This window comes from Artibeus jamaicensis, unplaced genomic scaffold, assembly GCF_021234435.1.
Source record: "Artibeus jamaicensis isolate MK-2021 breed Jamaican fruit bat unplaced genomic scaffold, CSHL_Jam_final contig_603, whole genome shotgun sequence".
NCBI lineage: Eukaryota > Metazoa > Chordata > Mammalia > Chiroptera > Phyllostomidae > Artibeus > Artibeus jamaicensis.
Window position 1 is genome coordinate 7147118 of NW_026521904.1, and position 72089 is coordinate 7219206.

The following is a 72089-nucleotide window of genomic DNA, read 5'->3' on the forward strand; positions in this document are numbered from 1 at the left end:
CTCTCGAACCTCTCAGTTCAGATTGTCCAAAAAAACTTAAATAGATCTGGCTTTTTAATTATTTGGCACCAACAATCTCTCCTTTTTCTCCCCACACGGCCCCTTGATCAGACTCCCCTTGCGGAATCAGACTCTATGCCTCAAGTGTTGCCATATTTTGTCCACTAAAATAGTTCCAGCGATATTAGCATTTGTAAATGTTTTCTTTCAGCTTATTCAAGAGGTTTTGCTCATGGCAACTTTCCAGCTGGTTTACAGTATCCCAATGGCCAGCTGTAATTCCTCCAAGCAGACTCTACTTTTTGTTCCCTGTCTTCTGGTGCTGGCAACATTGGACTACACGGGTATGACTGTTCTTATTGAAGTCAAAAATAATGTGTGTCGTTCCTATTTTTTTTTCTTTTCTTCAAGAGCTGTCCAGTCTGTGCTGCCATCTATAAAACACAAGGGAAGATATTTATATTTTATTCCCAAGGACTTGAGCGGAATAGCTATTTCATAGTGGAACTAGACAGACAGTCACAGGTTATTGAAGATATCTTTATTTGTAACTCTATTAAAGCCACCATTGCATTCAAGTCAATTATTTGTAAGAAAGTAGATCATTCTTAGAAAAATGGCATTTTAAAGAATCCCAATAATTTTGCTTAAGAATAAATCATTTTATACTTCAATTGCTGAAAGTCCACATGAAATCAGTTTTAACCATAGTCTGGACTGCCATATATTAATTATGGTCTCATGCTGATGTAATAATGCTCTGATTATAAACAACATCTAGAGGACACAAATTATTCTCCAGAGTTTGACATCATATTTGGCCTGGCCCCAGCGACTACAATCCTAATCTGCACTCTTGGGCTCACATGTTTGTAAGTCAAAGCATCATAAAACTTTAAATAGAACAGTGTATTGTGGCCATGAGAATAGGTACAGAGATCACTGGAATAGAAAACAGACTCCTAAAAGACATTTATTTCTATGAGAGAATGTAGTCCGTGATGATAGTAAGGAAAGATAAAATATTCAGTAAGTAAGGTTGAGACAATAGAATGTTTGGGGAGAAATAAATTGTGACTTCCCTTCAAATAATAGACAAAAATCATTTTTGGATGAACTAAAAAGCTACCTGAAAAAAATCAAACTTATAATAGAAGTACTGTGAAATTATTAAAATGATTGTATTTTCATCTAGATTGTATACAATATCACCTGAGTACAAAAAATAAGGCTTACCTATGGGTGATAATATGGAAAGGCATTTATATTAAGTAAAAAATTAATATTCTAGTGATATAAGTATAAACACACACATACATCGATTATGTACACACAGTGCACACACACAAGCAAACAGAAAGGTGAGAAAGGAGGACCTTCACTACTAGCAGGAAATTGCTAGGGAAATAGTTTCTGGCTGATTGGGATATTATCTCTTTTTCAACTGTAGTTTACTCTGTTGCTTATTCTACACTATTTGGTTTCTAGAAATGAAGCAGAAATTTCAATTCTCCTGAAATAAAATAATATCTATGCTATCACAACAAATTACAAAAAAGATAAAAGTTGATACTGTATTATGCTGATAAAATGAGACAAAAAGAACACCATCATTACTTCCAGCAGTCCTTCCTGTATTATCAGGGGAGCTATCATCTTCTCACTGGACTCAGGAAATAGCCACCTAATTCATCTCCTGCCTGCATCAAGCACCCATCCTTCTAATCAATCTCCACAGAGAAGACCACGTAGAGATCAAGGGCCCCGGCCCCACCCCATGGCGTATCACCTTGACTATCACTTCATCTGTAGTTTCTCCTCTGTAAATTGCTACACTGTTTTAGATCACCCTGAGGTTTTTCTGATATAGCATGGCACAATTTACACTTGAAGTTTTTGCATTTTTTATTTACTATCTGCTTCAATACTCTGCTAGCATCCTGAAGACAGAGACCAGGTCAGATTTGCTCCATATGAAAGCCCCATCATCTAGCACAGTGCCTGGCCTGAAGTGGATAAAAAGGTAGTAAGTAAGTATTAAATGAATGAATGAATGAGGGAATTGCATATATAAACAAATGCAAATAAATAAGTGAATGAATGAAGGCAGAAAGCACCAATTATAAATTATATCCACTAAGGAGAAAATAGAAATCATAATTATTTACACATAACCAAAAGGGGATTTAAACATAGGCACCCAAAGAAGTAGCAGAGGCAATGAATAAACACTGGTTTTCTTAGTCTTTCTGAATAAGAAGCATGCCAGGAAGTGCTAAGTGATGGTCAGATTTGTTATTTACAAAGTTGCCTGCATTTTTCCAGCTGTATCTCAGGTCAGGGCTGGCAAGATAACAGGATACCCGGGAGAGTTCTTCTTTGATTCTGTAAATGAATGTTCTAAAAGAAACATATTGGTGAGACACACAGCCCTCAGACCCCGGAAGGAGGATAATGCAGGGCTGGCCTGAGGGAGGGAGAAAATCAATAGCTTTAACAGCAAATGAGACCAGCTTCTTTATAGCTAATGCTGGCAAAGGGGAATCCTCTGGGGCACTGATATTGGCACTTTCTCCATCAATTTCCTCCGGCTCTGCTTCATGGCAGATACCAGCAGGGCCTGGGAGTTCAGCCGGGTTAGCCAAGCCAGGGAGGGGTAACCAGGGAAGCCCAGCTGGCTTGCAGAGATGATTTCCTTCTGCTTAGTTCCCTGTGTTCAGCCACGGGAAGCCCATGGGGCACCCACCAGGCCACAGCCTGACCCCAGGAACATTAATTATATTCCTAAATCAAAATTAGGCCTCAAGCCATGAGCGTTTTCTTTATCAGTCATTGTATTCTAGCCACATAATGAAAAGGAAATTAAAAGATTTAAAAAATTAAGATCCTACTACAAAGTGGAATCTCTCAAACCATGAAAAGAACTCCTAAGTCTAGTCCTTTTCAATTCAATCGGTTAATGATAGACAAAGGTTTTAAACCCAAACTTTTTCTTTATCACAATCGTCCATGTTCTTTCCAAGAAAAAGAAAAATGATCTCCCATGACAGAATCCATTCATCAAAATCAATTTTTTGTTTGTTTTTGAGTTAAGGGAAGAGAAACCATCTGGAAATAAATTTGACTCCTCAAAAAAGAAAACACCCTCTGCCCAGCTTCCAAACTAAATTATTTCTCTACCAGGGAAGCAAGGCCTTCCCCCCACCCTGACTCTTTTAAACAATGATGTTATCTAACCCTTTAGTCTCTGGTATAGCCTAACTGTTTGGAGATTTTCATTCATGTGCTTATTTTTTTTAAGTATAAGCAATTACTTTAGATTCCAGGCTCTGTTTTCTAACTTTAATTATAGTATCATTCTAAAATCACACAGTCAAGAATGTCCGACCTGACCCATTTCTTCTTGGTCCATCTTCTATAAATAAAAAATGTTGCACAGGGGGTGGGCTGGGAAGGGAGTAAAAGGCAGAAAACTGTACTTGAAAAATAATTAAATTAAAAAATTTTTAAAAAGAGATTAAAAAAATTTAAATGTTGATGACCACACCTATCTTAATACTCTATAATAAAAACGCCTCAATTTTGAGTGAAGGTGCATATGACATTTCCTGGTTTACTTTTAGATTTTAGTATTTATTTAGTATATGATAGAGACAATCTGTAACTACAGAAAATTACCTTAAAGTAAGGTTGACAATAGGCTTGAAGTATTTAAAGATCATTTAGGTTGAAAGGAAATAAGATTAACTTGATATGAGAGAGAAAATGGTTTATTTTTTATTTTTTAGCATGTAATAGGAAATCTAAGACCTAATTATAATTCAGTACTCTCTCATCTTACTATTTATAGAGCAAAGATTATTACTGTTCATGCAACTTTAGCATTCTTCTGTGCCCATGTCCATTAGGTTGTTCTGAGTTTCTGCAGTCACATGGGGTGAACTAAGTGAAACTTGGGGGAAAGCAGCCTGGTTCCAGGCCCAGAGTCACAGACAGCAGCCTCGCCAAAGCCGAGAGTGCTTGAGCTGCAGTTCTGCCTGTGATCCCTGCTGATGGCAGGGAAATTTGAGCTCTACCTGGTTTAAAGGAAAGACTTGCAAACATTGTCCAATAACTTCAGTCACTGCTCATTCTCTCATGACTGTGCATACCAGCATTTCTTAACTGCGGAGCTCAAGCTCCCATGGCCTAAGAAGAAGACAGGGTAGTGCCATCCCCAAACTGCTTGGGGGTCAAGTAGGTTGGAGCTGAAACACCAAATTCACAATGTAGGAGCTGTGTAACTCTGCACAAGGTACTTCTCTTCTTTGAGCCTCAGTTTTCCCATAAAAAAACCCAGCTTAACGGGTTGAAATTATGAATCAAAAGCACTAAGCCCATAACAAATCTTTAATGATTATTATTTTTAATACACACAATTTTTATAATATTGAAAAGTACCATGAAAATATAAACTTAAATACTATTTTTAATAATAAAAATATAATAAACTGAGCCCTGGCTGGTGTAGCTCAGTGGATTGAGCGCGGGCCTGTGAACCAGAGTATCGTGGTTCGATTCCCAGTCAGGGCACATGCCTGGGTTGCAGGCCAGTTCCCAGCAGGGGACACATGAGAGGCAACCATACATTGATATTTCTCTCCCTATCTCCTTCCCTTCCCCTTTAAAGAGAAATAAATAAAATTTTTAAGAAATAATAATAATAAAAATATAATAAACTGAATTCCTTTTCTTGTGCATGTACTAGACCAGATGACCATGTTGGCCAACCTAGATGCTAAATGGATGCATCAGTACCTTTTTTCTAAAGAAATTGTGATTGACTAGTTTAAATCATTTTTTTCTAATAAAATAAGCTCGTAATTATCTATAGATTCGAAATCAAGCTTATTTAAACAAAGAGAAAAAGAGGATAAAAACATTGAGCTAAATTTCTTACCTGATATATGGGAATATACTCTTCACTCTGATGTTAAATAGAAGTAGTAGTAGTAGTAGTGGTAGCAGTAACGCTGAATGCTCACTATACGCCAGGAACTGCTTTGAACAATTTACATGAATTAATTCATTTCAACCTTAAAATAACTATTAGGTAGGTTCCATTATTATCCTCATTTTACAGATGAAATCAAGTTAAATAACTTGCTCAAAGTAAATCATCTTCATTTTTGAGTCTGTCTTTTTAATCACTATTTCATATTAGATGAAAGGATGACAGGTAAAAAGGTTCATATGAGGAAGAACCTGTAATTCCAGAAAGTGAGTGAAAGCTAAACTGAAAGTATTGGGAAGAAATAAATCACCAGGTATAGATGGGATACCAAAAGAATTATTTCAAGCCACAGAGACTGAATCTGTCAAAATTGTAACAAAGATATACCAATAAACACAGAAAACAAACCAGTGGCCTACAGACTGGAAATGTTCACTACAGATTTCAGTCTTCGGGAAAGGAGTTGCCAAGGAGTACAGTCACTCTGTGACCATCGCCCTAATTTCCCACCCAAATAAAGTAATGCTTAAGGTGATCCAACAATAGCTTCTGCCTTATATGGAGCAAGAAATGTTGGGTGTTCCATCTGCATTCAGAAAAACAGGAGACACCTGAGACCTAATTGTGAACAGTCACTGGATACTGGGGTGCTCCACAGAGTTTCAGAAGAAGGTTATGTTTTACAGACTACAGTGAAACTTTTGATTGTGTGGATCACAAACAGCGAGGAGTTTCTCTGGGAAAAAAGGAGAATCTGCCTCAGCACTTGAATGTCCTGATGCTTCATCTGTATTGTGGGTAGGAAGCTGCTGTGGGAACAGAATACAGATGGACAGAATGGTTTCTTGTGGTCAAAAGTGTCAGACAATGACATTGACATTGACAATGACAAGTCAGAGGCATTTTGCCTTTCTACTTGTTTAATCTTTACACAGAATATATCTCGTGAAAGACTGGAAAGAGAGATGAAAACTGGTGGAAGAAGTATCAATAATGTGAAATCTGCAGATGACAACTTCTTATTGGCAGAAAGTGGCAATGATTTGAAATGACTTTCTAACGAATGTGAAAGAAGAAAGTGTCAAGACAGGATTGTATTTGAATACCAAGAAGACGAAAATCATGACTGTAGAAAAGACACTTTTACATAGAAAATGAAGACAGAAATTGTTAAACATTTTTGCTTATCTCAGATCAATCATCATTTTAAAGGAAGACTGCAGCAAGAAATTGAGAGAAGACAGAGACTTAGAAGGGTAGCGATAGAAGAGTTAGGAAATATCAAGAGCAACGAAATGTTGTTAGAAACCAAGGCTAAGATCATCCACATCCTTGTATTCCCAGTCACTATATATGGATGTGAAAACTGGACCATGGAGAAGTCTGATGAGAAAAACAACTTGATTCATTCAAAATAAGGTGCTGGAGGAGAACTCAATGGATACCATGGGCTGTTGGAAGACAAGTGCGTCCTAGAGCAAATTAAGCTAGAAACATCCCTGGAGGTAAAAATGACAAAAAGCTGTCCTACTGCAGACATCATGAGGAGGCAGGATACTCTGGAAAAGATAATAATACTTGGAAATATAGAAGGCTGCAGGCAAAGAGGGAGACCAAATCTGAGATGAACTGACTCCATAAAGGAAGCCATAGGCATAAGTCTTCAGGCACTGAGCAGGGCTGTTGAGAAGACATTGAAGACATCACTCATTCATAGGAATGGGAGCCAACTCAACAGCACATAACACACACACACACACACACACACACACACTAGAAGAAAATTGGTTAAATAAAATGTGAAATGTCTAAAAATGGAATAACCTACCTGATAATGTTATGAAAGCATATTCATTGATATGTAAAATATTTATTTTTAATCACATGTAAAAATATTTGCCCATGTTATGTAATAAAACTTTGTTTTTACCTTCACAGGATATACTTTAAAAGTTATCTAACATGTTAAATTATACACTGTATTAAGCCATGTCTCACGTATAAACCTTTCATTTATAAGAGTCAATGAATTCCTTCTTTAAGCCATAGGGCATTGAGTGTCCTGTCATTCATGACTAAAAAGATTCTAATAACATATTTTTTAAGGAAATGAAAATTTTCAAACTTTATCCTATCACTTAAAACACCAATACATGTGTACATATACTTGTACACATGATGGCTGAAGTGTACAGATACAAGTAAACATTGTCTGTAGCAGTTATATTTAAATAGTAGAATTGCATGATTTCAAAAAAATCTGTCTTTTTATGGCAGAATTTTTAAGGTTTTATTAACACACATACAACATGCACACAATCTGTCTATTCATTTTCCTCACTGCGCAGCCTGGACTTGGGATTGGTGACTCGGATGACCAGCTGGCCTCCTCCATCCACAATGGCTTTGTGGTTCTTTGAGGGGACACTGTGAGCAGTCTCAGCACAGTAAGGTTTGTTGCACATTAGCAGCACTTCAAGCTCCTTGACGCTGTGGACCAGGAACTTCCCAAAGCCACTGGGCAGCATGTGCTTTGTTATCTTGTTCCGTAACCAATCTTGGGCATTAATACTGGGCCCTTGAATATTCTGCGGACCCTATTGTCAATTCCTCTGGGTTTCTGCTAGTTCTGCTTAATTTTGACAAAATGGTCTGACTGGTGCCCAGTGAACTTCTTGGTCCTCTTTTTGACAATCTTGAGTTTCACAAGGGGTCTGAGGGCTGCCATCGTGCTGAATAAGAGATGGCTGCCACCTCCACAGGCAGCACCGAGGAAGAGAGCGAAAATCGGTATTTCTAATGTTTACTTCAGCAAATGTTTTTATTGTATAATAAAGAAAAAATAAATACTAAGTTTAGAAACAAGAATAAGAAAATTACTCTTAGCTATCTCTTCTCTCAAACAAGTTTCTCATACTACTTGTAGATCAGGCAATTTGAAGATGTTTTCTCCAGTGAAAGTATGAATATTTACTGAATAAATGCATGCAAGCATTTATGAGTAAATCAGTGAGAGCCTGAAGGTGCCTGGGTGGATGGCCATCCACCTTCTCACAGAGAAGCATACAGAAGGAGCACCTGTAGGTCAGACTAGGTTTTTCTTAAGGTGAATATCCTGCCAGTTTCAGAACATGAGTAAATAATAATTTGTGGTGCACTAAAAGGCATGTTATACATGTATTTTTGCCACCCTGATAAAAAAAAATAGGTATAATTTTTATTTATTCACACCAGGTGGCTGTTGTCATTTTTTTATTTGACATTTTTTTATTTTTTAATCTGAAGGAAAAGGGGTCAGCACCCTTGACTGCATAGTTGGGTTTTGCATGTTTTAGAAATTCTTGTGGCACATCGGTGTGCCATATTTTTTTTTGTCCGCTGTAAAATTTTAGTAATTAATTTATGTGTGTTCTGAGATAAAAAAGGTTGAAAACCACTGATATCTTGTTACTAGATTTGCATTCTATATTAGGTTATTATGATATTCATCTTTATCTTATAATTCTTTCACATATTTTAAAAAGATTTTGACATTTGCATTTTGTTTTGTAGCTAAATTCATAGCTGTGTATGTGTTTAGCCTGCTTTTACTGTTGATGACCAACACCACTTTATAACATGATTGTTGAATTCATCTGTTCTTTTTCTCTCTCATAGTGTATATTTAAAAATGTTTTTCAAGAAAAATATATAGATGCTATATTTTTTGTGCCTACTCATATCTGAGTATACATTTTTTTTTCAGTATTACCACTATTTTATAGGCAGGAAAACCAAGGTCCCATTTCTGGCTATTTAGGTCCATAGAAATAGAAACAGAATTACAGTCTCCAGTATCTGTGTCCACCTCTCCAGATCACAGGCTCCAGTTGTAGGGTAACTGGAGGCAGGTTTTGTGGAAGCAGTTTCTAAACATTAGAAACTAAATACTTTGGGATCCTGATTAAAGGAAGATCACTTTTGTTGTTACCACTACATTAAAAAATATAGTCATCAGGAGAGGGGATGTCCTAGGTTAGATGAGGTGGATGGAGTTCAGAGGTTAGTGAAGATGGTATTGAATGACCTGAGTCATACCTGGGATTCTTTTACTCCACCATTTGGAATGCAGAATCATCCAAACCACAGTGACCACGGCCCCTTGGATGCTGACCATTAATGTGATTAATCTGTGTCAATGTCTGTAGTCCTGTTTAGAACAGGGCCCAGTGAAGGGATAGATTGTTATCATTATCAGTAGTATTATTTGCAATTAATAGTAATTTCATGTTCATCTCTGGAGATCTCTTAGACGTAATTGAATCACACCACTCAAGAATTCAGAACCTTCTGCTGGCCTTCCACTTTCTTTTTGTTCCCTCCATCCTTACCTCATACCTAGGGTCAGACAGCACAGGAGTGGAGGAACCAGATCTCAGATCTTGAACTGTGGGCTCCTAAGCCAATGGTCTTCCTGGAACACATTGCTGCCTTTATTTTCAAAGTTCTTTACAGAGCATCAGCACAACCCTTCAACTTGTCTTTCTGTCACCAATGTCTGGTACATTACTGCAGAATATATATGCATATATGCAGAATATATATACACATGCACACATATATACATACATACATATTCATCCATTAACTCATTAACAAGTACTTATTGGACATGAACATATATATATATATATCCATCCATTAATAAGTACTTGTTAAACATGAGTATGCATTTTTGGTTTCTTTACACATATAGGACAAGTTGACTGAGTATGAAATTGTCAGCTTAAAATTGTTTTCTTTCAAAATCTTGTAGATATAACTGCATTACTGTTGTTGTTGTTGCTTCAGCATTATATTATGCATACTGAGATCAATTTAATGTGTGGTTAATTTGTAAGTAAACTGTCTTCCTCAAATCCTGTATGGTTTTACTTTACACTTTGGCCAAAATGCATTTAGATGTAATTCTTTTTCAAGAAAATCATCCAGAGCATGGTGAATATATTCAAAGTGCAGGTTCCTAAGGATGCTTTTCTTTTATAATATCTTTACTTGTTTTTCTTATTCCATTTGTCTTTTGACATGCAATTACACATATGCTAATTTTCTGCCCTTTCTCTTCCACGCAATTCATTGGGTTGGATATTCTCCATTTGTTCCACAAATCTATTCTCCATCCTTCTCCACTTTGTTCTATGCTCTGGGAGTCTGACTATATAACTGACTTTCCTGTCCTTCAATCTTTCAGTTGTCTCTGGCCCATGGGACACATTGTCAGAAAATTGGAGGTCAGAAAACATTGACATTTATTTGCTCAGCTCCCTCACTGCTGGGTCAAGGCTGGGAGGTGCCTGAATCTTTGTACTTCAGTCATGGCTTCTGCAGGCCTTGTTTTACTGCCTTCTCCAGGTTTCATTTCTTGCTGTTCCCTCATGCCTTCTGACCTGGGGGTGGTATCTCATCCATATTAGTGCTAGTTCTCCTAGATGCCTTTCCAATCTTTGATGGTTTACCTTAACCCCACTCATACCATTGTAAATAGTGCTTTCATAATCCTCAATTACTCTACTTGATCATCTATTGCATTAGTCAAAAAGTATGCATGGTTTTTTTTCCTTAAAATAAAAGACAGTTTTAATTTTCATCAATAACTTTATTGATTTGGATATTTTGAGTTTGTTGACTACCTCTCACATGATAGAACATTGATTGTTCTCAGTTAATGTCTTAATTTGATCATTATCAACTTCAGCTGGTCTTCCTGACCATAGAGCATCATCCAGCAGGAAATCTCCAGCATGAAGCTTCACATACAACTTTTGACATTTTTGATCAATCACAACATCATCTCCATACACTGCACAAATCTTTATTTACATCCTAGTTGTGTTTTTATCTTTCTCATAATAATAAAGTATAATATGCCAAAAATGTTGCTTATTTTCTTCCATTTTCAATATTAAATGGCTACACAAAAATTTACCAATTTTGATAAGCTTTTTTTTTTCAAATTCATGCTGGTATAACAGCTGTCACAATATAGCTTAACAAAATTGTTAGAAATGAAGTTAAAGACAAGTAACCACTACTAGAGCCATCTTATGGGAAAAAACCAAAGGAAGTTTTTGGCCAACCCAATCATTATTTTCTGCAAGAATATTTTTTCCTTTACCGATATAATAATTATTTTCTTATATTTTTGTTCTTCATTCTGTGGGAAGTAATTGGAAGTAACATTAAAACACAAAAGAGCTCCATAAATAATCATTTGCCTACCAAAGAATCTACACCAATATTGGTATTTGACTTTTTAAATCCAACTTTTCATGTCCTTTCTACATGTATGGATTTACACTGTAAATTGTAATTGAAATCATTTGGAATTATTAACAAAAAACTAGTAACTATTCAATTAATCTTTACTGCATAAAACTAATGACTTGCAGTATCAGTATATTTTTGTTTTATACAGGGTTGTCAATTTAAATTAGCCAGAGGATTGATTGAACATGAATAACACAGGTCAAAAAGTAAAATGATTTTTATAGTTATGTTAATTAAATTGTTTTACAGTTATGTTTATGTGATAATTATCTCAGCTCTAAGCACAGCATACTTACTATACTACCAAAACAAACTGGTGCTGAAAGAAATTTAGAAACCAACAGTACGTTTGTGCCAAATCTGTCAGATGTACCTAACATAATGAAGTAGAGATTTGGACATTGTCTAATAATTGTAATCTAATGTGGAGAGCCAAATTGAGAAATGTGTCGATCAACTGGAAAATAAACAAATCTCGGCTTGATTTTTGTCTGTGTAGATAAAAGCTCAGGGACATCTCAGAGCAGTGTTTTACTTTGATTGGTATGCTTCAGTCTTTGCAAAGAATCAGCCCCAATAGTATGCAGTGGGCTGGGATGGGAGAAATAGACAAAAAACTGTACTTGAAAAATAACTAAATAAAATAAAAAAAATAGTATGCAGTGAATGTGGCTGTAGGTGTGTGGATGTTTTCCCTCAAGTGAAAAATATAAATACTGTTCTAAAATTATGGGAAAAAAAGGACCTCACATGTGCATGAAAGAAACTTCAGGGACTAAAATAAAACTAATTGTGTGCTTAGAGCTCTTCCTGGCAACATGTGCTTTGATGAGAAGGATGGGAGAGTGGGGAACTTTCTTGTGGGAGAAGCTACAAGGATAGTCATGCCTTCAGCAAAAGGCATGCACAAGCCACGCTGCAAGTTTCACCTCCAAACGAGTGGGAGGGCAGGTTCTCTGTTCCGGAGTTCACCCATACAGGAAGCAATTGAGTTTCTGAAGATGAAAGCCTGTTAAAGGTCCTGGGAACCAGCCAAAAACGGCTAACGTCACCGACAGGATATGATGGATGATTAAAAACAAAAAAGTAAAGAAAAGAGATATAATCTTTGAGTTACTCAATTGATCTTTTATAAAGGAAAGTTTTAAAAATACTTAAATACACTTAAATACATAAAACCTTTTCAGTGGTTTTAATTATTTAATCAGAGATCATACAAATCACTCAAAATGTAATTACTTTTAAAGTGATATTTAAAAATAAAAGTGACAAATTTTAAGTATCAACCTAGATTGACTAGAGTATTTTGTGTAAAAGACAGGGTCCCGTGTTGTCATTTATACTACTTTTATGTCTATTTTGGTAACAGTAGTACACAACCTTTGTAAAAACAGGAAGTTCAACTTTCTATGTGTCATAATTTTATAAAATCTTATTTCTTTGTAAATTGAGTAAACATACAATTTACAGCTTTGTCTTTGTCATAGTTTTTACAAAATCCTCTTTCTAAAATTCAGTCACAACAATTTAAAACATAAAGTAAGTAAAGCTCACAATCCATTTTTTCTCATGTTGCAAATGAACCCCGAACCTCCAAGTTTGCTCTAATGAAGGGCTGCTTTCTGCCTTTTTCCTGTTTTAAAATTTCTCACTCATCCTTGCGAAAAGACTGGGAATCGAACTGTGATCCTTTGGTTTGCAGGCCCTAATTTCTTAATTACTAGACTCTGCTAGGAAACTAAGAAACAGTTTAGGCCTAAATAGAATATATGACAATAGTTTTTATGTCATGTTGTCAGTGAGAAATAGAAAGCACCCCTGACACCCAGGAGCTGGCCTGGCACTCCCAGCTACATCTGGTGTTCGGTCAAATGGCAGCAGTTTCACAAAACATCAGTGTGAGACACAGCCACTCTGGGATCATGAGAGATCGAAGCATGGACAAGACAGTGCTGAACACGACAAAACATGAACATTGTCCATGTCACAAAATACCAAATACCCTCCTCGTCCAGCTAATGTGACTGACTGCTGTATATTTGCCAATGCTAGCTTCAGTGCCTCTCTTTTCTCCCTTTTTTCCAGATTAAAATACATTAATGCACCTAATTACAGAATCACCTCCATTTTCTGATCACATTCAATCAGAGTGAATTCCCTCTTCCCTGAACACATCCCCGAATCACTGAATACAAGTCCAGACCCTTCAGTAAGTCATTCCCAACATCCAGTTGCAGGGATGCCCAATGGCACACTTGAGTGAGAATTAAACCCAACCTTGTCAGTCGTAGGTGTGTTCTTGCTGATCTGTCACGTTGAGGGTGTTGACACTAAGTAACACCAGAGTTTAATAGCTTACAAAATTCAAAATAGTGAACAAGGTGAGGATTTTCAAAAAATATTGGATGGAGAATTCTGGGATCCTATTGGTCAAGCCAGCTTTCTTCTTTAGATAGAATAAAGCATTGTTTGAGTTCTTACATCCATTTTCACTTATTTAACCTTTCCATTACTTAATCATAATCCTATTATTAAATAATAATTTATTACATACATACACAGAGCCAGGCAGTGTGTTGGGATCAAAGAATAAGACAAGTGAAAGGTGGTGAGTGGAGGTGGGAGAGGGTCCGGAAGAATAAATGATCATGGAAGAATATGCAATAAAAAGAAGAAAGGGAAAAAAATGAAAGTTTCTGCATTCATCAAAAGTACAGATTAGGCCAAGTATTAATTAGGTGATTATATACAATTCCCAAGAATGAAGAGGATTTTTGCCTCCTACACTCATACCTGTCCTCACAGTACAAGTCACCATAAAATTAAAACTGCTCCAATGAGATATGTATTCCAATTTTGTGCTATTTATTCAACACCTGGGGAGTAAATAGATTAGTTTATATACCACTGTATTAAAGAATCTAAAAAAAAATTCTCTCCTTGCTACTGTAACTGACATCTGAGAATGAATACTAGATGTTAAAATGATTCAAGGTGCAAGTTTTTAAAGCTCTTTTCTGATTATGTAACCCTAAAACCAACAGTTTAATTACTTTCCTCAATGGAATAAAAGCAAGGTGGACCTTTTATCTATATCAATGCTACATGATATGGAGTAGAATGAAATTAATACAGATTACAGCCATAACCTTTCAAAGTTTTTATCTGGTGAATTTCTAAACACATTGCTGAAGAGCTATTAATGATATTTTTCTACGGGAACAATGGGAGAAGTTTTGTGGCCAAGGCTATGGCATCACTCAAGGTCAGGAACGAAGCTTAATATGTGCCCTGTTATGGATCAATCTTTATTCAAGCATATACTCATTCACTCAGTTATTCATCTGACACCTAAATTAGTTGACCATTTACTAAGTTCCAGGAATGGGGCTAGGTACTAAGGACACACGTTAATCAAAGAATCGCAGATATAATTGCAAACGTACGGCTGTGATAAGTGCTATGAAGGAGGGACACATGGTGCTAGGAGATGGTCTAATGGGGGAAGTGACAGTATTGTGTGGGCTAAGAAAAGCTTTCCTGGAAGGGTGCTAGTTATACTAAAAAAAATTAAGATGTTCATTGCAAACCATTATCATAGTTATCATTACACCCACCTCTTAGAAAAGAGAATTGAGTCTCAGATAAATCTAGCAACAGAGAAGTAGGTGACCTGCATTTGGATGTGTGCCTTTGTAATTTTTACAATTCAATGTGTATCCAACACATTGAGTTACTGTATATCCTTCCATTGACATGTTTTTTTGCTATGCTGGAATTGTATACACACATCTGTTTTTCCAATTAGACTAAGATAACCTAGGGGGTAAAAACCTATATGGCACACACAATTCCAGACACATAAGTGTCACTCTCTGAAGATTGACTAAACCATAGATAATCGACATGATGATAAAATAATCAGCACATGTAGTGAAATTTTGTTCATTTCAAAAGACCTGTTTTGGAAAGAGCAGGTTTTAGAGAATTTATGTGTCTTAGAACAAAATGTCTATGGAGGTTTAAACCAATGATGTTTCTCTTTTTGTTTTCTCGCAATTGTAGAGCTATTTATTAAAAATTATCCTATTGAGACTAGGGCTACACTCAAAACTCCCCAACTGTTTAAAAATGGCCTTTGTGATTTATTTGAAGGGTTCTCTATTTGTTTAATTTGTTAGGACAACCAAAGCCAAGGCTGTGGCTAACTGTAATTATCGATCTGTGTAATATCGATCTTGATTCAATTTCTTTTCCTTTCCCCATTTTAATGTATTTATTTTATTATCTTTTGTATATATCTTAGAAGTCACCCTTACTCCTTCATGAAATGTGACACAATATAAATGAATGAATAAATATGATTTTTAAAGGCTTCACAAAAGAATTCAGGTTTAGAGAATGAATGTCCATACATCTAGTTCCATTATTCTTCTTAATTTTAATCTTTAAATCTGGAAAAAAATTGAGGAAACTTCTCAGAGAAAATAAAACAGAAAAGGACAGCTGAGGAGGGTGCAAGGAGATGGAGTTACAAAAACAGTTAAATCATTGTGTCTTGAGGATGATGCTGGTTGGGGGTGGTGGTGACAAAGGAAGCTCAGGGGACAATCATGCGGACACAATCTATAAAACCTTTGAACTAACAGTAAGCAGTTCTCTCATCTGGTTCCTGATTAACTGTCAAAAGCCAAAACAAAACAGGTAAATAATGGGTAAATAAAATGAGAAGAATATGCATAGTAAGATTGGTGAATGAGCAAAGTCAGCTGGGGTGCAGCCGAAATCCTGGGTGACAATGGGTGGAAGAGAGAATGGGTATTTCGTGGAGTTGGTGTTACAGAGGACATTGCTTTTTGTGTCTTATTCCCCTAAAATAAGATGATATGCATAGATTCCCTTTGTAATTAATTTATTTCCAAAGCAGATGACTACAGAGCAAACTTTGTGACTAGAATTTCCACATTTTACAAGTTCACCTACATCACAATCATTACATAACTAGCAGTCTAGTAAAAGCACAAAACTTACATGCTCCAAGGTGCTCTGGCACTTTAACTCTTACACTGATTGTCACCAATTTTCAAAACAGTGTTAACTCACTGTCTCTTAGTACAGGCACATAACTAGGTCTTCTGAAACTAGTGACAACTAGAAAATAAACCGGACCTAAGAAGGTTATTTTTTAAACGCAGATGCTACATTTTGGTGAAACTCTTTTGTAACATGAAGATTTAAAAAGATTTTGTAGTTAACAAACAGGAATTCTTTCAGAAATATGGAATCTAAGAGTGGTAGAGTCTCTGTAGAGGCTAAATACAGATACAAGAACCTGAGTTTTATGCAAATATTACATCTGGGCTAATTTCACTGTTTAAGTTAAGAGAGATCTGGACATCTAAAAAGAAGTAAAAGCAGGACTTTCTTCCGTAGTATTTCTATATTAATGTGTGAGCAAACCATATTGCTCATAAAAGCAGAAGGGACAAGGAGGTAGGAGAGAAAACAGTGGATAAATGAACTCAGAAAAATTCTCCTGCATCATTGGTTCAACCAGTCAGTAAACCAATACTCAGTGAGCACGTGTGAAAGGCGCTGTGTTGGGTTACAAAGAAGAATATGGCACAGTTCATGCTCATCAGGCAATGTTAATCAATACTAGTCTTTAATTTTAGTAATGGCTTTAATCATTTTTATAACAATTTAAATTCCTTGGAAGTTGCTACATAAATGGCATATATTGTTTGGAGAGGTATGTTTATTGTCTCAATGGACTTATTCTTTACTTTGTTCAACATGAAGAGATAGGGCTGGAAATCTTCTGAATTCCCTTCCATCTCAAAAAGCTATATTATACCACACTATACACACTATATACCGACTTTACTATACCGCAATGTAATTTGATGATTCTAATTCACATACAGCATGAGTGAGTCCATTTTTAGTTCTATCCAAATACATATCATTGTTAAAATATACCTTGTACAAAAATGGTACATGTTTTGAGTGTATAAAAACTTTTCATTGTTTAAGATATACAGCCTAATATTTTGACTCATATATAGTGAAATGACTACCCCAATAAGTTTAATTAATATTCAGCATCACACATAGATACAAAAGAAAAAAATATGTTTTTCCTCCTTGTCATGAGATCTCAGTATTTACTCTCTTGACAAATTTAGTGGTAGCAATATGCATGTCAACATTTGGAAGGCCTCACAAAAGTATTCAGATTTAAGGAAATACATTCTCAAGAATCTAGTTCCATTATTCTTTAAAAACCAATATAATTTCTTTAATTTTTGTAAGAACCTATGATCTTTGTTTTACGTCAGAATTACACTAATGTGTTATGAGCATGTTATCAGAAGTATAACTGGTGGGGGGATGATACTACTAACATAGGCAGTTCTATTGCGTTAGAAGAACAAGAACTATGAGACAGTGAGGAAAAAGGCAGAAAGGCTAGCCCTGGCTGGTGTAGCTCAGTGGATTGAGCGCAGGCCTGTGAACCAGACAATCACGGTTCGATTCCCAGTCAGGGCACATGCCCAGGTTGCAGGCCGGTTCCCTGCAGGCCAGTTCCTAGCAGGGGATGCACAAGAAGCAACCATACATTGATGTTTCTCTCCTTCTCCTTCCTTTCCCCTCTAAAGATAAATAAATAAAATCTTTGAAAAAAAAGCAGGAAGGCTGAAAAATTATGGACAAGCTAGTCGGAAAAAAAGTCAGTACTGTGTAATTACCTGATATTTAAGGATGTGATCCCTGTGGTTTTGGATAGACTTGTTTGAGGCAACTTGGTCTGCAAGGTTGGCAGGTTTATAGGTGGGGATGAGAGGACAAAGAAAGAGAGATTTTGTTGAGGAGCAACATAGACAGGACTGTACTATGTAGTCTTCTAGTTCCTGAATGTTCCAAAATGTCTCCCTGCTTAGTCTGCTGGCAGATGTAGAAGTTATATGCATTTCTGAAGAAACAAGGCGATGCAGAAACAAACCAAATGTCCTGACGGTACTTCCACATGACAACAATGAGAGCATTTTCCTGGCAAAGTGCATGCATCCCCCTGGAGGCCAGGCACTGAGCTAATCCTGTGCCATGATCTGTCTATTAACCTTTATTAATGCATATATGCATCCATTCAATTATTCATACAGCAACATAAATGTATTCAACATCTACCGGGCTCCAAGCACTGGACTAGGTACCAGAGACAACACATTAATCAAATAATCACAGATATAAATATGTGGTTAAAACTGCAATTAGTGCTAAGAAAGAGGGGCAAACAGAACTATGACAGTGTCTGATGGGCAAAGTGACACTGTTGGATGGGTGAGAAGAGCTTTCATGTGATGGCCCTAATCATGCTAAGACCTGAAAGAAGTAGATACATAAGGTGTACAGATCTGCTGTGCAATATTGTACCTACAGTCAATAATACTCTATTGTACACTTAAACATTTGTTAAGAGGTAGATCTATGTTAAGTATTCTTTTCACAATAAAATATAAAATGAATGAATGAATCATTAAAGTCAATATGTTCATTGCAAGCCTGTGTTGCAGATATGATGTTCATCCTTTAGAAGAGAGAATTGAGTTTTGGCTATATCTAGCAATGAAGAAGTGGGTGAGTCAGGATTTGAACCCATATCTCTGTGTTTATCTACCACCTTGAGGTGCACATGATGAGCTTATGATTCCACGAATCAGGAAGCTAAGTGCTAGAAGGGATCTTGCTTTGGGAAGGCCTCATCCACCTTGCCTCTGGACAAGTGAAAATTTGCTCTTGGACTTCAACATTTCCTTCAATGCCCTTTCTGATTCTTAGTGTTTCCCATTGGTGAGTTCTTCTTTAGAGAAATGTATATTCTAATTAGATTTCTGTTGGCCTCTATTATTTATTTCTTAAGCAAAATTGAAAAATGTTGACTATATACTTCCTCATTGTTGAGTAATGACAACAGAGCAATAAAGCTAAATTCCTTGAGTCACTTTCAACATGAAGTGTTGTTACTTCATTTCCTTATCATGAAGTAACATGAATTACTTGAAAACAGCACTGAGGTTACTATTCAAATTTAGAATATTCTTGTTTTTCTTAAGTTTCACGATGAAGTCTGTTCTGGACTCTTTCAATCTCTCTTTTGTTTTGGAGGTCTGATTTTAGTGCCATACTTTCCATTGACTTTCCCTCTGGAAACTTAGTGGAAGTTGAAGTCCAAGTTTCCTGAAGACATTTTTCCTTATTGTTATTGGTACCTACTCAAAGACTGAGTATATTTTCTTTAACATAACTGCATATTTTTTCACATATTTACTTGGGGGTCATATTAAAAATGTCCTAGATTATTTTCTTATTTTTAAATATAGTTCCATATTCTTTTTATGGCTTTCCATTCCTTTTTTCCTAACTATATGTTTAACTCAGCACAGGTTCTTACCGAGTGTTAATCTGTTGGCAGGAAGAATGAAAAAAAAGGATTAGTTTGTTGTTTATTTAGTAAATATACACTTACCGAAAGCCTAGTGTGTGCCAGAAACCAGGCCAGATATTCGGTTAGAATAGTGAATAAGGCAGACTTGGCCCTCTTAAACTGTAATACATGCTGTGATATGGAACATTCTGTGGATCCAGGTAACAGGAACATCTAACCCAACTTGTAAGGTCAGTGGGAATTAGGTCAGTGACATCTGACTTGAGATTTGAAAGATCAGAATGAGTTTGCCAGGTAACCACGGCCAACCATGGGAAGAGAGAATAATATTTCTGGCAGAAGAAGTATATGTGCGGGTCAGAAAGCATAGTGACAGGGTCTTTCCTTTTTTTAACTTTTATGCAAACTAAAGAATGCAGAAGAGCATACATTAATAATTTATCCTTTTCTTTGGGAGGAGAAAAGCTTATATCTCATATGTGTATTATTATATAAATAACCTCCATACAAAATAATTGCCTATAAGCTTTGAGATTACATTACAGGCCATTTGGAGGCTCCATTTGAAGGGACTGGTATCCATGGGCTGTGGGAGTCCATGCAGGAGAATTCGAAGAAGCTCCTTACGGTTGGACAAGACACAGGAAGGGGAGACCACTGAGCGGAAGTGGGGTGGGATGTGGTAAAAGATGAGACCCAACTGTTGAACAAGGAGCAGAAAGTGGCTGGACTTTATAAATCATGAAAAGATGGTGAAACTTGAAGATCAGATTATAGGGAAGCTGCAAGTTAAAGCCAGTTTCTGTCCTTTCAAGAGAGAAGGTAGCAGGCATTGTATTCCACCCTTTTCTTCTTCTCTTATCACTCTGTTTGCTGTCCATTAAACTAGAAATAACAGCAGTAAAAATGAATTGAAATATTTTCTCCTATCTTAGTTTTATAAAAAATGACCCTATTGATAATTCTCAGATGGCTTTTGATGAGAATAAAACCATATTTAAATATTATCAAAATGATTGTTTTACCATCTAATTGTGGGCAGGACTTAAGGGTGTAACACATACAAATAAATGCAGAGATCTGGGATCAGCTGTCTTAAAGTTCGTATTTTCTATTCCGCCTGTGCTCTCTCACAAACTGCCATCATCCCTCCTCCTTTCCTCATCCTGTTTTGTGTCATTAGGGAAGTGGAAATCCAACCCAATTTTTCTCTTGAGTGGTGTCAAAAGGTGCTAAGGAAATTGGCAACATCCTACCTAGAAGCAATTTTATTTCCACCTCGGCAGGACATCAGGGAGTGACAAAAGTAGCCGTTATATGAAAAGGTCAACTGACAAGTTTTGGTTTCTCTTGGCTGACAGCTTCATTTCAGAGCTTTTGCCAACCACATCCAGACATACACAGCTCGAATGTAGTTCAAGAAACCGAAGTGACCATGAATAGCAGCAATCTGTTCCTTTTTCCCCAGACACCCATTTTTTTATTATCAAGTCAATATCAAAGGGATTTCCCACCATTTTCCACGTAAAGCTGCAGAGAGGATGACTAACTCCTACCTAAGGTGGGTTTAACCAACCCTGGAGTGAGCATTACAAAGTCTCACAGAAAAGCGGCTTCGTATGAGAAGGAATGATACCACCCGTACTGCCCTTTGCTATGGAATAAGGGTTTGTGTTTGAATTGCTGAATTCTGTCCTTTAGGAAAGCTCAGCTGTTGCTGCTATTTTGCTCTTGAAGTTCATTGGTCCGCTGTATATATAGGAGTCTTCCTTTCTCCGGAAGTACATATTCACACTACAGTGCTAATGTCTTTAATAGGAAAACATATCACTTCTTTTATTGTTGATTATGAAAAGTAGTCCCATCCTGCTTCAGGACGTGGGAAAAGGAAAACACCTGAGCCTCCTGTCTTTCAATCCCAGGAAAAGTATGAGTTTGCTTTTGGAGGACAAAGAAACACATTTTTTTCATCAACAGAATTGAATTAGTCATTGTTCTCTATAGAGTTACAGAAAAAAATGGACATTTGCAATTTGATCTTAGGTTTTTTGTCTCCAATTCCTCCAAGAATCTAACTTGGAGATTTAAGATATGAGCAGAGTACTTCAAACACAATAATAAGAGAGAGAAAGGAGTTTACACTCCCCTAATGTCACTTACCACTTGGAATTATGATTTTATTTGTATTTGTCTTTCTCACCCATTAGCATCCATAAGGACAAGGTCGGGGTAAAGATCTCACTCATCTCTCTCTATACCCAGCACAGAAGATAGTGTCTGATACATAGAAAGTACTTACAAAGTATTCATTGACAATGTAAATGACTGGGTGCACAAAAGCAAAAGGCATCCAAACCATAATTTTGTTGTATTACTTATCACCCTCAGCAAAATTCTACTGCATTTGCCAGGAGTGTCACATCCAGACTTAGAAGAGACCATGTATTTTAGTTCCATCAAATGGCGAATACAGAGTCACTGGCCCTCCTCATACTCATTGGTCAAGGTCTGGGAGAACAGTGACTCCTGAATCAGAACTCCCAGATTTAGTCTCTGCCATTAGCCTACTTTTAGTGACCTTGGACAAGTCTGTTGTTTGTATCATAGAGGAAGTGGGCCCAAGAATTTCTAACTTGGAGAGCATAGATTCATGGCTAAATACCTAGGTAAGCCCATTAACTTCCTGAGATTGTGTGTAAAATGTTACATGTATACGGGTATATGCACTTATGCATTTTTGAGATTAAAGATGTGTAGCTTTCATTATGTTTTTAAAGAAAAATAACTTTGAAATAAAAGGTAAAGAAACTCCTGAATAACTAACTTTTGATATAAAATTTTCCTCATAAAATTTCTACACAGCTAATAAAACTTCTCAAACTGCTTCAGTCACAATATTTTTTCTCTGATTGTCCATTTGTCCCTGGTTATTCACTGCCTTGTGATACTTTAAATATCTATACATGCTTAGATTACATTCATTTGCATTATTTAAATCTGGAACGAGGTCTTTTATTTCTCCAAACACCCACAAAAATTTTTGTATTGTATCCCAAAACACTAATTATTGTTCCTCAAATACTCTTTGTCTTCCAGGCTCAGGGTGATAAATATCACCTACCCCAAAGGATCTCAGAACATAATAGAGGCGACTGTTTACTAAGACTGGACATAAGACCCCAATAGGACGAGATGACAGTCCAGGAACTTTGGAGGACAGAGTGAGGAGACAGTGAAGCTTTCTGACACTCCTCAGAAATGGCAGATAAGCCATTCTTAAAAGGGGTGGTTTGGGTCTATGGCAGCAACTCCATGAGCAAAGGCCATAGCCACATAATCTAGAGGAGCCAAATGTAAGGGGTGAGGAAAAGGAGAGTTTTATTAAACTTACCTGTATTGGTTTCCTATCACTCTCTTGTATGTTTGGGGCCACTGCTAAGGAAAATAAGGGTGACTTGAACACAAGCACTGCAACACTGTGACAGTCCGTCTGGTGACCGAGGTGGCTACTGAGTGTGCAATGGGCAGGGGTGTGGACACACTGGACAAAGGGAAGATTCATGTCCTGGGCAGGACATGATTTCATCACACTGCTTAGAATGGCATGAACTTTAAAACTTATGAATCATTTATTTCTGGAATTTTCCATTTAAATTTTTTGGAACTCATTTGACGGTGGTAACTGAAACGGTGGAAAGAGAAACTATGGACCAGCGGGGACTAATGTGCCATATATTTGCTTGCATCTATTTACTTGTTATGCCACAGTGTTGTAGGAGAAGTTATGTGCTTGGATATTGTGTCCTGGGAAGAAAAAAAGCGTAAGGGGAAATGATGCTGCTAAGTACAAGGGAAGAATTTGTATGTGACTAGGGCTGAAGGGAATCTGAAGTTTGTAACAGATACTGATTGCCTCTGGGGGATATAAAATTGAAGGAGTTTTCTTTCACCAACAACTCGTCACATCTCCTATGTCTACCTTTTTTATGTAAGAGACTGGAACATGGGGAACATTTTCAAATAATAAAAATAATATACATTATAATAATATTGTAATATGCAATTAGCTGTGTATTACAGCAAAGGAAATCAACATGTTCTGTAACATTCCTGTTTGCTGGCATTTTCCTGGAGGCAGAGATGTGTGCGGTGGGGTAGGGGAAAAGTGTGGGGGAGCTAGAGCTGGGTGAGTACATACCAGATGGTCACATGTACACAAGATTTCCAGTGTAGTCTTTCCTTCCTTCAGGGTAATTCCAAGCTCAATGAGCATCTTGGGAGCTACTGAGACAATCATAAGACCTCTTCTTATCTGGAGTGTTAGAGATGGTTCAAGCCAGGCCTTAGGCATCCAAAGAGCACCCTTTCTTTTGGTGTTCAAGTTGGTCATTAATCAATTAATCTACTATCTACTGTAGCAAGTTATGGATACACATTGATGAGAAAAGCATAGTCCCTTCCTAGTGGAACTGAGACTCAGGGCATTTCAAGACACCCTGGAGGTTTTGCTATCCGGGAAGAAGGAGACCTAGAGGTCCACACTCACAAATTGGGGAAAAGCTGGGCACAAAGTGACCATGAAAATCCAGGTCTTTTGAGGCCTTTTGCTGATGTTAAAAAGACCATCCAAGCCATATTGGTTGATTGCTTCTGGCCTTCTTTCCACAGGATATGTTTGAAAAAAGATGAACAAATGATTAGAAAAGACTGCTTGGCCCAGTTGGATGGAGAAGAGAGAGGGCAGGGGCTGGGCACAATGGGAACTAGATAAGCAAAGGAGCAGAACAAATTTCTTGTCCAGCGGTGTACAGTGGCCCTTAAGGAGGACATCCTCGCCACACGGCCTTGCTGACAGCTGCAGGTAGCACTGCTCTCAGCTCCGTTGACAGTTAGTTCAATCACTCCGATGATGACCAGTCAAATGGAAACCACTGCATTATTTGAGTTGAGTCAGGTTTTCTCCGTACAGCCTTGTGGCCTGGGACTGTGCCAGCCCCTTGTGAAAGAAATAAACTTTTGGCTAATTTTCAAACCTTTAGTCAGCAATTTTGTAGGAATGCACCCTTGGGAGACTAAAAGGGAATGAAGTAACTTCCTCCTCTGAGTTCCTCAAACTAAGGAATCTGCAATCAGGTGAATGTGGTTACTCTAGTTGATTACCTTTCATTATCATAGACACTATTATTTGCATCTGTCTTACTCAGAAAAGAATATGATGCATCAGAGTAGTTGCCAGTGGTCAGAGTGCCAAAGCTTTTTCTATTCTACAGTTCCCTGATTTTAACGCTGGCTCCTCCAGGGCCCATCCGAGGTTGAAAGATTTTAGAATAGAACTATGGCTGTGAAGCATTTTGGTTCTCATTCAGTTCCAGGAGCCTTGGATTATGGAAGCCATTGGGTGTCAGCCACCCATGGGCCTGGCTATAGCCTGAACTGTGTCCCCCAAAATTCTTACATTGGGGCCTTAATATCCAATGTGACCATGCCTGGGAATAAGGCTTTTAGGAGCTAATTAAGGTTGATTGAGGTCATAAGTGCAGGCTCAGGATGGGCAGCCTTTTAAGGAGAGGAAAAGATTTGATTCTCTCTCTCTCTCACACACACACACACACACGCACGCACGATGGAAAAGGCCTTGTGAGCACAGCGAGAAGCTGGCTGTCTATCATCAAGGAGGGGAGCTCTTACCAGGAGCCTGATGGGCCAGCACCTTGATTTCAGAGAGCCTGTCTTCTGAACTGTGAGAAAAAAAATCCGTTATTTAAGTACCCTGTCTGTGGTATGTTCTTTTGACAGCCTGAGCAGACCAAGACAGGGCCTTCCATTGTCCCCTTAGAAGGCTCTCACCACCCAGGAAGCAGGGTGAACAGGGAAGTGGGGGAGGAGGGGACAGAGGGATAGTGCTGCGTGGGGTCCGGAAGTGGTTGGAGCCATGGGGAGGACCAGCAAGGGTGCGGACTTGGGGAGGTCAGGGTGCACGTAGCCACTCTGGCTCAGAAAGCAGATGTACGGCCTTCAGCTTTCATGCACCTGGACACTACTGCACAGGTGAAGTATTTGTCTCTAAGACGGAGTTGAGAAGTGAACATGGAATTGCGGAGCTTTAATCTGAGTTTTAATCTTGGCTCTTCCATGTGACTGAAGAAAACGCCTAGCTCATTTGTAAAATAGTAAAAGTTGATGGTAGTTAGTGAATATACTTACGATGGGGTATGAGTTGTTATATAATCCATTTATGGCTGTGTCTGGCACATAATTTATGCAATTTCAGTGTTAACTATTACTTTGGCGGGGGGGGTTGCTCATATACTGACCCAGTTTTCATTTCTCATTGTGGAATGACTTTTTAAAGTATGCTTTAAAATAGAAGCCCACCATTAGTAAGTACCTCAGTGTTCATGACTCCCTTCAAAAGAGGAAAATCTGGGGAAAAAATTCCAAAGGATGAATTGGCTTTGCCAAGTTTTCAGATTTAGGGTTCATTGGAATTTGTGTCCTGTGTTCCCAGCAGGGGCACAGAAAAGGAGTTTTAGAATTTACTGTTATTAAGTACTTTTTAAAAGATCTTTTAGACTCCCACTAAATATATATTTTCAATGTTAGAGAAATAATGAGTTTTCCATGTTTACCCAAAGTACTATATACATACCAGTTTTCTGTAAACTCCTGACTTAACTTCATTTTATAATTAAAGTTTATTTATTTCAAACTATATTTCATTTTCACTTTTCCAGTATGTTCAACAATTGAAGGTATCACAGAAAGTACGAAACTATAGCAATGCAGGAACATTTCATAACAAGTAGATTGGGGGTCATTCACGTTCAGATCTGGAGTATTTTCCCCTACTGGACTTTTAATTAGCCACAAAAACCTAATACATACAATGATGATTAGCCACCATCATTGGCATTGCTCTTCCACAATCACCATAAATGAACCATTAGGATGCACTTGAAAATTCCTTTTGTGCCATTTCATTATAGCTACGTGTGGTATAATATACATGACCTTTGCACTGGTGTCCCTGACTGCACATGCGAGTGTTTGCCACCAACCCGGTGTCCACAGACATCCTGCCTGCATATGGTGCATTGTGTTGTTTGTGACCAGCTTTCTCTACTGCGTTATAAACTCCCTGGGGCAGATTTTGTTTTAAGGGCCAACCCTAGAAAAAGGCCAGCACATAGTAGGTACTGAAAAAATACATAGTAAGATGAAGAATGACAAAATAAAAGCTGAGAGATTTAGAAAAGAATGCGGTTGTCAAAATAATCCATCAAAAAAGAGGATGTGTAATGCTAAGAGTGTCAGGAGTCTTAGAGGATAAGGTGGTTTTTTTAATTATTCCTGCTAATAAAAAATAATTCCCCAGGTTATTTATAGATTTGCACTTAAGGCACATTCCCTGTAAGACTAAAATCATCTAAGCAACTATTCCTGGAAAAGATTAATAGAAGTAAGAGAGACACAATTAAAGCCTTAACTCAAAAGTTTGAAAATCACCTTTTAGTATTTAAAGAAGCATTAATCATGATCATTAATCAATAGAAAGGAATGTTCACAGAATGCTTAGAATAAATGTTTGCTGAAGCAGAAAGTCAGGGGAGAAAAGGGAGGCACACATGCCCGGGGGTGAAGGCAAGTTTTTTTTCTTTTTGGTTTAACAAATTAAAGCTACTGGAAAGGAACAATTCATCAGAGGGAAACATTACTGTACAACCTATAAAATACTGCCAAGGTCAGCAGAACCTCAGCTGGTTTTATTTTTTACTACTTGCTGACAGGAATGTTACCAACGTTTTTGGTAATTCTCTGTGCTTTAAAAAAATTTTATGAGGCTATCCCATAATGTCAATGATCTTTAATTCATTCACTCATGCTGGATCCTCAGGTTTTCCCTTCGGTTTATGTTTCTGAGAATTCTTCCAAGTAACTTTACCTCAACCATTTCTAGGAATTAAAAAAAAAAAAGCCACATGATGCCATTTTTATGGGAAGTGGCTTAGTTGTTTAGAAAGAATGGCTGAGTTTTAAAATCTCTCTTTAAGTATCTTTGGACATTAATGTAAAATTTATGTGTAAGAGTTTTAGCTAAAGACACAACCAACTGGGTTAATGATGATCCAGGCTTCCCTTGGTCCTGAGCTTCCTTTCCACCTTTCAGATCACTGCATTATGTTGTCCTGTTACTGAGGTGCTGCTACAACAAACAGGGCTATTTTCGTTTTGCTTTTCCCCCTTCCTCTAATTGCTGCAGTATCTGGGTCCTGGGTCATTTATACAATCAGCTTCTGTGAACAAGAATTGCAAGGTGGACGACTGGGTTAGAGACTGAGGCTTGGGGTCCTGGAGGGCAGAGATGCAGATTAGCTTCACATCAGAGTTATATCTATGACCTGAGACAGCACTATACCATGTCATTACTCGTGTGCAAGGAATTTCCACACTTTCTGCAAGTTAATTTCAGGCGGTACTATGGCTCTTTATATATATGATTAAATCACTCAGTCTGTGCTCCTTTTTCTCCTTGTGATTTGAAATACCATGAAAACCTTTTATATATGCAGATTTATCTTTCCCCAAGACACTGCTACTACTGCCAAGAATCAAAACATTCCAAAGCCTACTTCGGTTTGGAAATGTGAGGCCAGATTCTGTAATCGTCTCTGTCAGAGAACAGAACTAAACAGCCACATCAGGAAGACCATAATAAGAGGCAGATCACGTTTAACAACGACATGGTTACTTTTTTATTTGAAGGGAAAAAAAGTATGTTTTAATAAATACTGCAGAAACATTGACCAAACATACAAATTGACTTCAACATTAAAAAAAATGCAACAGAAGTTCTGCTTTATAACAGTTATAACTTATTTTCTTTTTACAATATTTAAATACAGAAAGCACTTGCCAGCTATTTTGTAATACTGCCCAAAGCATAATGCTGCATCGGTCAAAGCATATTATGTTGGTAAAACGTCTGTGTTTCGTGGGAAATGACTGGAATGGTATTTTCTTGCAGAGACAAAACAAAGTGCTTGTAAGACATAGAACTGAATATTGTAATTACCTTAATCTCCTCTCCTGCCACACTTTAATGGGAGCGACAGCTTCAACACTTCAAAAATGAAGCTTTATCACTGGGAAAAAAAGCTCGTTTTCAACAAGCGCCAACAGGTCAGATCTGGTTTCTTCTCTGAAAGAAGCTTTAAAAGGAACTGGTTGAAAATATCTGTAAACTATGTTAAATGCTGATTATTTTATGTAACAACAGCAATCAAGTATTGAGCAGGGGCCTTGGCAGAATCTGGTTAAGTGAGGTTTGGCAACCACTCTCTAGACATGGCTCCTATAGTCAGGACGGCTATTACGTAATTTCTCACTAGGGATTCTCTAAAGCTTGGACAAGAGGGTCCTTCCTTCTCTTATCATGTTCGTTTAAAGAAAGTGAACTAAACCAACAGATCATCAGATGCTGCCAACTTGGCATTTCATTCCCCACATAATAGGCCTTTTGCTTTGTACTTTTGGTAACAATTCCAGACAGCTTTACTCACAACCTGTGCTTTCTGCTACTATTCCTTCATTATTTCTTCAGGTGAAAACAGTACCTACATTTTTCCCTCCTTGGACCACTCATTCTATGATGTCAAACCAAGACACCTTTCATTTGACTTTGCATTTTCATTAACAATGGCAAAAAAAAAATTTAACAAAAAATCACACACCCTTTTCTAAACAGCGCACAAAAGTATTACCTTGAGCAATTTACCACTTTTTAACGACAATCACGATGAACAAAACCATCAGACTGAATAAAAATCGACATTTTTTTCTATTCGATCTATTCAATCTTTGTAGCAGTGCTTGTCTGCATATCTTGCAAGACTGCAAAAGCCTTTCTTTAGAGCCATCTTGCTCAGCTATCTTCAGGAAGGCGAGATTTCAAAGCCTCCCAAACTTTTCCTCTGGATATCCCATGGGTCCTGATACAATTTCCATTTTAATGATGAGCTAGAAGGAAATTAGATCACATCCTCTAGAAAACTAAACGCTAAGGTCACAGTGCCAGTTCCCCAATGAGGACGGTATATTAATATATACTTTTTGTAAAGGAGATTAAAACATTTAAAAATTAAATCAAAGCAGAGATTCATGAATAGGTTATAACAAAGAAAACAGTAACACAAGCACCATTCAGAGCAGGATTTTTCTTCTTGGAGGTACTCGCATTCCTCCTCATCTACCTCTAGCCCATCTGAATCTCTCTTTTTTTGGCATATTTCTCAAGTCACACTTCAGAACTCTTCCATGTAGTCACTTCTCACCACTTGTTCTCTACATGCCGAGCCTAAGGACAGGATTCCAAAAGATGAGTATCCTTTCAAATGCCTCCCAAGCCTCCAGAATACGTGACTTTGGCCATGCACTTCATTCAGACTTCATCTTTTTGTTTTGTTGGTGGTGATTTTTTACACTAACTTTGCTTGTCCTCATTGAAGATCAGGGGAGATTCACATCACAGTGCAACTCTTCGCCTTGTCCTTTCGTAAGTCCGTAGCTACCGCGGAGAGTTCAGGTCTGCTGGGCATGTGTGAAATGCGCTTTGTGGCCCTCTGCGATTTGTTCCTCTTGACGTTTTTATTTGTTTTGTTTACACATGCCAAGGTGGCAACGTGAAAAATGTCTCTGACGCTGTTTTCTGACTGTAATGCTGAGCATTCAATGTAAGTGGCTGCTCCGATCTGTTTGGCCATATTTGCCCCCTGAGAAGTAAAAGAAAAGACTGTAATCAACAACAAGTCTTTGGGGAAAGTTATAAAGTGTCCACTAATACCACAAAAGAATAATGCATCACAAAACGTTTCTAATGTTAACTGAATGTCTCAAGGGTTTCTGAAAACAAAAAACAAAAACAAAAAACAAAAACCAAGAACAGTTTTTAAATTTGAACTGCCTTCTTTATTATTGCATAAGTATTTGCAGTCAAGACCCCACCCTGAGATGCTCAATTTTGTCACCTAGTAGATAATCCTTGACGTCCCAGAGGTGCTAAAGGCTGATCTAGTGTCACTGGGTCATTAATAAATGAAGGCCCTGATCATCAGTCAGTAAGAGGTGATTTAAAGAAGGACAGAAGCTAAGGAGGTGATACATATTCACAATCAACTGTAACCAAGGGTAACTACATACTTTGATCTTCCAGGTCACAGTAAAGTACAGAATTACCCTGAGAATTCTGCTATCAGAAAAATCAGCTGAAGATCGCAAATGTAAATGATGCATTTGCCACATGGCTCTCGCAGGGTAATTCAGCCCCTAGCCTGTTCCAACCCCTCAGTTTTCCTTCTCTTGAGTACAGTAGGCTCTACCCAAAAAACAGGGCTAAGGGATGGGATACAGAATCAATTCTGAGATGCAGGTAATTAAGTCTTAGGGCCAAATAAATAGAGGAAAAGAAATACTACTGTTTTGAGATCTATAACTTTAGTAAACACAAAATACAGGTATGTAATTTCTAAACATGGACCATACAACCCAATGTACAGAACAATAAAGATGTGTGCATCAAAATGGTTTATTAACAAAATTTTTGTTAATTAGAAATGCAAGACAAAGACTGTAGTATTTAGTATTCAGCAAAGACTGCTGAATGCTAAAAGAAAATTCGAGCTCTTTCAACATGAACTTTCTTTAAAATCTGTTTATAGGTTTTAAGAATAAATTCCTAAAGTCCATTCTCCTCCTTTCTAAATTTAGGGAAACACCTGAAAAAAAGGATGAATCTCTAACAGACAGTTTTGTGGAGTGTTCTACTTTACTGGCAAAGGACTTTTCTTTTTTTAGTATTTTATTGTGCTGCTAAGTGTAAAATAAGATTAACTCTCTTAAAAAGTATTACTGATTTTGACCACATTCTCCCTTAAATCCAGTGGAAGTTACAGAAATACACAAGGCAGCACATGTTTGATCTACTGTTTAATATCGGGTATCAAACATCCCCTGATTGACTTATGAAATGACAGAGCCTTCTTATTTTAAAAGATTGTTTATTTGTACATACACACATATGAATCCTTATACAGTAAACTGCCCACTGCCACAAAAAAGGAACTTTTTGAGAGTGTCCAGCATCAAAAGCATCACAATTTCAGCCACACCTTGCCCCAGACCACTTTGGTGCTCACTCTCCGGTCTTGACTTTAATCCAACAGGACCCCTGAAGGAGCTCAGATACTGCTGTGAGGGCACCGGCCCCTTTTATCTGTGTTTACAGCTGGTGCCGATCTGGAACCTGGTGCTCATTCTGCAACTTAGAAAAGGGTCCTGGCACTTGGATTTGACCACTGGTTGAGCCTTAAGAAAAATAGCTACTTCTTATTTTATTTATTGTGAGTGATGTTCCATGCCTGCCATTCTTTTTAAAATCCACACTGGCACACTGACCACAGTACATACCTGGTCATAGGACACTGGTGTCTGTCTGTGGTTTGAGAGCTCCACCAATGTACTGACATCTGTCCGCAGGTCAGACTTGCAGCCAACCATGAGCATTTTGGTGTTGGGACAAAACTCCTGGATTTCACCTTTCCACTGTGGGGGAAAAAGATGAATCATTAAGGAAGTGCTGACATCCATACAATGGACAACGATTTCTCCACTGGCAGACACTGGAAATGGGGCTCATGAGGGACATTCAAAAGAAAGTGTCACTTCAGATGAAAAAGGAAACTTGCATTTATCTTCTCAGTAGATATTAAGTTGTACTACATTTTCATGTGGACCCATAAGGAAGGCTTGTGTAGATGATTATCTATTCTCTTTCTGTGACTCAGTACCTGTCCCTACTGTAAGAGACTTGTTGGGTGTTGTCAGAGGGTAGCTTCAGTAATTTCTTAATTATTGGGATATCTCTGAAAGATAAAAGTACCTTAAGTATAATTATATATTGTAAGGAGTGATTACATCTTCATATGTGTTGAGCTGACACTTCCCAGCATGGAAGGCTGGGAATAAGAGGGACCCAACACAAGCACAGGTTCGCATTCACCAGTCCCGCCAAGAAAGATGGACTAGCTACCATGTGATGAAATCTGTAGAGATTTCAAGGACTGGAGATAGAGTTAATAATAAACAGAACGTTTTGCCTTTAAATAGCTTCCATTCCAGTGGCTAAATCAGCAAAGACCATGACACTGCATGCAAAGTCCCATCTCTTTGTGACTCCTGTGCCCTTGAGTTAGTTCTAAGTTACAGAAGTTGTTAAATATTTCAATTTCATCCCATTTGGTTAATTGTTTTGTGACTTCACAAGAATTATTAGACCCTTCAGAAATGTCTGGCAGGAGATTGCTTTTTAATTGTTCCTTTAAAGAGCAAATGGATGTCTTCTTGTGGTTTCACTTCCTCAAGCTTGAGATAACCACCAGGATGGGAGTCGGGAGTTCAGGGCATTCACAGGAGAGCTCTGGCTCTTGGGGAGCAAGGGCTGGAGTGGCTGAGATCAGGAATCCTCACCTCCTGATTCTCCCCTCCCACACGCACAGATATGTATTAAGCACTTCACTAAATAGTTTGGTGGTTACAAAGATGATTAAGACATAACTATGCCTTCCAAATAGGAATTCACAGAAGACTGGGGGTGATGAAGAATGTACATAATGTACTAGTTAAGAAGGACATTTTGCAGGAGTAATTTGGAAGATCACCAGAGATGTGCTGTGGGTAGTGAACTCTAGTCTTGAGTATACCAGTGGATTGAAAGGAGCAGTATACTTCCTGTAAAAGCCTAACTTATCCACCAACTCCTCCCTCCCTTCCAGGAACACCTACCACACGCTGAATGGTATTGATGTTAAGGACTATCAGGTGAATTGAAAAAAAGGAGTATGATGTATCCTGCTTTAAGCCACTCTAACCTCTTTGATATTCAAGTACCTAAAGGATTTAATTAATTGAGACAAATCATAGCAGGGGTTATCATGAGCTTTAAACCTCACAGGAACATAAAACACACTCACTAATATCTTTAAGACCAAAGTCAGTACTCATTTGGTCTCAGAAGAGGAAACAAAATAAAACAGGAGCAAGGCTTTTCATCATAAATTATGCATCATCCGATGCTACATCAAGTAAAAATGCAGTAAATAGGCGATCTCTTTTATCTACAGACAAGCACTAGGCATGCTGTTATGTCGTTCCTCAGCTGGGTAATGACTGGCCTCCTCTGCTTGCCTAGCAACTGTTTACAAGCACTGAAGACAGAAAAGGTGTATTCCTGCCCGAATCTGATGAACATCAGCATTACTTGTGATAGATACACATGACTCAACATTGAAAGGAGTTAAAAGGTAAAAAAGAGCCTTGATATTTTAACAAGTCCATATTTCATTGAGCTAACTGTGTCATATTTAGTAAAGAGATGGGTGATGATTCACCCTCAAACACTAATTTTATGACACAAAAGACAAGCAGTCAAACACGATAAGGAAATATAAATGAATAAAAACACGAAATTGTGTAAGGACACCGCCTGGGTCTCAACCACATCCTCTGTGTAAGCCTTGGTGCTGAGAGAAGAGAGGGTGCTCTGCAGAAGAATCTGACGGAAAACCCACAGTGTTCGAGGCCGGGACTGAGAAAACAGCTAGTGGCCAACACAGGCTGATCCACGGTGAAGCCCCCGACTTCTGTATCTAGCTGGAGTGGAGTCCTACATTGGCGGGGCCAAAGAGAGTTCCTTCCTCCCACTACCTTTCTCAGTACCTGCAACGGGTCCCTTTGCTTCTGACCAGAGTCTCCTTAGGTCCTTCGGCCTCCAGAAACCTGGCATGTGTTATCATCAAGGACATGGTTACCACTACTGCTTTTATTAGTATCTGACATCTACCTAATTACAAGTCACCTTGTTTAATGTCTGGAAATGTACCCTCACCTCTTATTAGTTCTATTTCTGTTTCTAATAAATAGTGTCATTACTGAAACACAGTTTCTTTATTAAGACAGCTATTGTTGCATTCATTCACTATCTGAGTTGGGGTCAAATGTAAACTTATTAACTAAGACAATCTATAAGATCAATGAAGGAAGGAAAGAAACAAGGAAGACATGCTTGACAGTAATGAAGTAGAATTTTTTTTAGCTGCACAATTTCTGCCCACAGTATAAACAGAGAGGGTCCTAAAAAGGGTATTTTATTTCTTAAAATGAAGTCACACTTGAAGGAGGTTCATCATCAAAACTGGTGACACATATGGAAACCCTGTTCTAGTGTAAAAGTGTCCTTTTTCAGTGTCCTCACTCCAAAATGTAAAGCAGAGTATTAACTAGAGTGTGGCAGCTCCCCCACCAACCACATGCTCCTGTTTTATATACAGGCCAGTACTGAACCGTGACCTTACTCCCCAGCACTTGCCTTTTTTAGGACACTGTCCAAAGTCTCTGGTCTACTGATGTCAAAGCAAATCAGCACGGCATCCGAGTCTGGGTAAGAGAGGGGCCGGACGTTGTCATAATAAGGAGAACCTGAGAAGAAACAAAGATACACAGGTTTTCAGATGGAAATTCCTTGTCCGTCATGTAGTACCCCTGCCTTTTTGAGTTAAATCCCTTGAATACGTCATGAGGCAACACTCCCACCTCCTCTTATTCTTGGAAATGAGTGCAAAAAAACAAAGGGCCAAGTAGTAATATGTTCATCTCTGCCAGAAGAGGCAAGAAGCCTCCCTTGTATCTGATGTGAATTCAAAGGGAAGCACCGGGACCTTTAGCTGAAACGTGCACAGTTCAGAGTAAATCCCAAGGCATCTGGGTGAAGTGCAGAGGCTGCTGGAGCCAGGCAGCCTGGACTGCAAAGGCCCCTCCACCACGGAAGGAGGGGCAGGGCCGCTGCAGGACCTGTGCTGATTCTTCACGCATAACTGAAGCCAACATACCTGGGGTTAAGCAAACCCAGGTGGGGCCTGGCGTTTGGTAAAGGTTCACTTGGAATTAACTATGGTTATGGTTGTGTCAGTGCCATAAAAAGCTGAACAGTGGCCAGCACCATAAATGAGGATGAGTGTGGGAGGGATGAAAGGTAGGTGCAGTTACTGAAAGAAAACCACAGTAGGCTGCATCTGTGCCACCCTATCTCAAAGTGACAAGTTTGGATAAGCCACTGACCTTTGAGCTTGCTTACTTAAACTTACCCTCACAATCTGCATAGCCTCTCTTCCTGTTACAACCAAAGCATGTAATAAATGCCAGACTGGATCATGTCACTTTTTTACACAGTTCCATCTCTGAGTGTGACACTGAGGCATGATCCAAGGATCCTGGCCTGAGTCATAATCCAGGGCACCATAAAGGTCTAAGTTACCGGACAATTAATTTAACCACAGAACCCTCTAGTCATTTAGCAAATTTCTTCCTTTCCTCGAGGGGATCCCAAAGGATGGGCAATTACATGAGGACAATTATTATAAACTAGTGCGACTATAAAAATCAAATACAGCTTGTCAATGCTATTTATTTTTTAACATCATTGTTGGTATCCTGACATTTCACAGGCATAATATGAAAATCATCTTACTAGGGGAAATGCATATGTATGTATTTGACTTCAGAGTAGAGAAAGAAAATCTAAGCCACCCAAGTCTTTTTGAAAACCCATTCCATTTTGACATTGCCTTCCATTTCCAGCTGAAACACATGACATGTTGTCTCCTGATAAATCAAAACCTTGATAGTCGAAGTCAGGAGGAGAGAGAGACTAAAGAAGCCTTTAAAATAACCTTTTCTATTTCTATCAAAACAAAATCTTTCAGGAGGCTGCTCTTGAGATCTAGAAGTTATTATAGCTGGGGTGTATCACACACTATTCACACTATGTTCTGGGTCCCTAACATTCACAAGGAAATCCCAAGAACACGGTGGCCTTTACACTCACTATTTTACAATTGACAACCAATGTCAGGTCAGGTGTGTCTACCATTCAAGGAAGAAGGCAATGTTCTAGGAATCAGGAAGAAAGTGAATGAGTAAATACAGTCTAGGCCAGAATTTTTCATGAGCTGCACATGAAAAATTCCAGCTCCTTACCCACATTTAGACTCAGGACTCTGGTGAAGCAGACTGACAACTGCAAGACATTTTCCAAAGGCTTAAAGGGTTCAGAATTTGTTTATTTGTCTTTTAATCAAGTCATTTAAAATATTAAGGCATATTAGAGGGAGGATGTCTCTAAAAATGATAAGCTGTAGCTCCTGCCTTTTCAGCCACTTAAATAAATCTGAGATTAAGAGAATAATCCATAAATAATTCACTAGTTTTAACACTGAGAGGCATCAGAAATGGCTTATCACTCTGTGTGGATATACCGGTGTTTTCCATGATCTGTTCTGTGAAGTTCTGACTTGCTGAAATGCAACCTCTCCTGTTTGTGTCCAAGGTCTAACTTTGACACAGTTAGACATGAGGGAATCTCTTTCCAAGTATGGAGTCATAAAATCCCAGATCACAGAGTGGAAATCCAAATACCAGCCATGTACACCAGGACTTCCTCTGCTGTTCCAAGTTAGCAGGAGATGAGCTGATCCCAAACCTATGACACCCGTGCTTTCCAACAGTGAGGACTGTCATACACCTGACTAGGCTTCAGAGGTCTCCTTTCTTGAAAATCACTCACTTTCCAGCCTTAATCAGATCTGAACTTGGGAGGACAGACATCTCCAGGTACCTTGTTCCTTCAGAACATGACTTGAGACTAGATGAGGTACCACTGCTAATCTCAAATCTACAACTACCCTGCAGGACAATGGAGATCATCTTTCCCAATACAAAATTTAGGAGAGCATCTGGAGAATTACAAAGGTTTTAAAATAGAGTAATGACAGTTGGGACTACCAAGAAAATGGTTTCATCATTTTCGTCACCATGGCTGCAGAGAACACCCCTCCAGCCCTTTGTACACTGGGTTCCCCTCCCCCACGTGTTCCCAGCCACAAAGGGAATCTGGCTTTGTGTTCCACCCACTGTTGGGGCTGGAGAGTCCGGCTGACTGGACTCTAGCAATCTGCTTTCTGTGCTTAGTAAGTACACCCAAATACCTGCACAATTTACGGACTGTCCCGACTTAAAAGGAAACAGAGTTTTCAACTTATACCACAGTCTTTTGGAGATTTGTTTATGTTTTTATGTGGTTTAATATTTTGAATATAAATACATACATATGTAAAGTTTCATGAGAAATTAACCACCTTGCTTATAGGTGTAAAGAGGTAATTTTTAAAAGGTTTAACAAGGTCTGATTTGAAATGATCCTGTCCTATTACTTCTGTTCATGAACAGCACACTTTTAAATCAACCGTGGTATCTGAAGGTAGTCATCAAACTGATACCTGCATTTATTAGTTATAAACATAATTTGTCTAACCACTAACTACAAGAGTAATTTGTCACTAAAAATAACAAGGCCATCTACTCATTGTATTTTCATGGGATAAATGTAAAACTCTTTTTGGATAAGAAAAATATGTTGTCTTTATTTCCTTTATAGTAAAAAACCTATATAGAATTTTTAAAAAACCTACCTGAAAAAAAAAAATCTAACAATTCATCCACTAAGCAGGAACTTCAGGAGGAAAAAAAAGATCCTGCGTAACTTGACAGTTGTTTACTCTGCGTTTATGCACTTCAAATTCTTCTCTATTCTCCTCTAGGCAGCCTGAGCTACTGCACAAAGGAAAGCAAACCTGGAGAGCGCACGGTATAGTCACAGGCGTGTGTGGTGTAGCTCACCAGCCAAGAAAAAGTGAAGAGGAATCCCAGGAATGCCCCTGTGAACTGAGAAGCAGAATGGGGGAGGCAGAAGTGGCACCACAACAAGGAGCCAAAAGCCAGCTCGTGAACTAAGATCAACGCCTGCCCTTAACTCCCATGTCCCTTGAGAAAAGTCTTAAAGCACTCTGTTAAGCCAAATGGCAAAACATGAACTTCTATAAATATATTTTTAAAGGTACAGGTGTAAAGCTTCCAGGGTAACTGTAGAACTAAACACAATACCAGAAAGAGTGCTGAACTTTTTTTTACTGTACAGCAAAGTATGGAACTCTAACTGTAGGACACAGTACATACTTAGTATTCAAGAATGTACTACAGCTGAATTCAGTGAGTCTAGGTAGGTACTGAGCCTTCTCCAATAAAACTTCCTCAGCCATGTGAAATAGGCTTCGTGCATGTGGAAGTCTCAGATGCAGCATTTCTTATTACGCTACATGAAAGTTTAAGCACACAGATCTATCCCAGAGTCCTTTCTAATTAACCTATCAGACCATAAAGGAAGAACTTCAGGAAAACTTCATATAAGAAAAAACTGTACCACATAGGCATCTCCACCCCCCCAAAAAAACACCTCTTTGCTTGGGTGTAGACTAGAATAAGTGCACAGCTTTGGTTCTCTGAGCTCCTCAAGTTTGGCAAACATCAGCAAAGTTTTAAAAGGCAGGTGTGCCCATCAACTTGGGGCGAGAGCAGTATTTCCAGCCCAAGAACAGTCACGAAGTGCCTCACCCAGAAACTAATTCTGCAGACACATACCTGCCTGCATACGTCATCGTTTCACAAAGATAGAACATACCATATATGTACATCATCAGATGTGTATGTAAGAAGATTCATGCCCAAAAGGAAGGATTTATGGAGTCTTCTGCCAAACCAGTTCAAACACTCTGACGCTCTATAGAAGTCTGAGAACTGAAAACTCTTCTAGTTGAATATTTCATATTTATCACTTTTTACTTGAACCTTAAATTGAAAAACTTCCCCTTCTCCCTTAAGAAATTCCTTACGAGAACAGTAAAATTAGGAATATTACATATTTTTGGCAGAGGAAATAAATTAAGTTTTGCTTAATTTAAGTTTTTAGTGGTCACCAAGAAAACATCTGCACCAAGCAACAGCTAACACAGGAGACTGAACTATGTGGTTATCACCAGATTCCATTTCTTCCTGCCACCTCCACTCAGAGCGAGGGCTCCAAACTAGCAACGGCCTCAACCATGTGAGTCACACGTGAGCAGAACTGTCTTCTGTCAGGCCCGGCATAAGACCCGAACTCCTTCCTCAAGCAGTGTGCCCTACAGATGCCATGCCCGCAAGCATGCAACAAATATTCCCAGGAAGAGTATTATGTTTCTTCTGTACATTCCCATCAACTGGAATTATAAACAGATTTTATGAACCCTTCAGTGGGGGAGGGGCACTTCTGTGTTGCTCTAAAAACAGAACCAATATTGTCAATTTCTGGGGGCACTGCCGATACATCGTTGGAAAGTTGACGAAGTAGAAATAAGATTGCTATTTTGGGGCTGTAAACACAGCATTAGCTTTAAATTCCCAGTCTTATTGAGATACTTAAAAAATGTAAGAATCCAAATAGTCTACTGAAAGTGGAACTGTGGTCACAGAATTTGAATGATAAGGGTAGGCACAGATCATTTTTAAATGGCATCATTCTTCAGTAACGGGTTGAACATCCTGTGCTCCCTGTAACACCGGAGTCCTGGCAGAAGGGGTGCACGTGTGGGGCTCCCTCACCACACCCCGTGTCACCAGGCTCCCTTTGCAAAACCAACATGTACAACACCCAGCCAAACTCTGAGGCAGCTTACATGCCATGCCAGTGGGAATTTGTTTTGTCAAGGGGGCCTCTGAGGAATGCTGTTGATGTACAGCAACTGAGAAGACATGTACAGGGCAACAGCAAATGCTGAGGCACCACCAACTGACTTGGCGGAGCCCACCAGGTGCCGTGAGCTTGGTGGGGAAACTGTTGATCCTTGGTGTCATATCTACATGCAAAAGAACTGGATTCATGAGGAGGCATCTGGTTTTCTCAGGTGGCATCAGAATGAAGGCTAAACTGAAATGTGCACCTTAGCAAGAAAGTGGGTTAGAGAAAACCCAGCATTAAACAGGCTTTCAATAAGAATTGAATCTCCAAATGTAATATCGTACATGTATTGCTTATTGAAATATCACCATCCTAACTTACAACTATCTGGTTTTCCTTAATCCATACCTGTTACAGCGTTTTAGAGTAGACACTAAAGAGCTGAACCTGGCTTTGAAACTCTAAGCTCCTAGGGATCATTACTAGCTTATGATCAAAATGGCTTTCTGCAGTTTTAGCCTTGGTAAATCACTTCGCAAGCACCTACGAGTCTGGCTTCTTTATAAATTCTTGCCGTATTTCTTTCTCTAACAAGGCTAATTTAAGTTAGACTTCAACTTTCAGAATCTTGGTTTTCTTGAAAATCATTCAATGTAAGTCTGTTTCTAAGTGGGAGGGATGTTTAAGACTTCTTAATAGTTGAGTGGACTTATAGAGATAATGAACTATGGTGGGCTTCAATGAGCAATGAGCCGCAAGCCAGGGGCTTGGGCAGGCTCTGTGGCCTTCAACAGTTCTTTGGATCTTCTCTTGCCAGGCGAAACCAGCTGCGCCTGGGGACTCACCCTCCCCAAGCAAGTATCAGAGCACCAGGGCAAGACTGTTAGTACCTTGAAGGCAGGAGCTGCTGCTGCTCAGCTTTGCACTGCCGCCTCCCTGCGCCCACAACACCCAGCAGTTTTTGCTTCAAGCGATCAGAATGCCAAAAAAAAAAAAAGGTTCCTAGTTTTATAATCCTTTCTATATATCCTGCCTTGATGTGTTAATTTACATGTTAAATCACAAAACAAGGACTAGTGATCTCTTTTGAAGCTGCTTTTCTGAATTCATTTTAACACTAATCTCCCAACACAGCTGAAACATTTCCACCCCTGTTAAGAATTATTTCAATAGAGTGCTTGGCATTCCTTAATGTGTAAACTACAAATATAACAATACAGGTAGAGATATTTACAGAGCAGTCAGGCCATGAATAACCAAGATTTTTCTTGCCTCCCCTTTCCTTTAAGTATAAAGCATAAAGAAGGCTATATTCTTTGTTAATAATTCTAACAACTGATATAGGAAGCGCTAATTTTAGCACTTGGGCCCTAGAAGAAGCTCACATCAAGACAAGATTCAAAAGAGTGTCCATGAGGGAATAGAATAGTTACTGTGGTGGAGTTTTAGCAGCTGAATTGAGTATTTTAAAAGCAATAATATGCCTGAAATAAAATGTGTATTAACTTGCCTTGGTTAAAAACTGGCATGTACGATTATTTTCACACGTGCCGACACTACACTGCAAGCAAATCACTTCAGGAAAAGATATGGTGATCCTTAAATGACTAAGCTTCTATTATTAGTAGGCATTTGGCTCCGTGCTACAGATGGCTCCCATGCTTGGCAACTGGGGCAGATTCTGAAGCACGTGATGTTATAACTACTTTGATCTCAACTCAATCACCTCAAAATCTGAAACCATGACCCATGGTTTTACAGAAACTCATTGAGTCAACTTGAAAATCATTTGGAGCATTTCTGCAATTATAAATACAAATGTTCCTCTTATCAATAAAAAGGGAATATTTCTCATTAAAATCAAGAAATTATAGATCTGTATCCAAACACTTCCCTTAGCACCCCTGCCTTTAGAAGCTTCATGGTGGCACTAGTTAAAAGGTTTTGTGCACTCTCAGTGGGGTTGGAGTGACTTTAAGCAGCCCTCAGGAAATCAGCTGGCCAAGTGCCACTGTGGTTGCTTTAACTGGCCTGTGCACCGGGGTGGGAGGGAGGATCTGTCTCCTACCTGAGGACAGTCTATCAGCACTAGGGATGCCTGACAATGGAAATACACTGTGACCGGGTGGAGCAGGGCACTTGGCTGCAAGGATCTCATCATAAGTTGAGTATGAGTTTACACTAAGTGGGGAGTGCTTCCTTATCTCGACCCCTGCTACGCCTGGATTAGGGCCTTACTTTAATTAACGCATCATCTCTAAAGCCTAGCACGGGGCCTACTCTTAATAGATGCAGGGGGAAAAAAGGGAGCTAGGGAGAATGAAAGGCACTGTTTTAAGGTGCTGTGGTTTAAAAAGTGGGGGATGAATGATCTTTTCTCTTGGTGCAAGGAGGCCCCACATAGCTTACTTTCACCTGATGTTCTTTCCTACACCCAAACTGACAGAACTTTGCCAATGCACATTGCATGTCAGCTGGGGGAAAAGGAGACCCCTTATGAGAAGCTCTCCAAGTATATAAGCCAGAGAAGGGAAGAACTGCCTTTTCTTTTAGGCTAATAGTCAGCTAGGAGGCTAATTAGGATGTGAACGCCATTCAAAGAACAAAGTTTATGCAATCTCTCATCCCATATAAGCAAAATTAGGCACATCTAATTTTTCCTAAATAAATCTCTAACTTCCACAAAGCTGTACAAAGGGAAAAATTTTTTTTTGACATTTAGGACTTTGAAGACTTGGTTTAGAACTTATCTCTCAGAGTTAAATTGATAGCAGTTGGAAAAATAAATGTATCAAGTAGCATAAGGCACATGCAATTATTTGCCCAACCTGAACTAAACGAATGTCTTAGTGGGCAAAGAAAATGTCAAACATTTGTCAAAAAATAATCCTGTTTAGAAATTTGCCATGAAAAGCTTGAGATGCGATGGAACAATGTTAAGACACTTGAAATGATTAGCTGCTGATGCCATAGTTCTTGCTAGATGTGTTTTGCTCATGAATGACAAAACTGTTTTTGGTGGAAACAGTCCATTCTTAGAATTTAAACAGTGCTTGATAACTGTTTAATTAACTAGTATTTTGCGCCTCACATAACAACATAATGGGATTCTAACTAATTCCTTTATGCATTTTTTCATTTGTATTAGCCACAATTGGAACAAAGATTTCATTACAGAATAATTTTTGCAGCGATATTTTCTTAATCACTGTCTTTTCAAACCTTTATATTTTAGTTAAGCATTCATAGGTTTTGTTTCATCAAGTAAAAATGCAAGTGATTATCTCACTACAGACTTCATTTCAGGTGATTATCTTTAATTCGATAGAAGGCAATGTTTACAAAGTTGCCAGTCTTTGTGCACAGGTGATTCAGTGGTGATGTCAGGAAGTCTCATCTCCTTGGAAACTATGCATATTCACTTGTTCATGCAACAGATTTTTATGCAACGACTACTGTGTGTGACATGGTGCCATGTCTGCAATGTCTGCAGAGACTACAAACCACAGAATTTGACTTAAATACTGGAAAATATCTGAAGTGATACTCATTTGCACATATGAAGCATGGCCTCCAACTATGAAATGCCCACATTTTGTTTTCTATCCTTTGAAAAACAGTCTTTTTTTCTCTTTAAAAACAAAAGTCAATTTTAGCCCTTTGGGTGCCTAATTGAAAATCTCCGTTGGTGGTCCTGTGACTCTTGAAGCCTGAGACAAGGGATGTATAACTCAGCATTCCTGGGAGCCCATCCATGCCCCTCCCCTACCCGAATGAATCTCCTTCCTAAATCCACCAGGAAGCAGTGGCTTGCTTTGTGGGTGGTGAAAATCCCAGCATGGGATGCTAGATCCACTGGGGCTAAGAGCTGAAGCCAACCAACATCCTGGGAAACAAAAAGACTTGCTTGTTCAGTATACTAAGGCCAAGAAGCAAACGGCTGGGAGAGATCCTGCACATTATCTAGCTTTCTATCCTCTTTTTTCAGATAATGAAATGACACTCAGGGTGGTAGGGGATTTTTAAACAGAAATCCGTGGTAACCGGTAGCTAAGATTATAGACACAGCTTTGTATCAACGGCTGGATCAGACTCACAGACCAGACCCCATGCCTAAATATTTCTTATCATGCATTAGGTACAAACAGGGTCGTGGGGAGGAGTACTGGTGCTAATCATTGGTACCAAACCAGCTGCCCACTAGGTGAAACAAATACCACGGTATGTCTGGGGATCGGATCTCATTAAGCACCAGACTCCGTAACGATGCTGAAGATAGGACTATTGAAGTAAGAAAACACTAGAATTCTATCAACACCTTCACTACAGCTGCGGTGCAGTGTACGTGCAATCCCTAACACAAATCCCGATGAGGTCCAGGTTCTGCTGTCCTTGGCAAGGCTCGCCTGACTCTCCGGGGAATAAAAATCCGTTCTTCTCACTGCATAACTCTGAGCATCCGATACTGACCACGAGGGGCGCTCGTGTGAGACTTCCCACTTGCCTTTGTGCAGGGACTGACTCGGGCGACCCCGTCAGTCTTGTCCCCTCCTCGTGGTCTCAAGTCCCCTGAGTCCCTCGGGGGCTCCGGGGATTAAAGTCTAAGGTTGTGGGGTTCTTCCCACTGCCCTGAAGCACCTCTACTGGGCTACTCTCCCAGCTGACTGTAGCCCCTTATATCTCGAGGCTTCACGAACTTGACTGTAAAACCTGCAGTTGAGCGCTAGTTTCACCAGGATTTGGCTTGGTTCACACGAGGCAGCCCTGCTCCCCGCTAAACTCCCAGACAGAAGCATGGGGGACCCTGACCCGGCCTTCGCGGTGACTCCTCTTCCTTTGGAGGCAATACTCTTCGTGAAATAGGTAACTCCTTCGGGCACCTCACACAGGAACTGCGGGTGCCTGGATCCCAGACCCAGATTCCAGCCTTAGACCCAGCTGGAATCTCTGACATTCACGCGGTGGAAGCCTCCCCTAACCCGCCTCCCGTACGATACTCGGCCCTCTATACCACCACCGCGCGCCAAGTAGCTAGGTGGGCGCGTGGGAAGGCGATAACCCCGTCTTGAACCCCAGACCCTTGAAAATAATTCACCTACAAGCCAATAATTCAAATTGGACGGGAAGGTCAAAGGCGAAGAGTGCGGCCCGCAGCCTCATAGACTGGCTGGGGGGAGGGGTGGTGCAATGGGGGTCAGGAAGAACTAGCATCGGCGGGGGTGGGGCGGGGCGGGGGGAGAGGGAAGGAGTGCTCACAGCGAGCAGGGGGCGGGGGAGGCGAGGGGAGCTCGGAACTGCAGGTCAGTACAGAGGCTGCCGGCGGAGACGAGGCCGAGACCAGCTGGCCGCACGCTGCCTCCTCCGCCGGCGCATTCCTCGCAGTAGGCGGAACCCGCGCTGGGGCCGCCTGCACTCACTTCACTGCCCCCCGCCACCCCCAGGGCGGGATCCTAACGTAACTGCGTCGCTTCAGGGATTTTCTCCCACCTCCCACTTGCCACCACCCTCGCCGCGATCCCCACCTCCCACAAAATCAGCAGGTTAGATCGTGTATGGGTGCTTGCTGGGAGCCAGGTGGTTCTGGGGCGGCGCACGCATCACCCCAAATTAAGCCGCCCCGGCAGCTGCGAGGTAACTCAGGCACATCCTCGCGAGCCAACCGCTCTCGGGCCACCGGGCTGCTAGGAGAGGTTCCCACTACGGGGTCACCCTGCGGTCACACGGCGCTCTTTTCTCCTCACCGCCCTCACCCAGAAGGGACAAAATTATCACCCAGCAGGGGCTCTGGGAATCCCTCGGAAAAGGCAAGTTAACCGAGGGGACTAGAACGCTGGTGGCTGGTGGCGCGCCGGCCGGTGCGGGGCTGCCAGGAGCCAGCCCCACTGCGCACCCCGAGCAGCTGAAAACCCGCCCCAAGAGCCACGCGGTCCGACGACGACTCTTACCCGAAGTGTCCCACAGGCTCAACTCTATTCTTTGTGTGTCGATTTCAAAACTGGCCGTGTAATTTTCAAACACTGTGGGGACGTAATTCTGGACAAACAAAATAGACAGAAGAGCGCAAAGAGGTTATCTTAAAATGAACGATGCCTCCTTAATTTAAAAAAAGCAAAAACAAAAACGGCACATACCAGGTCACACACTAACCTGCAGACCTTTTCCTAAACCCGTCTGACTCCCCACTCTCCCTATCCGGTTTTTCAAGACATAACCCAAATCCCCCAACGCCAGGTTCTGCACACATGTCCGGACAAGTTTCAGAAGCTAACAGCACAATGTGCAGGCGCGTCCCAGCCCCCGAAGGCTTCCTGCCCACTTTCTCTTTCCGGGCAGTTTAGCCAGGGAGAACGTAGCAAGGGGTGAGGACGACAGCTTGAAAAAAGAAAAACGGGCAAAGGGGTCAAAGCAAAGGGAAACCCACCTGGAGACGGGGGATACCGCGGGCCGCCCCCCTTCTCGAAGCCCCGGCCAGTCACACTCACCTCGGGGAAGCAGTCTTTGGCGAAGACGTGCAGCAGCGCGGTTTTCCCACACTGACTGTCTCCCACTACTACTATCTTGCATTTCACGTTCTGATTAGGATCCATGATAGATTTACTGGATAATTTCTGACTGGCTCTTCTCTCCTTCATTGATCTTGTCTTATTTTCTCTTAGAACAGGAATTTTCTCTCAAGAGGAAAAAAATATATATTTCTATTTCTATAAAAAGTAGATATAAAAATAAATTGCAAGGCTGGTGAGAACCCCTGAAGCGCGGCGCAGAGTCAGAGAGCTGGAGGAGCAGACTCGTTACTCCCCTCCAACAAGTTTTAGGCCTGACTCCACACGGTGCTTCTCAAGTCCAATTCCGATCAGACTGCTTTGTTTCACGCTCTCTGCGCGGCTTTATATGCTCGGCCTTCCAATCCTCTTCTTTCTCAATGAGAGAAGGAAACTGATCCGCCTCCTCCCCTTTTATGGAGCCTGGGAGCGAGCGCTATCTCGTTACTAGCGGAAGATGTAAACAGTGCGCCCTCTAGGGTGACCTTGCGGGATCTATTTCCAGCCCAAGGCTCTGGGGCAACTTGAAGACTCCTGGAATGCCTTGCTGATATACGGGACTGCACAAGTCCAAGATGAATTGGAAAACTGAATCTGTGTGCATATTGATTTTTACTAGAATTCCTTTAAAAACGTTTTAATAAGGGCTGTTCTACAGAAGCCACCTAAACATTTATGAAAGCAAAAACATTTGTCACCCAAGTTAAGACACCCTTATTAAACATAGGAAACAAGTCTTAGGTGGGCAAGCATTACGTGGTTGTTTCTGTAGAACAATGGATTGTCTCTGGTATATAGGCCATAAAATAGTAGCTAAGCCAGGTTTTTTCAGATGTTGGAACTGGCTTGCCTGGGTCTCAGTAACAGACTGGCTTCTGAAACCTGTCAGTTTCAGTCACTCAGGAAGAGGCAGAAAGATTTTGAGGAGTGGGTAGTGAGGGGGGAGTAGAGAAGAAAGAAAAGTGGAGAATGCTCATAAACGAGTGACAGAAGGCCCTCATTCAACCCTACTTCACTGGAGACCCAAATATTCAAAATTAGCCATTGCCCATGGTGCAGTGAAGAGACTGGGTAGGAGAGATTCAGATCCTGCCTTTTAATTTCTTTATCTGTAGCCTCCCCCTCCCTGGAATCAAAGCACCCTGGGATGTACCCAAAAAACACATTACGCTTAGCTAAAAATGCAGGTGCAAATCTCCACCCCTCCCAACCCTCTTCCACATTTATCCCCCTATTCACCCACCTCAGAAGTCTGAGAGAGGACTAAAAGTGGCCCATGCATTTGTTCTCGTTTTTCATTTGAGTAGTTCTTTTTTCCTCCTCATCTTCATCTTCTGTGCTGCAAATGGTCAGGAGGTTTTAACTATTAGTAAAGACATTGGCCAAGCCCAACTTAAAGATTCCCTACGAAGTCTTCTAGGATTGTAAATGAAAAGAAGATGAAGTGAAAAATCAGAACGTTCAATATGGTAAGTGAAGAGGCATGGTAAAAGGTGGTTCAAAGGATGGATGTAAGTATTGGACGCTGCAGTTGTAGTTTTAGGGGTCCAAGGGCAGTCTCCTCTTCCTCTCGGGGGCAGGAGATCACAAAGAGATGTATTTGAGTCCTAAACTTCCTATTTTCTAGCTGTGTGACCTTGGGTGAATTATTTAATCTCTCTAAGCCTCAGATTCATCATCTGTAAAATGAGTCATAATAGTGATTGTGAGGGGATGTAAGTGAAGTTTGCAGATTACTGTCTGACACAATAAAGGATCATAATCCCATTTTATAGTAAGCATGTAACTCTTATTTGTACTTCTCAGAACTACTGAACACATCTTGGGAAATTCTGGCCTCATTAGTGGCCTTACTAACAGGAACTGGGAGAATATTTTTCCCTCATATTTTTAACTTAGAAAGTTGATCCTTTCTAGAGTTATGATTTGATCGCCCACATTCTTGAATTGACACATTCTATGGTTAAACCACTCTAACTAGCAATAATTATCAATTTTTAGTAATTGACTGACAAGGAATAGGGTAACTGTGTAGTTGATCACATAAGCTAAGACACTGTTGAGAGCAAAATGATAACATCAAAACAATACTTGTAAACAGGGTCTATCACAGGCAAAATGAGAAGGATAATCATTTACCAGTGAATAATCTGGAATCCGAGTGGATGACTATTTTGGAAATCAGGTTATCTGAATTTCCAGGAAAGTATCAGTTGCTGAGTGAAATTTAGTCAATGTGTAATAAAGTAGAATTTCAATAGTCTGAAGTCACTAGGCTTTGAATCTCTTTAGGATGAGAATTCTTTTGTTTTCTTCTTTGAATCTCCAGTGCTCCATGTGGGTGAAATATAGATTTAAATTTATATTAAAATATATAATATCTGTTTATTTAAATTCAGAGTAATATATTTATATACTAATATATAAGTACAATATAAATATATTTGACATATTTATATTAATACAGTTATATATTAAATATATGAAATATATTTATGTTATAAATATATAATATATTTAATATAAACACATGGCTATATATTAAAACATGTTCATATCAATTAATATATATTAATGCATAATTATTATATGTTAACTGGGCATTCCAGTTAATATATATTTACATTAACTGGACTTTCAATTGAGCTTTTGAACATTCTTCTTTAGAAACACACTACAGACAACCCCTTTACAGGGTAAGTATATTTATAGAGATCTCAGCTCACAGTGGAATACTGTAAGGCATAACCCTAATTGTTTGTTCATGGTTGCCTAATATATATTTATAATATATAAATATATGTTATATGTGATATATAATATATATAAATTCATTAGCATTTAGTTCAACAAATATTTATTAAGCGCCTCCTATATGCCAGGCACTGTTCTAGGAACTATGAATGTAACAGTCAACAAGCCAGACCTGTTTGCTATTCTCACAGAGCATGCTTTCCAGACAAGAGATGCAGAGTAAATAAGGAAGCAAGTGCACAAATAAGAATGAACGTGCTGAACTCAATGATGAAAAAAACAGGATGACGTGACAAAGCATAGCAGGTGGGGATTAGACGCAGTGGCCTGACAGTGCCCCTCTAAGGAGGTTGAGTCTTCAATGATGAGAACAAAGCAGCCATGAGAAAGTCCAGTGGAAAGCAAGGGAATAGGCAGTGAAAAGGTTGTGTGGAGGGAGAGAGTTTGGCAGGTTTAAGGGACAGAATTCAGAAGGCCAGCATGACTGGGGTCTACCAAGGGAGGGAGCAAATAGGTAGGGAAGCAGAAGGAAGCAGGTGGGGACAAAATAATTGGGCGATGGAGATGTGCTCATAGAGTGTGGATTTCATTCTAGGGCCGATACACAGTCAGACAGGAGGGCTCAAAACAGGATAGTGTGGCACAATTACTTAATTCAATGAATGAATGAGTTGCTCCAGTTCTAGGTCTGCACCTGTCACTCTGATAACTGCTCCTCTTCAATGAGATTTTCGGATCTAAAGTATACCTAAAGGCCTAGAAAAGACTTATATTTTAGACTGCAATGAGAGAAATTTTCTTAGGAGTAACATTCATTTGAAATATGTGAACCCCATCTAGGGAATCACGCAGGAGTGGACAAAAGTAGGTTTACAGGTGTGAGTATGCAAAACACAGGGTTTATTCCTGTACTATTTATTTATTAATTATTGTATTATTTATTGCTTTTATTAATGTACTCTTGCCCACTCCTGTATATTATATGATGTCCCTTTCTTTGCTATTCTTTTTGCTTATCTTTCTTTGTCTTCCTATTACTCTTTCTTTAATTTAGTCCAAAGTTTGAAAGAAGAGGAAAAAAGCAAACATTTCAACATACATTGGTTAATAACCTGTGTGTATTCAACATTCAATTGTTTGAAAAGGTTTGAGCTTAAAAGTTTTTTCTTTTGTTGTTAGCCCTTTACTTATTAAGGGAAAGTCCCAGCTCCCATAGACACTGCACTCCATCTGACACTTAAAAGGTTTGCGAGGGCAAACAGAGAGACAATGGCCACCTAGGGATGGCAGAGGACGGAGAAACGACAATGGCTCTGTTCTTCCTGGGAGCACTGGAACACAGTCTGAAAATCTGTGTTTTAGTGCAGGCTAAAAACTAAGGCACTGTGTGACCTTGAGCAAACACTGACTGGATTATATTCTTTAGTTTCATCCTTACAGAGATATGATAATATCTGCCTTCTTTATTAACTTGTATAATAAGGCTGCTTAATAAATCATGTGTCCTATACTCTTGAACATTCTTCTTTAGAAACACACTACAGACAACCCCTTTACAGGGTAAGTGTATTTATGGAGATCTCAGCTCACAGTGGAATATTGTAAGGCATAATCCTGATTGTTTATTCATGGTTGCCTGCCTCTCTTCAGACTCCAGCAGAAGTGTTGGAAGGAGCAGGTGCACTGTGAGGAGAAAGCACAGGTCTCTTACAGTCATCAACAATGAAGTAATGAAAGAGGGGGTGGGGGGACTGAACAAAAAGGAGAAAGGACTGGTGGACATGGACGACGGCGTGGTGATTGCTGGGGGGATGGGGTATAAAAGGATTAAATAGTAATGGAAAACAGTACAATAAAAAGTAAGTAAAAAAGAAGTGACATAAAAATAAGAAAACATGCAGAATGCCTTCGTGGACATTATGTCAGTGAGGATATGAGTCATAGGCACTCTCTGAGACTTTAATAAGGTGGGGGATATGAAGTAGCTTCAGATGCATGAAGACTAAGGGTGTGATGTAAACTTGCAACTTGCTCTGTACTGAAGGGCGTCATTTTTGCAGTTGTTCTTTCAGTGTAATGATCACTCAAATGGCCTTATGTAACATCAAAAAAGTAGTAGGCAATGTATTTTGGAGAAAGAAGGATGGAAGAAAAAAGATAATAAAAGTTATGTATTGAACTTGTTATTTGGGAAGAATTTTTTTCCCTTGGACGAAAATCTTTTGCTTTATTTTCTCTTAAAATTATGGCTGTTTGTCCTGTCAGGGGCATTCAAATAAGCTGTGTAGGCTGTTTGGTAAGGGTACTCCAGTCTGGGTTACAGAATTTGGTCTTGTTTTTCCTCGTTAATGTTGACTGCTGATGTGGTTGACTGCTGACATATGGACATAGTCCTCACTCTTTAACCAATAAGAAATGACACAGCTTGGTGAACTTTGAATAATGACTCATTGCCCAATTAATTATCTTTTTATTTTTTCACAGCAAATTTGACAAAGAATTTGTTGCACTTTTTAGAGACTCAGACCAGATAATTTTGATTCTCTGTACTATAGGGCACACTAACCCTTTCCAAATGCCCCTTCCAAGCTTCATTGTCTTTGATTCCTAATAACAGTAGTTTATACTTCAGTATTTCCCAGGAAAAGAAAACAAAAGATTAACACATAAAGGAGTAATACAAAATTTTGACTCATTGACTACTTAATCTACCAAACATCCAAATAGAGTTTACAACAATTTCTTAGTGCAATATGATAAATTTTAAGAAACTTGCCTCAGAAAAAAATTTTTTTTCAATTGGTTTTTTATAAATTGTTCTCTTTAGCCCTGACTGTGGCTCAGTGGATTAAGTGCTGGCCTGCTAACTAAAGGGTCGCTGGTTCGATTCCCAGTCAGGGCACATGCCTGGGTTGCAGGCCAGGTCCCTGATTAAGGGTATGTGAGAGGCAACCAGTTGATGTATCTCTCACACATGAATGTTTCTCTGCCCCTCTTTCTTCCTCCCTTCCCATCTCTGTAAAAAGAAATAAATAAAATCTTTCAAAATAAATAAATAAATAGTTCTTTTTGAAAAGTATATAGTATCACAAGGTACACTCCCCGTCCCCCTCAGAGTTTTAGGAGTAATTACAGGAAAACAAGATTATTATTGAGCACAAATCAGGCCATCTTTTAGAGACCACCAGGGCTTCATTCCAATCTGATGAATTCTACAAAGCTGAGTGACTTACGGTTATATGCATGGTCAAGTAGCATTCGATATTTTAATTTAAGACTTAAAAGATGGATTTAGCAAGATTCTGGAACAATCCTTTGTAAAAATTTTCACCTCTTATGTTGAAATGCTCAAAAAAAGAAAAAAGAAATGTAAAAATTTGGTTGAGGCTAGTGTTTAATGACAAGACAATAATTATCAGATTGAATTTATAAACAAAATAGCCACTATTTTATTATTTCTCAACTCAGAGTAAGGAAAGAAAAAATAATTGGCTAGTATAACTTGAAAGGAGTCATTAGCATAGTCAAAGACAAAGACTGTAGATTTGAAAGCATTTAACCTCAGTTTGCAGATACTGCTCTTTAGACCAGCAGCTCTCAATTTCTGCTTCAGCAAATGGCTACTACTTTGGTGAATAAAACCAAAAAACCAACAAAGATAAAAATCCACAGATGTTCCCTGGGAGACTGTGCCAACAATTAGAGGTCAAGTTGCAGTAATTTTGATGACAAACCTCTAAAGAGATGACTTGGTCTCTCTTACTCTGTCTAGAATATTTATTTTAGAGTTGAATGCCTTAGATGGAGTTAGACTAGAACTTGAATCATGTGATCTACAAACAAGGGTTATAAGGGATCAGCAGTGATTCCAAACCAGAATGTGAGAATCACTATGGCAGATGAGTTTGTAGGGAGAAAAAAATGTTTCTTTTTGACACAACTGGTTGACTTCAGCAGAGGGGATTTAGTATCTTAGATCAGATTCTCTGCTGAATAGGTAGCATTTACCAAAGAGTTTATGGCTTATCCATTAAATCCCAAAGAAAATATGACAATACTCTTTTTCATTTCTTTTTTTTTTTGCAGAAATATTTAATTATTTAAAATATTGTATGTTTCTATTCTAAAAGATCTTTCCAGTGACATGTTCCAAGGCTGTAAATTAAAACCCCAAATACTAGAAGACACCTAATGGGGGAAAGAGGTATCCTGCTACATGCACCCCAAATGCTCAAAGTCTTACAACCCCTACTTTTTGAAAGCTGGTGGGAAAGAGAAAAAAAAATACTGTTTGAGCTCAACCAACAACAATTTTGCCCTCTATAAACATCTTGTAGTCTTAACAGCTCTCTCTGCCCTCCCTCCTTCTTTACTCCAGCCCCCAAGGAACCCTCTTTAAAGGGCACTGCTTTTTACACTGCGTGCTATTACTCATTGAACACTGCTGAATGTGATTAAGAATGGACGAGCAAGGCCCTAAGACTGGCCGCATAAGTGGAGGTCAAATGACTCACCACAATGTGATCCTGGCCCTTATCCAAGACTCTTCTGTAGGTCACATCATTTTCACTAAACCAATACAGACGAGCCATAGGTTAAATGAATGTGTAAGTATTATGTTGCAATGTCTGGTAACTAGCAAGAAAAGTAGGTTATGTGCAGGAAAAAAAAAACACGAAAAACCTGTCCTGTGCTTTACAGGCAAAGAGGAGGTCTTAATACATCAATAATATAATTTATCTTAATTTTAACTCAGAGCAAAAAGCTACCATCAGCACATTGTATGTAGCCATTGATCTTAATATTTACTGAGGATTTATGCCAGTATACTTGTTCTGGCTTATAGCCTCCATGCTGCCTCTGGAAATGCCCCATGGTGCTTCCACATTGCCACAGTAAGGGGATGGCATCAATCAAATGACTGCTTTCAGAGTACCCCATGTCATCAAGTCCGACACGTAGAAATTTAAGTTAATGTTAGATGAGGTCACTGAAGGCTCTTAACATACTGGCACCAGGGTGCTTATAGTGGTTCATCTACAGTGAAAACAGACATTTGAACCCAAATTTTGTATACACAAGAAATCTTGGTGTGGTGAGAAAAAAATTAAGAAAAATGTGAATGTATTTATTTTTATTAAAAGTCGTGAATTAGAAAAAAGGCTAATATTAGCATCTTTAAGAAAGATTTATTTATTATAATGTACAATGGAAGGCATTCAACTTTCATTCATTTTCCAAGAAAGCTGACTAGCTGTTGCCCAATTAATACATCTTGGAAAGTTTCCCAAAATGATGTTTTTCATATATATAAATTTATAGTTTTATTCCCCCCTAGAGTTCTCAGTTGGTATTTTTAAGAGTCTTGTTGAGTGCTATGTGGCCCAAAGTTCTCATTCAGAGACCTTGTAAAGTTAGGTCACAAAAACTGGGGAGAAGAGAATCAGAAGACTTTGCTGTTCTCTGGAACTCATCCACTGAGGCAGACCATGGACTTAAAGATGTCCTGACACCTAACATCTGACTGATGCTCACAGAATAGATTACAGAACTTTTAAACAAATTCAGGTGAATAAATAGATATCCTCTTGGAATGGCAATTCTAACCACGAAAACCTCCTTCTGTAATAGTCCAAAATGTCTGGGAAAATCCTCCAGAGGACAAATGACTTGGGTAATCCCAGAACCCTAATATCCACTCTTCCCACAACACAAGCCTGCCAATGCCCTTCCCTAGTGGGAGGAAAATCAATTTGCATTAAAATATAAAGAGCAGTAGATTGCAAGATCAGGCTCCAAAGAAAATCAGGGATACAAGCAAGATCTCTAAGTTCCCTAAAATTATACAGGAGAAAAAACAATGAGGTTGAGCAAAATTTGAGAGAGCAAAATTTCTGCTTACATCTTAAAAGTATAAATAATCCTTAAATTTAAAAAAAAGCCCCATAAAATTACTATGTTTAAACAAATTGCAAATTAACGGTTGTGTTCACCTTATGAAGCATGAGTGGGAGTAATTCAATGATGCATTTTATTTCCCTCTCTCATCTGAAAGTCTGAATGGAGAAGTTTCTGTAAAAAACTGAAACAATTACCATGCAATGAAACTTTCTCTGTCATGAGCCAACCCTAGAGGCTTATCGGCTCAGACAAAGACAGTTAAGTTACTCATTCTTTTCTTTCTGATCTAAATCTTGTTCAAATATATATCAAAGGAAGCCTTAAGTGGATTGAGAAAGACTCAACAGGCAAAATTTAGACTGAAGAATACATGCTCTGTTGGTTTGATCACTTTTACTTTGAAAATGGTGGGTATATATTAAACCTAACAGAATATCTTGACTTTCAAGATATTCTGTTAGGTTAAAAAAATAAAAAAGGAAAATGTGGAGCAGTATATGGAGTAATAGTATGCATGAATTTTTGTTAAAAAGTAGGGAAAAAAGAACATTAAACAGTAAAGACAACTCAAAATGGAGAACACATAATAAACTGACAAAAAAAGAAAATGGTGGGTAATTATAGGTGTAAGAAGCATCAGATATAATGACTTCACATGATGTTGGGAATACGGACACTCTGATTACCACTCACTAGCTGGGTTACCTTGAGCAACCTATCTGGGTGTCAAGCTCTCCACCTGTAAAATTAGAAGGCTGACCTAGATGCCCTCTGAGATCTTGTACAGCTCTAATATGTCATGTGCTGTGACTCAGATTGTTTTTAGCTCAGTACAAAGAACTATTTCCTCCCCTGCTGCCTTTCATCAGCCTGCAGCTCTCAGACTTCCAGGTGTAGGAGGGCATTTGCCCCTCATTTCTAGGACTTGATTCCCTTAGGCACTTCTATATTTGGGCTCATGAAGCTAACTCTGTGATATGTTGAGGTCATTAGCCACTGAGGCATTTAATTTCTGTACAGAAAACTGCTGATAATCTCTGATTTTAATGGGAGATTTTAACACATTTACATTTAATATATTAATATAGTTCAGTTGGCTATAAATTTTTGGTTGCCTTTTTTCTATTATCTAAATAGATTCCTAGGTGTCATCCTCTCAGTTTGGGCAGCTTTTTTTCTCTTTCTCAAGGAAAGTAGATCAATGAAATCTACAGATGACAAAATGTAATCCAAACAAACAGGGAAATGGAAAATATCCATAAGTTAATTGAGAACATAGGCTCTAGGTGGGTCACAAAACTCATGGTCATTGGCAGAGAGAACTTATCGGAGGATCACTGTCAGAACTAGAGTGGAGGTACTTCTCTGGGGCCAGCACCTGCCCTGGTGCTGCTAAATATTTTCCCTGGTGATTTGTGAGGATAATAATTAAGAGAGTAAATGATGTGTTGTAAGTAGACAGGTTGGTAAATCCATGGATTCCCAGATCATAATAATAAAATAATATGTTGGAGAAATAATCATGAGCAAACAAAATGAATGTTAATTCAGTATATACTCAGCGGATATACTTAAAAACAAAATAAAAAATAGCAGGAAAAAACCTGCTAGATTAGCAGAAAAAATACCCTTGAAATTAACATGAATAATAAAATTATTTTTCACCACTGATGTTCAATTCAAGTATACTATTGTAAGACTGGGATTTAGAAATAGGAATAAATGTATGTCACAATGATGACCTCATTTTATACAGCACCAACATGCTGTGTCCAGTTCTAGATCCCTTAATTAATGTGGGAAAACTAGGTAGATTTCAGGAAAGCATCTGGACTTTGCTTTCAGAGACAGACAATTAGTTAGAGATAATTTTCATCAAACTCTACATTTTACTATTGACAAAACTTGTAAAGTTGGAAGTGTTTTATCCAAAGGCAGTTTTGTGACTGTGAAAAGAGCTTTAACTCTTAATCCCTTGTCTATTGTTCCTTCCAGTTCCCACAGTGAACTAGGGAATTCTGAAATGCAAAGAGATGAGGAAAAAGTGGGGAAATGAGGTTATTTGTTACAGAGAAGAAAATGCTTAGATTAGATACAATACCTAGCATAAAGCCTATAAAAATGTCTTACTTAAAAGGTGGTGACTAGAAACTCTTCATTTCTTCTAACAGGAGATTCCATTTCACTGAGGACTAAATGAGAATAAATGTACAATAAAATGCAATGGAAGCATTTTTGGAACCACATAAAGGAGCCATTTCCAGTTGCCAGAATTATTACTAATTAGTATAACCTAATATTTGTTGCCCAGAAATTTGACTTAGAAATTAGAATGTGGTTTCACCTATTCAAAATGGTAATCTCACCCAAACCAGTGTGTCTTAGTTGGTTGGCAGCCTCCCACAGAATGAAAGGTCCTGGTTTGACTTCCAGTCAGGGCACATGCCTGGGTGGTGGGTTCAGTCTCCGGTCGGGTGGGGCGTGTGTGAGAGGAGAGGGGCCAGTTCCTCTCACTCTCTCTCCCTCCCCTGCTCTCTAAAAATAAATCAGTTTAAAAAGTGGTAATTTCTACAGATGGGAGGCAGAAACAAAATATTTGTTCAAGATCCCTAAAATCCCATACTAGATATTTTTATTTGCCCTGCTTTCTGCCTATTTATTATTTTTGCAAGATCTCATTCCAAAAAGAAACAAAATTTGAAACCAATTCAGTGCTCTTGTTCTTAGTACCATCCAATACCACTCCCAGAACGAGCAGACTCCCTGCTAAGCCTTTACAGTAGAATTGCCACTTTTATCTTTTAATGTAAGGCACAGTGTTGTGGCATTAGATGACAAAATTTACTTAAGCACTTGGTTGACTGACCAAAAGATCTTTTCGAGAGTATGATGCTACCTGTCAGCTGCAAATAAAGTTCTTGATCAATACTATGGTAAAATTTTAAATTGTCACTTGTGAATTGTTCAAAATTGTAATTTATTACCAGTTTATTGGAGAAATTAAAAACTAGATATTAGAAACTACCGGAAAAATCATAATTAAAAGTAATTACCTGTGGTGGATTTTGTTTATAAGACAAAGAGTTTTTCTTTTTTTTATTGTTGTTCAACTATAGTTGTCCCCATTACTGCCCCCATTACTCTCCTCTGCCCTACCCACCCCAGCGTCCCACATTCAATCCTCCCCCTTTCGTTGTCTTTGTCGATGTCTCCTTTAAACATGTTCTTTGATGACCGTTCTCCTTTTTCCTGTTACCCCCCCTCACCTCCTCTCTGGTCACTGTGAGTTTGTTCTTTATTTCCATGTCTTTGGTTCTATTTTGCTTGCTTATTCGTTTTGTTGATTATGTTCCACTTATAGGTGAGATCATATGGTGTTTGTTTTCAACCGCCTGGCTTACTTCACTCAGTGTAGTCCTCTCCAGTTCCATCCATGCTGTTGCAATAGGTAGGAGCTCCTTTTTTCTTTCTGCTGTGTAATATTTAATTGTGTAAATGTACCACAGTTTTTTGACCTGCTCATTTACTGATGGGCACTTAGGCTGTTTCCAAGACAAAGAGTAACAGTAAAATCTGCATTTCATAATTTTCAGACATGTAAGCTTGAAACAACCTTAATGGTCTGCTTAGACATTCAGAGGTTGCTTTTTGTTTTTACTTATATTCTCCCCAAATGATCCTGTACTACAAATAAAACAATATGAAAGTTGAAAGTGAATTGAAATTCTCTTTTAGGCAAGACTTTCAGTCAAGAAGAATAACTGTGTTTTAGTTTATTTCAAGGTTGATTCTTTTCCATTATGGAAGAGTGTTTACAAATGATTTTGACAAAGGTCACACACCCAAGTCATTATTTTTCTTTCAAGAATGCACCTCTATAAGAGATTACAAAATGAGAACCAGCTAAGAAAAAGAAGTAAGTTTACTTCTCTTGAACATATGTAGGGACTATTTGACTTGTGCACATCCCAGATAATTTACAAAGGAAGGAAAACAATTACAATATAACATGCAGTTGCTTGAAATGGCTTTATTGTTGTTTTAAAAATATATTGTATTTCAAGTTATTTTCTATTGAATAATATGCACCCATTACAGGATATTCTGAAGCATTTTGCCATGGGATCTGTGGCACACATTTTTTAGGCCCAGCCATGTTCTCCATACATAGAAAGAGGAGGTATGTGCAGTGGAATCCAAGAGACCTGGTTTCAGATTCTGACTCTCCATTTACTTCCTGTAAACGAGCACTGTGGGCAATTCACCTAACCTTTAGCTCCTCTGTGCTTGTGAATGATGATTCAATTATATTCTTTTGATTCTAGTAACTAGGAAGTTAACATTCATCTCTGAGTTGTGTAATATTTTTTGCTGTTCCTATGCTTACTCGCTGTGACAGAAGGCAGACTAAGTTGTGTAAGTTCAAGAAATCTGATAGTGACAATATTGCAGCCCTGGGAGACACCCCACAGTATTCTCCACCTTGGAGGAAAACACCTGTAACCCTCCCTTTCTTAGACAAAATGAATCTTAAGAGATCTTGTATAGTGTTTGTTAATAGATAGACTTTGCCATTGTTGGGTTTAAAATTACACACGTGGCATGCATTACCTGAATATTAATTACACAAAGACTTATGGTAATGAGAGACCTTTCCTCCTACAACTCGAGTGATTTTTTTTTTTTTTGGATGGGGGGCAGTTAGATGCCATTATGGCCAGGCAGCCAAGCAGTTCAGACAGAAAGCCCTAGGACTATTCTGAGGAGTCTCATGAACCTCTACAGCATAGTATTTTATTCATTTCTAGGTACTTTTAATAAATATGGAGAATATCATAGTCAGCTTGGGTTGCCATAACGAAATAGCACCAACTGCACAACTAACAGCAATTTATTTTCTCACAGTCTGGAGGCAGGAAAGTTCAAGATCAAGGTCCAGCTGGGTTTCATTTCTGGTAAGACCTCCCCTGTTACCTGATAGATGCCCATCTTCACCTTGCATCCTCACATTGTCTTTCCTTTGTGTGAATGCAGAGAGACGGAGAGAGAGAAAGAGAGAGAGAAGGAAGGGAGGGAGGGAGAAAGATCAAGAGAGATCTTTCTGTGATAGACCATTAGTTCTATTGGATCAGGGCCCTTCACTTATGACCTCATTTAACCTTAATCACCTCCTAAAGATCTTAGCTTCAAAGGCAGTCACACTGGGGCTTAGGTCTTCAACACATGAGTGGGTGAGCACTAGATAGTCCATAACTGAAAATAAATATGGAGATTTACTAACACCTTAATATCTTAAAATCTACCTTTTTTTCTGAAAAAAAAAAAAAACAAAACAATGACTTAAATGGATAACTAAATGTGATTGATTTTTATATTTTTAATAAATTTTAAAGGTAAAATGCTTTTATATTATTATTGACTTTGCTAGACTTTTCTATATTTATAAAATATATTTAGATATTTAGTAAACCCCCAAATGACCTCTGCTGCATCACCAGCTGTTATGTTCAGGTCACCATAGCTTTATAAGGTGCCCTTAGAAGAAGTATGTGACAAGTCAAAAGCATTAACATCATAACATAAGGTCAGAGAGATTGAGTTCAGTGTCTTCACTGTAAAGCTCACAAAACTGAGGTCTAAATATACCACTTCTAAAAAAACTAAGGTCACAGACAAATTAGGAACGGAGGCACTTCTGAAACCTTGACCAGCCTTCTGACTCTCAGTTTGCTTTTCTTTTCTCAATGTTTCATCCACAACACTTCTTGCTCCTATTCAGGTGCTTTTAGTCCTGAATTAAATTTAAAACTCTTCTGTGGAATGCACACAAAGTGTAACCCAAGCCTGTTGCTGAGGAAATTCTCATGCCTGTGAAGTGCTGGCACTACTTTGACCTTATAAATTGATCTGATAAATCTAAATTTCCAAGTAAGTAGAGATTCTTTGGGACTCTGTAGGTCATAAGATGATTTTATTTAGAAGAATAAGCAGTGTAAAACATACAGTCATGAAGAGAACTCTGGACTGAAGCAATTTATTTAATACTTTAAGTTGTTGGCATACTTAGCAATCAGAGGGACAAGAATAATGATGAAGTATTACATGATTTTTTAATAACATGCATTTATAGCATTTATCTAATCAACAACAGTTGTCATTCATTGAGTACATACAGGGAACACAATATTGAATAGAAAAATGGTATAATTACTCTGCTTTTTACATAGAAACAAACTTTGCAATGTCACTTCAAGTATTTTAAACTAATGTGAAGCATACATTCATTATCTGGTAAACTAAAAATAACGAGGACAAAATAACAAAAACCTAAAAAAATCAGAATTAGAGATTTTTTAAAACCTAGTGAATATTTTATTACATCCCAAATTATTGCATTTCATGGTAGTGAGAACTGTCAATTCACGTGTTTTAAGTAGAGGTAAGACATGGAAATGAGGAGGAACCAAAGGAAAAGGGAAGAGGGATCCTAAGTAAATGCTTGTTCCTGCTAAAAAGTCACTCAGGTCTCTCTTTCAGGTGTTGAAATCCACCTGATTTCAGCCCATTAGTTTTCCTAACTTCCACTAGTCTCTTGCCCAGCCCCAGTGCCTCAGTGAGATGAGGAGAGAGAAGTAACTCTCTGCATTAGCAGTGACTTGTAAAATACTTTTGCTAATGATAGTGTAGGTAAGCATGGTTCAGAACGGTTAAACTGAGGGCATGGAACATTTCTCCTTTGGGTAGAAGAAATAACCATATTACCGAGCCCAAATGTAATGTAAGCTGCTGGAAAGCAGTAATTAAAATTACACCTTTAACTTTGTGAAGTGAATTACCTAAAAGCTCCACCCTTCTTGAAAAAATAAATTAAGCAGCGTGAATCCGTTGACAGCGATAGTGATTATATGGAACACGTGGTCTGGGATTATTTGGCTTATGAACAAATTGTATGTGTGGAGTGTTCAGCAACTCAGAAAAATATTATGATTATTGTAGGACATGTCAATTATTATATGAGATAAACATATATCAGATAAAGCCCAAATCTCTCGTTATGAATCAATTCACAATTCATAGGTCTATGTAGCCAAAAAAGAGATAAATTTTAAACATGCTTTATTTTAGATCTTAAAATAATAAAGTTCCCCATTATAAAATTTCCCTAAATGCTACTCATAAGGAAAATATTGTCATATAGACCAAATGGAGGAGATAGAATAAGCCATATTGAATAAAGTCAAGCTTCTCATAATATAGTGGCAATAAACCACAATATAGCAGTGATTTAAGACACCAAAGAAACAGAGACCGTGTTTAATCTAAACTGAGAGAACCCTGGTGGCTAAAAACCACAGGTGTTAAATTCAGCACCTTTTGAGGTTACCGAGATTTGTAAAGAAGAAACTGTGGCCCTTCGCTTTTCTTTTAAATTTGGCCAATCAGCCTGAGTGTACATGTGTGTACGTGTTTGGAGTCTTCCCTTTTCTGAAGCCTCGGAGTCAGATCCTGCCTCCTTTCTCTGTATGGGTTTGTCTTTTAATGTAGATAATGAGATTCTCTCTGGAAGAGAGACACACACAGCTGTGTCTGCTTCCATACATGCCTGCATCAAGGACTCAGTATACTAGGCCAGCTATCTGTGAGTAGCCTTTTCAGTGGAAGGGTGTCGTTTCCTAATTAACCTTTATTAGAAAACTAAAGAGTAATCTTCTTCCTGGGAATATTGATTCTTCTCATCTTGGAGAGATGATGTTTCTAGAGAAGAGTTTGCTCTCTCTGTAGTCCTCTGCTGACTTGGCACTAGCAGAATTATTTGAAGAAGCCAAAAGCATCACCAGCCTCTGGTCGCCTCAAGTTCTGTAGATACAGGACACAATCACTTAGAGGCATCTCGGTTAAGTGAGCATGACTATACCAATTAGGCAGGAGTCCTCACTATTAAATATTATTAGATTTAATTTAGTGTTCTGGGAAAATTCTTGATGAAGCCCATCCCACTAAGGGCAGGGCATTGTGTACTTAAATCTGCAGCAACATGCTCAGAAAACACTTCTGAAGTAAGGCTTGTTAAGCCCCAAACAGTATCATTTAGGGACATATTGCCTAAATCTCAAACATTAAAGCTGAAAAAAACTTTAGAAATGTCACCGTGTCTGACCCTGTCACTTTACAGATGAAGAAATTAATCCAGGAAGGTACAGTTGACTGGTTAGAAGAAATAAGACTCTTTACTCAAAATCATCATACATTCTGAAGTATGTCAGGGACTAAAAGCACATCTCCGAAGCTGTGAATACTCGTTGTCCTTGTGTTGTTGGTAGTCGAATTATAATACTAAACTTTGTGTTTCTAACTAGTGTTTCAACCTTGAGGAAGTCACTCTAACTGCACATGATTTTTGTTCATTTCAAGTTAGAGATAATTTTGTGTATCTCATGAAGCTGTTGAAATTTAATAAGTACTGTATCACAAGGTGCTTTCCATAAATTTAATGTTAAAATGGAGATAAAAGCTTATCTTTTAAGAGTTTATCTGTGACTTTTAGTCCCAGGTAGTGAATTGAGGTTTTGTGTTTCTCTCTCCGTTACCACCTCCCACAAAACCCCACTAAAATATTAGTAGAGAATAAAGAAGATAAAATCTACAACAATAAAAAATGCTGGGGTTGGACATCACCCAAGGAGAAATTTTAATAGCTTTTTGGGAGACAAACATTAGAAGAAGAACTGGTGGACAAAGAAGTGAACCAATGGACAACATAGCTATGAGTTCATGTACAAAGACCCTGTCTGGAGCTTCTCTTCTCCGGAGGACCATGAAGGGGATTAGGACTCAGGAATGGCAGGTACTATTGAAAGTAAAGAAAAGCTGTGGGATTGACAACAGAGAAATTAAATTCTGAGCACAACCCAGTGGTCTTCAGTAACAAAATGCCTGGCGTAGAGTTATCTACCAACCACCACGACCACTGTCACCAAAGGGCTCTTCTTCAAAAACAGTGAAGTAACTGTTTGGAGGACATTAGGATGGATGATGTGGGAGCTGATGCTCCTCACCAAAACCCTTCTGTTTTACCCTTTAGAAGCACCAAAGCCCAAGAACCCCAACCCTGCAGTTCCGTCTGCGGGGAAAACTGGTGGCTGCAGTTTTCATGCCATCATGTCTGACTCTGTCACTATCCTAGGATTCATAGTGAAGTTTTAGGTTGCCTTCTTCAGTAATATGAAAAGGCAACTGAGAAATAAAGGTATTTGTGGAAAGCCTGCATCATGAAAAAGAAAGAAGTAAAAAGAAAAGTTAACTTCGGAGAAAAATAAGTGATTTCAGTAAACAAAGGAAAATACAGTGGCATCTTACATAGATTCAAGGAGGTATTATATTCATCAAAATAGAACGATAAAAAATTGACTGAATAAAAAAAAGAGCTCCTGGAATTTAAGAACTGTTGCTAAAATTAGGGGGAAAAACTATACAATGTTTGCAAGAGAAAGTAAATACAATCTTTCAGAAAATAGTTAAAAGACTACAAGAAAGAAAATATGTGAAGCGATTATGTTAAAAAATAATCAACCTAGCAAGAATATTGTTCAAATAATGAGTTTTAGAAAGAATAAACAGTCCTGGCTGGTGTGGCTCAGTGGGTTGAGTGCTGGCCTGCAAACCAAAGGGTCAGTAGTTCAATTCCCAGTCAAGGTACATGCCTGGGTTGTGGGGCATGTCCCCAGTACAGGGAGTGTTAGAGGCAACCACACATTGATGTTTTTCTCCCTCTCTTTCTCCTTCCCTTCCCCTCTGTCTAAAATAAATAAATAAATAAATAAATAAAATCTGTTTTTTAAAAGAAGGAATGAACAATAAAATCAGATGACAAAATATTATCAAAAAATTTAACAGGATAAAAGCTTGTAGCAGAAGGACATGGACAGTCAGGCTGAAAGGGCTCAACATCTACACAAAATGAGAGAAAATCACATACCTAGGAATGTCAAGTTGAAATTTCAGAACACTGAAGATTAAGAGGACTCTAAAAGCTTTCAGAGAAAATACATGTATATGTATTTCTTGTTAAAAATTACAACAGCCATCTTTTTAACAGTCATTCTGGACACTAGACAGCAACAAAGCAATGCCTTCAATGTGTGGTTGCCTCTAACACTCCCCATACTGGGAACGCGATATGTCAAGACAAACTATGAAGCAAGCACACATGATAAAACTCTGCAGAGACTCAACCTCCTGAGCAAATCTCAGAAGTTTTTGAGGATATTCTTGAGCAAAATGAGAAAATGTACAAGAAAAGAAAGGTGTGAACTCGATAAATAGAACACCCAAACCAGAACAGTTGAAGGAAGTCCCAAGGGGCAGGCCCGCAGAGTCTCCAGGACAGATGGAAGGGAGAAGAAGCTCCTGGAGGGGTCATGCTGAGGGTGCAGTGATGAACGTACTAGGAAGTGATAAAGGAAGAACCTGACAATAATGAGAATATAATAAAGGCAAATTATTTGAGAACTAAAAGAGCAAAAGTGTCAAAACAAGCTTACACAAAACAAAACCCCATTGAACGATACTTATGTAAGTATGCTAATATAAAGTTTATTATTGGTTTTTGACCTTTAGAAGTAATCTACAACCAAAGCACAGAAAACACAACTATGCTTGCAGGATGTTAGGAACATGTCACTATAAAACTAAAATTATAACTCATAGAAACAAGGAGCTTCATCATCAGGGGACAAAGCCATAGGATATGCTGGGCGTGGGCAGCACCTCGGCTCAGAGGGTGTGGGGTCATATGTACTGCTTTTGGTTGATTGAACAAGAAATTTAAAAATGTAAATATATATTTTTAGAGTTACAAAGGTGATCTTTAGAGGGAACAAACATAATGACATAATTACATTTGTGAGTAGAATGGCATTACTGTTAGAGAATATAAATAAATTTCATAGATGAGCCCTAATATTCAGAAGTTGAAATATAGTGGTATATCACTGAGAGATACTGGGGTAACTGCCCAAGGAATAGTAAAAGTTAAAAGTTGTTCTTATGAGAGGGACTAGAGAAGGAAGATTGATGGAACAAGAAATGGTTATTTCTCTACTTCACCTTAACTGAAAGGCTGAGAAGTTATGAGAAAAGTTTATTCTTTTTCATAATACACTTTGACATTCTTGGTTGACTTCCCTACATTTGTTCACTCTTTTCTTCCTAATAGAACCCTAATTTAGTTTTTACACAGTTCTACCTAAAACCCCAAGGGTAATCACACTTCCTTTGCCTGGGATTTATTCTGGTTAATGGTATGGGAAAGCAAGGCTCCCAGGGTGGAGGAGGGTCATTTTTGAGAAAAATTGCCCTCACTCCTCAGAACTATAAAGAGGTGGACTTTAACCTCTGTTCTCTTCCTGGTGATGATGCTGTTTCTGAATGGGCCACTGAAGCCATCTGAGAATGAAATTTACACTGAGAATTATCAGACAATTGGAAAGAAGTAAGGTTCTTCATGATAATTGTGAGCTGCAAAATTTTACCAGGCCCAAAGCCCGCCATCGCACTAACATCCTGCAGTGTCAGATGATAATTGTCTTATTTTTTTAAGTCAGTAGAATCAAGACTTCTGTTACTTGTAACCAATAGTACCTGATCTGATACATAAAGCTGATCTGTATTATTTGATTTTTGAATATGTGCCTGTATTATATTCATTAAAAATAACACAAAAACAAACATATTTAATGTTACAAATCTCACTCTAAGCATGCAAAATCCTTCTTCTTCATTTCATATTTTAAAAACAGTGAGTTTTAAAAAAATTATCAAGTGGACTTATGACAAGATGGAAGCATAGGTGGAAACATTGTGCCTTCTCACACAACCAAGTTTAAAGACAAGAAAGTTTTAGTAACAAAATATGCAGCCAAAACACAGAAAATTGAAGTATATGGAAGTCCGACAACAACGAACATTTCAGCCAGACAAGTAAGAGGGGCTAAGCCAGCAGCAGAACGGGGTCGGGCAGGAAAGATCCACCGGACCAACCCAGGCTCATGACCTAGGTGCGTAGGCAGTCGTGGATGGACCCCAGGTGTGGAGTAGCAACAGGTGGATCCACTGAGGGCACAAGGCGGCAGGCTGACCAGGGTCACACATTTTTGAACAGATAAACCAGCAAAGGAGCAAGCAGTGAGACAGACCACGCCGTGCCCAGTGTCAGGAAGCAGTAGAGGGGACTGCTATTGCCCCCCTTTGACCCCGCCCCCACATACAACTTCACAATCCAGCGACCTGGGTGGCCCCACCCTGGTGAACACCTAAGGCTCCTCTTCTGATATGTAACAGACATGAACAGACCAAAACATGGCTCAAGAAGAACTCAAAGCCCCAGAGCCCATAACTCTAAGCTACAAAGAAATAGCCAAACTTTCAGATGCACAGTTCAAAACACTGGTGATCAGGATCCTCACAGAACTGGTTGATTTTAGTCACAAATTAGAGGAACATATGAAGGCTAAACTAATTGAAATGATGGGAAATGCACAGGAACCCAATAGTGATGAAAAGGAAACTGGAACTCAAATCAAGGGAGTGGAACAGAAAAAAGAAAAAAATGACCAAATGGAAAAATATGAAGAAACAAGAATTCAAAAAAATGAGGAGAGGCTTAGGAAACTCTAGGACATCTTTAAATGCTCCAACATCCGAATTATAGAGGTACCAGAAGGGAAAGAGGAACAGCCACAAGTGAAAAACTTATTTGAACAAATAATAAAGGAGAATTTCCCCAGTCTGGCAAAGGAAATAGACTTCCAGGAAATCTAGGAAGCTCAGAGGGTCCCAAAGAAGTTGGACCCAAGAAGGAACACACCAAGGCACATCATCATTACATAAGCCAAGATTAAAATGAAGGAGAGAATCCTAGAAGCAGCAAGAGATAAGGGGACAGTCACCTACAAAGGAGTTCCCATCAGACTGTCAGAGGATTTCTCAAAAGAGACCTTAGAGGCAAGAAGGGGCTGGAAAGAAGTATTCCAAGTCGTGAAATCCAAAGACCTACAACTGTGATTGCTCTATCCAGCAAAGCTTTGATTTAGAATGGAAGGACAGATAAAGTGCTTCTCAGATAAGACCAAATTCAAGGAGTTCATCATCACCAAGCCCTTATTACATGAAATGTTAAAGGAACTTACCTAAGAAAAAGAAGATAAAAAAATGAACAGTGAAAGGACAGCAAACTCACAGTTATTAAGAACCACACCTAAAACAAAAGCAAACTAAGAGGACAGCTAGATCAGGAACAGAACCATAGAAATGAAGATCACATGGAGGGTTAGCAACAGGGGAGTGGGAGAAGGAGAAGAGGGGAGAAGGTACAGAAAATAAGTAGCATAGACAGTAGGTAGAAAATAGATGGGGGGAGGGCAAAATAGTATGGGAAATATAGAATCTAAAGAACTCGAGACACGTGGTCATAAACTAAAGGGGGGGAATGGTGGGGGAGGTTGTGCAGGGTGGAGGGAAATAAGGGGGGAATAGAACAACTGCAATGGCATAATCAATAAAATATATATTTTTAAAAATAAAAAAGTTATCAAGTGAAAATATCAGTCAATGTAAGAGAGTATAAAGGTAAAATGAAAGTCTCTGGCCACCCGGACATGCTACATACATGTTGCGATTATATATTTTACCAAAAAAACTTCTTTCTACACCACTCTGTCACAGATATATTTCCTTGTCAATGAACACACAACTTATTCTTCTGAATGACTGTACAGATTTCTGCAGATGGACAGACCACAATTTATTTAACCTGCACCTTATTAATAGGTATTTAGATTGCCTCCAATTTTTCGCTAATACAGCAAATGTTGCCAGAAACACTCAGACACATGCTTCTTTATATAAGTATTTTTCTAAGATGAGTTCCAAGATGTGAAATTGCTGGTTCAAAGGACACATGTGTTTTAAATTTTAATAGATTAGAAATTGAAAACCCTTTCCCAAAAAGTGGGCTGTGCTATTTTATACTCTCACTAGCAGTATATGAGTAGTAATTTCCCCACATTTTTACAACCAATGCTGTTATCAACCTTTTAGAATTTTGGTTCATGAAACAGGGAAACAGGATAGTTTGTTGTTGTTTTGATTTGACTTTCTCTGGTTTGTTGTCTCTTCATATGTTTACTAGTCATTTGTATATTTATTCATATGTTTCAATGATTATTTTCCTATTTGGCTGTTTGTGGTTTCTTTTTATTTTGTAGTTCTTTGTTTTTTAGGAATGTTTCCTTTATTATATACGATGCATTTCCCCAGCTTGTTGTTTGTCTTTTAAGTTTTTAATTTACAGGTGTCCCAATATTATTATCCAGGGCTTTGAAGATTTGGGTAAGATCATTTATTTCTTTGAGCTTTTCCTTTGTCTGCATTGGGAATAAATCAAAGCAATACCAAACTATCGGGTGCATTCTTACCGAATGCCTACTGTGTCCAGTAATCACAGGAGACTGTGGTAGAAAGGCAAACCCTGATTATAAAGATCATCTAGTACAAAGAGGAGATAGACCTGTCCATGCATAATTCCACTACAATGAATTTACAACATAATATACATTGGGGAACAGGGGAAAAAGAATATTTGTGAATTATTAGGGAAGAGTGAGTTTATTATTTCTTTGAATTTTTCACTTTTTATAAACGTCGGTTTGCCTTGACCATTGAATTCTTACCATGTCCTACTAATATGAATCAAATATCATTTGTACCTTCTTAGTAGACTTCTTTTTAAAATAATTTTATTCTATTTTTAAATTTTATTTATTTATTTTTAGAGAGAGGGGAAGGGACAGAGAAGGAGTGGGAGAGAAACATCAATGTGTAGTTGCCTCTCATGTGTCTCCTACTGGGGACCTGGCCTGCAACCCAGGAATGTGCCCTGACTGGGAATCAAACCAGCAACCCTTTGGTTCCCAGGCCAGCACTCAATCCCCTGAGCCACACCAGCCAGGGCTAAGACTTCTTAGTAGACTTTAATTTAAAATATTTTTATCTTCAAAATTTAATAATAAAATTCTTCAAATCGTATGTATTTTTTGCCATTAAATCATATAAGTATTTCTAAAGAACAATTGAAGCATGAGTCATTTGAATGTGAAACATTAGAAGTATTCCTTTTTAAATCCTTCATTCTAGTATTTTAATTCTTATATTTAGTAATCTAAAACTTTATATTTTAATAAATATGAACCATCTAGCAGTATTTTCTAAGAACAGTTTATAAACACATGTTATTAATAAAAAAAAAACTTCCTCATAACACCTCACCCAGTTCCTCAACCCAAACACACCCACTTCTATAGGAGGAAAACACATCAGACTGCTTCCTTTAAATCTTTGAAAACGTCTTTTGGTTGGTTCCCCTGCTCATTGACTAAGGCATTTACCTAGTGTTATACCAGCTATCTCATGACAAACTTAACGTAAAATGATAAAGAAAACTGTTCATGATCTCTCAATTCTCATTTCATCATATAGGGCGTTAAGTACAGTTGGAAGGCTAGCCCACCAGCAACAAGAAGCATAGGGTCTTAAAGTATTTATCACATGCTGATCCCCAGCCAGTTCTGTTCCTGTGACCTTTACTTCATTTACCATTCTTCTCCACCTCATCCCTGGCTCAGTTTATCTCTTTTTCAATATTCATCTGATATTGAATGTCCATCCCAAGAAATACAGAGCATAACCTAAGAATACCTTGGATTAAAAAAAAAAGAGAGAAGTAAATGGGCTCTACCTATAGTTCTAAGCAATCAGAGATTTGATTCTAAATAGCTCTAGGGGATTCACCATATGCCTACTATTAAGGAAATTGCGGAATAATCCCTCTGTATGACATTACAAATACTAGCTTCCTGTCCAATTTCGTTGGAAGCTTTTCTGTATTTCTATTGCTGTTAGGACAAGAACTGTAAATGTGGAAAGGATTTTTAAGATCAATCAATTCAGGCCTCTAATTTTACAGATGAAGAAAGATTTCTAGAGGTTATTATTGACTATTAAGTGGTGTGTGACTTTGAAGAATTTGACCCACTGACTTTAAAGACTGGTTGGAGTTTAGGACAGATGTTTTTACGCATTATCTACATAGTAGAGTAAGAAGTGAGGAAACTTGAAGCATAACCCAGATTATCTGAATTCATTGGTGCAATTGTTTTCTTTTACCCTACAAGCATTATTATATATGGTTATGCCAATATTGTTAAGTTGTCCATTTATTTGTTTATTTATTTATTTATTTTAGATTTTACTTATTTATCTTTAGAGGGGAAGGGAAGGAGAGAGGGAAAGAAATATCACTGTATGGTTGCTTCTCATGCGACCCCTGCTGGGAACTGGCCCCTGCTGGGAACTGGCCTGCAACCCAGGCATGTGCCCTGACTGGGAATCGAACCACGATCTTTTGGTTTGCAGGCCCGTGCTCAATACACT

The 72089-nt window shown here is 38.7% G+C and overlaps 1 protein-coding gene and 1 pseudogene across 1 annotated transcript; both read right to left on the minus strand.

The window, feature by feature from the left end:
- Window positions 1-7317: 7317 nt before the first annotated feature.
- On the minus strand, window positions 7318-7769 carry LOC119063403 (60S ribosomal protein L32-like; annotated as a pseudogene).
- A 20689-nt stretch (window positions 7770-28458) lies between these two features.
- RND3 (Rho family GTPase 3) lies at window positions 28459-47276 on the minus strand. Its single transcript, XM_037164726.2, has 5 exons — window positions 46887-47276; window positions 46350-46437; window positions 35167-35276; window positions 32211-32345; window positions 28459-30517 (listed from the first exon to the last, which is right to left on the minus strand). Exons 1-5 carry the CDS (start codon window positions 47034-47036, stop codon window positions 30266-30268), a joined length of 735 nt encoding a protein of 244 aa, XP_037020621.1. The 5' UTR covers window positions 47037-47276; the 3' UTR covers window positions 28459-30265.
- Window positions 47277-72089: the final 24813 nt, after the last annotated feature.

Coding starts and splice junctions, on each gene's coding strand:
- RND3 (XM_037164726.2), bottom strand. CDS start 47,036: ATGAAGGAGAGAAGAGCCAGTCAGAAATTATCCAGTAAATCTATCATG. Junction 46,438..46,886: donor CCAAAGACTGCTTCCCCGAG/GTGAGTGTGACT, acceptor TTGTTTGTCCAG/AATTACGTCCCCACAGTGTT. Junction 35,277..46,349: donor GAGCCTGTGGGACACTTCGG/GTAAGAGTCGTC, acceptor GTTTCTTCTCAG/GTTCTCCTTATTATGACAAC.